We start from the raw sequence: 72,089 nt of genomic DNA on the forward strand, positions 1-72,089 counted from the left end.
TCCCAAGAAAAGGAAGGCCACTGACCTTTTGGAACAAGTCCAGAAGAAGTCACCAAGATTGTCAGAGTGATGGAGCACTGGTCCTACAAAAAAAGGCTGAGTTTGTTCATCCTGGAAAAGGGAAAGCTTCGCAGTGACCTAATTACTGACTTCCAGTTCCTGAAGGGAGCCTACAAAAAAGATGGAGAGGGACTTTTTACAAGACCAGGTAGTAACAGGACAAGGGGGAATGGCTTCAAAATGAAAGAGAGTAGGTTTAGATTAGATGTTAGGAAGAAATTCTTTACTCTGAGGGTGGTGATGCACTGGAACAGGTTACCCAGATAAGCTGTGAACACCCAATCCCTGGAGGTGTTCAAGGCCAGGATGGAACTCTGAGCAACCTGATCTAGTGAAAAGTGTCTCTGGCCAAGGTAAGGGGATCAGAATGAGATGATCTTTATGATGCCTTCCAACCCAGGTCATTCTATGATTCTGCATGATTCTGTGATTCTGTGAAGTTACTTATGTAGACTGTAGTTTAGAATATATAGCACATGTAAGCACAGCTCCAGCCAAAGGGACAGTTTAAAGCACTACTAGCATTTGAAAATTAATCATAGTGCTTTGATGCTTGGCTAGGTTTCTGACTTTCACAGTCAAACAAAATCAGGGTACACTTTTCAGCCTACACTGACATCTTATACACCTGTGATGTAGTTCTTCTTGGTCTTTGTTTGCTTCCAGCAGAAACTATTAACAAGAATTAATTTCGGCTGCTAGTTATCAACAGTTGGCAGTGCTTTAATTGTTTGACATACAGACACGTGGGATAATGGCATTTCTAATTTAATGGCTTTTTGCCTGCTTTCTGAAAGAACTCTCCAAGTCTTACTGAGCACATTTAGTATTAAGAGGCAGCATGTTTGGCATTTATCTTGCTTGATGATAAACAACAGGGAAGAGCACTCTCTGGTTTTTTTTGATAAAATCCTACGAAGTGAAATTTGAAAAGAAAATAATTCAGTTGAAGAGCTTTCAAAGAGAAGTAAACAAAATATGAAGAAAGACTTGGAAACTGCGTTTGGAATTCTTTGAAGAAGAGTATCATTATTGTCTTGAAAAGTCTAAGAAAGAAGACAGAAGGTTTTATAATCTCATTTAATTATAAATTTATCAAGACAGTAATGTAGAGTGGTGCCTTGTAATCTCTTAATTCATTTAACTCAGTCCCACCCACTAAAAACATGTGAAAAAAAATAGATATGTTAACAGTACTGTGACAGCAAATGATAGAAAATATTAATTCTAACAACAAAACAGTAGACACAAGGCTGTTCTTGCATAGCAAAAATGAGTTGTCAGACAGTACACAGAATGTCAGGAACACAAAATAACTCGTGTTGGAAAGGACGTCCAGAGGTCAAGTAGTCCAAGTACTCCCTTGCAAAGTCATAACAAAAATAATCTGATTAAAAGACTCAGAAATAGATCCAGGTGTCTTGAACACCTACAAGGACAGAAACCATATTGTTTCTCTCAGCACCTGTTCCAGTGTTTATCCCCCATCATGGCAGAGTGAAGCAATGCTTCTATCTTATCTGGATTTTCCTTTGTTCACGTTTGTTATACCTGTTGTGCTCTGTCCATTCACTCTGCACTTTCAAACTGACTCCATTCACTGTGCATACTCTGATCAGGTATTTACAGACAACACCAAGATTTCTTGTTCACCTTCTCTTCCTCTGTTGAGCAGAAAATTTGCCTCAGCCATTCCACATCCATTCTGTGCTCAACCCCCCCAGCCATTCCAGTGGGCCTCTGCTGTACTCACTCCAATATATCTACCTTTCTTATTTTTGTACTGGGTCGCCACCACACCCCATATTTTATCTCACAACTGCCAAATAGAGGAGAAGGATAATTTCTCTGGACTTTCTGCACACAAGTCCTTCTTAAAAAGCTCGGGATGTGACTGGCCACCTATTTTGCAAGGGCACAGTTCTGTTGGCAGGTGTTAGAAGAAGAGAAAATCTATTCACAAAATGGAAAATTTAAGGGGCTAATTTTTTATATATGTTGTATAAAAAAAGCTCACTTAAAATTAGCATCCCTTCTCATGAAAACCTGTGTAATGCAACCTTGAGCAAATAACAATTAAACAGCATTATCAAATTCCTAAGAAGGTATCATGGCCATTCTTCCTGTTATTGATGTAAAACGGATCCATTAAATACTAGAAACGTAAAAGAGGTCTAAAAATTCAATAGGGAATCATGACAGAATGATAAGAAAAGTACAGTTAGCCATAAAGGAATAATTTTTACAGTATGTCCACAGTTGGGGAACACAGTTAAGTCAAGAACAGTAACTGTAGCATTAACAAAATAATATTTGTACAAAGAAGAGAAAGAGTGTTCTAAACTTCTTTAAAGATGAGAATCTTCTTGTATATTTCAGTGGGGAGAGTTCTGTTCACACAACTGGAGCTCAGTTCCCCACTGAAGGTGAATCCCATGGACACGGATCAACTACTCATTGTGTAGTTTCCAAACTAACGGATGTGATGCACGAAAATTTCAGAATGTTAATATTTTTATCACTTCATGCACTTTCTTTTACATTAACAAGAAAGACATCAGCATTTCATGAGTTCTTTTCCCAGCTATGGTGATCCTCTTTTGAAAACAAGCAAAGACTTTTCTTAAAATGATACACAGTCAGCACTGTTTGAAGACATTTTGTGTTAAATGAAGAATATCAAAAAAGATTAAGACTGAAGCTTCTCTGAAGCTAAGCTGACGCAGAGAGGCTAGTCTTAATGTAGTAAATAATGATTTTTTTTGCAAAGGTAGCTGGGCTCCACCATGTGAATGTTTTGATCTAGGCTTTCTTAAAAAACCCTGCTGCTCTGTGTATTTCTGGGGAAGGAATAGCCATATGCAGTTAACTTGCTGAATAAATAACTAGTTTGTATGTTCTCTTGGCCAAATGATTGTTTATTCTAAATAAGGGAAAAGAATATGAACAAAACTTTTTCACTGCCAGATGTGTGGATCATCCATATCTTATCAGAGTGGTTTAGTCATGTGTCCCTTCTACCTTAAAATAAAACTGTTTACTACTGTATCATAGACTTTCCACTTAAAAAAAGTAAACAGGAACATATTCCTGTAGTCTTAGGTGTTTCTGTTTGTTTTTTTTCTTTTGTTTTACCTATTTTTTTTTTTATGTCCTAAGTAAAAGTGTAAAGTCTTTACAAGGTTTTGAAAGCACCAGCAGTCCCAGCCCATATATTAAGTCACATCTTGCTATAAGCTTGGTAACAGAACAGAATTCAGGTTTATGATTATATTCAAGGCCTTACAACTTAAATGCAGATAAAGAGTCAAAATGGGCAAAAAATACATTACTTGAAATCAGTAGAAATCAATCTGATAGACTTTAAAAGTAAAGACAGTTTAAGTACAAGGTGAAAGGAATGCCGAGCCATTGCAATAAGTGAACAGAAGTCACTTGATGAAAAAATAAGATTGGAAAATTCTGCTTTGCTGCAGGATACAAGTAGGAAAAACTGCATTTGGCATGGTCAAAGTAAAAGGTGTTAGAATGTGAGAGAACATTTTTGAGAAACGTGAATGGTTAAAGGCTATGCCTTTGTTACCTTATGAAGAAACACCTTTGAGCCTTTGGTCAAAACTGATGTCCCACATGGAGAACAAGATTGGTTTTTCAGGCCTTCTTAACAGACTGTACTGACTTGTTAGAAAAAGTGGTTGGGAAAAAGTAGGTAGCCTGTAAATCTTGGAAAAGTAACAGAATTTAAACAAAACAAAATTTCCTTTATTAATATTGAGTATGATCTCTTGGGTGAATACTCTGGGGATGTAGGAGAACAGGCTGCAGATGTCCTGCAGAGATGACTGGATAGGGACAATGGCATAAACTGGCGAAATAACATATGATCCTTTAGTCCAACTTATATCTTCTATTTCTGTTTACTGATGCTACTCACTTGAACTTGTCACTTGAGACAACATTTTCATGATACAGAAAGTTCTTTTAAGGTCTTAAAAACTCCCTTGTCTCCCATTTCCCTCCTGCAACAAGATGCTAGATATCGAAAACATGATACTACATGTCCTTAACATGAAGTTGAGAGTAATGCTACTGGAAGGTAAATTTCCTACAGTACAGGGTATGATTCCAAGTGTGTGTAACTTTGGTGCTGTGCTTCAAGTTTTTCCCCATCACTAATATAATATTCGTTTAAATCCACAGGTAAAAATGTGTTGTGTTATCCTGAATTTAAGAAAATAGGGTTTAGGTAGGACTGTTTATAGCAGTGTACTAATTTTTTTAGAAGTCATGTATATATGACAATAGGGATAATAACAAAGTCAGTGCTGAAGACTTTTCATAACAACTTCTGGCAGCCATCTCTGTTATCAAAGGTACAAGAATCTCCATCAAGGACTAGTAAGTAATTTATGACTTCAACTCTATTCTAAGAAAAAAGAAAGCCCTTGGCACAAACTTCTCTTTTATATATTACCCAAAAATAGTTTAATATTTCATATAAAATATAAAGTTATGTCAACTCAATAGCAAATCTTTCACAATATTTGCTATATAATTATAACAGTATATAATTGTTTCTATTATTTCATGTCTTTATTTATGCATTTGGAATTTTACAATGAAACACAAAGTCTGCACCTGCATACTACAATGCTTACTCATGTAAGAATGCTACAGGTAACATATTAATAAAAAAGAATATCCTGTCCTTGATAGCAGGCTACAATCTTGTCCAACATTCATTGTTTGTTCAGTTGGAGAATTTTTAAATTATTTTTTAGGAAAAGATATATTGAAAAACACCTGGAAAACAAGAAAGTTTGCACAAGTTTCTCTACAAGAAATCTTAAGGACAACAAGATGACTATGAATAAAGAGGTGAAAGAGTATACATAAATTAATGTTTAAATTTTTTCTTATTAATAAGGAGTGACAGGAGTATATTATGCTACTAGGTGAAGTTTCAGAATTTTATTGTATCATTTGATTTCTTAGAGATCCATATAAGAAAATTAAAATAATAAGTGACAGAATATTTTTTTACTGTTTCCTCTACAGACATAGATCAAAGAAAGCTGGATAGCTATTTGTAGTATTTGGCATCTTAATAAAGGTTCTGAATATTTATATTGTTTAATCACCTCATGAGTCCTACTAGTATTTTATCCACCAAAATTAGCAATTTATATCTCCCAAGTGAATAAAAAGTATAAACAAAAATTAAATGGAAAAATATAGACCTGGCACTAATAAATAAATGGATGAATATATTAATTCTATCTCATTTACACTGCTCCAGTTTAGATTTTGTCAGCATGTTCATTTTCAGGGGCATACAACATAGTAATAAAATTCTGTCAGACAGCTTTCAAACCAGTCAGATAAAGAACACCTGGGTTTTGCTTTTGTGACAATTAAAAGTATTGAACTGTAAAAAGTTTTCATTTATCAAAATAAAGTTATACAAAGAAATATTTCATGTACAACAGTAAAATTCAGGTTGGTTTTTTTTTAAGAAGCCAATTGAAGTCAAACAGGAATACATTTGGAGTTTACTTTCAATGTTTTTGTTACACTAATGTGAAACAATAATAGAATTAAAAAAAAAAATAGCTCAATAAACAAGAATGTAAAAATAACTGTTAGGTTCTTTCTATTTTCCAGAAGCTGTAACTTTTCAAAGTGCTGTACAGACAGACAAAAGTTGAGGTTCCTGGCCTGGAGAATTTTGAATAATTTTTAATCTTTATATAGGAATCATTTATTACAGGAAAGACTGGAAGAAAAAAGCTTTATAAAAGTGAAATGTCGAGTTAGCACAGTGATGGCATGGGCACGTCTATTCATTATTTTGTGTTTGCTTGTTTTTATTAGATCTTGTATTCCAGAGTGAGCTTTAAGGCAATTGTCATTTTTATTAAGAAAACACTCCTGAGGAAGTTTATTTGAAATTGTTCTCATCAAATACTGGCTTATGCTTTGAAGTTTTTACCACAATTTTCAGTCTGGTAAAGATCAGGTCACTAAGGATGTCAGAAAAATTCTTACATGAAGTATAGGCAGGAACTGTATTCTGTAAGTATTTATGCAGTTCTTTGTAGTCCTTCAAGTAGGCAACCAAAGTAATATGCCATTGGATTACTTTGTAAACTTAGTTTTGTGGGATGAAAAGTAACAGAAAGAAAATCTATACTTGAAAATTATTTGGTGCGTTTTTAGGATAGGAGATGATTTTTTTGCCAGTTATAAAATGTATAGATTCAAACTGTAAGCATGAACAGAATCTTTACTCCAATACAATCTTGAAGTATATTTATATATCATTTTCTGCCCAGTTACATTGTTCCTCCATGGGAGGTCAATACAATTTGCAATGATGTCAACAGCAAAACTGCTTCCTGACTTTGAATCTGGAGGGCTGGGATCCCTAACTTTGGCAGGGGACTTAGCCACAACTCCTTCAGTGATGGACACTATTGCCTTCTTTACCCACCCTTTGTTCTGTTAGTGAGGGGCACCATGTGACATACATTCAACTTCTCTTGTAGCATGAAATGTCAAATAAACTACATAACTCAGGTCAGTAGAAGCTGAAATGTTGGTCTTGCTAAGGGTATCACTTTTTCAGTTTAAGTAAGAAGTTACAGAAATTTGACTTCATTTAAATTCAGATTATATGCCATTCCTACTCTTCTAAACAAATGATGTTTTCACCAGCTGGAAAAACAGAACTGAGGGAGTGGGAAAATTTTGAATGGATTGCATCCAATTCTTCTTGAGTGTTTAAACAGTGCATTAAATTATTTGTCATTCTGGAAGTATTAGAGGCATAAATGCCTTAGAACAACAGTTTGTCAAAATGTTCTTAGGATTTCTGACTCTATTGCTCTAATGCAGTTATTGCTAAAATTTCATAATCCTAATGCTGTATTATAACAACTCGCTGTAGCAGGAGGAAAAGACAAGAAATACCAAGGGACAAACTTTGCACAGCGAGAAATTATCCTATGTGGTCAGCACCTTACCTATTTATTTAAACACCAACTCTTATGTTTTTTGAAACAAGAACCATTCATACTGATCTGTGATGACTTCTTTGATTAATTCAGTAAAGAACAACACACTTAAGTAGATGACCATTAGGAAGCAAAACTTAAAAAATGCAGGAAATTATGTTTGCAGTCCTGAAAAGGAATGAAAGGCTTTATTCCAGCAGAAAATACATTAATTAACAAACTAACATAGTAATGATAGAATTAGAAAAATAAAACTGCTGAGGAATAAAAAGTAATTATTCTTTTTTTTTTTCCCTTTTTTCCCCCAGACACAAATGAATTTCTGGCTAGCAAGAAAATATAGTCTCATGTGTGCTTTTAATTTACAGATTATAGAAGAGATTTGGGGTTAAATCTAGTTCTTCATTTTGGTAAAATTCACATTTTCTCTGTGTGCATTTAAGAGTGTGAGGAAGAAAACACCAATAGTTTTTTTTTTCTCCTCTTCTCTAGATCAGTGAAGCTTCTCTTCAAGGTTTCCTTTGAAATGCATTTTTTTGGAATGCATTTGGAATGCTGAAGTACATCACTATTATTCCTAATAATATATTAGAAATACTATACATACTATTTTTTCTAAGAAGCCTGAGTCTCTGACTGAGGTACTAAATGTTTTACCTTGGGAGGAATATAGATTGTCTTGACATTTGACTGTATTATGTTCTTCTACAGATGAATGAACTATTATAACATCTTCCACCGAGTAAATGACAAGTTGACATTTTCTTTTAGATAAGTACAAACACATATTTTCTGACAACTATTTAGGTATAGAACTGTTTGTTTTCAAAATCTTATTGTTTTGTGTAGTTACATCTTAGACATTTCACTTAGAAAAATGTAACTTCTGAGAATTGCTTCCCTTGGAACTAGTAAGAGTAAAACAAAGAAATCCAGTAAAGTTTTTGCTCACTCGAGTCCTGATAAAGGAGTAAGCAGGCAGTAAGTAGAAAGAAATTATTTGTTTACTTAACATATTGAGATATACAGTGAGAAGACATACATTCAGAGGAAGCTTAAACATCTTGCGTGTTTTTTTCTTTCCCTTTTAAAATATTGTTTGCCTTTTTAATTTCCAGCCAAAGGTTTCTGTTAAAGCTCCAGCTACATAAAATCAGCTGTAAGCAAGAACTTGCTTAAATCCTTGATTCTGTCCTTCGATTCCACACATAAGATGTTTCCAAATGTTGCAGTACGGCAGACACATACTATTATCAGTTGTTATTCATAGTTTCTGCAGTATCTGGGCACAGTCAGCTTAAACAAAGATTAAGTTATAACATTAATTTTGACTGGTCTCAGTGTCTAAAGGTCAAACCTTAGGTCTTTTGAAAAGTACTTGTATTTCAACATCTTCTATTACTGTGTTTCTGGAGCAAAACAACAAAAATCAATTACAACCAAAAAGTCACATACATAGCATCATATCTTCTGAACTTCTCTATATTTTTTGACATACCCAGTTACAGGAACAAGACAAATGTAGCCAGGCTGCATCTGGACACTTGAGGGCATCCAAGAATACACTGATATTGATTGCCTATTCTGGTTTTTCCTCCCATGCTCCATGCTTTCTCCATGTTCCTCTCACACATTCTTTCCCTCATCCCTTGCTGTTATCTTTTTTTAGTCATATTCTCATTCATCTCAAGTTCTTTTGAATTCAGCCTCTCCTGCAATTATATTCTTTGTAAGTCCTACCAGCCATTTAGTTCTTCCTCTCTGTCCTGTTTCAGGCCAGTACCGGGTTAATTTTTGCAGTATCGAGGAAGGGGCAAGCCTAGGACACAGAGGTTATTCTGTACCACCTCACATCATTTCCAGGCTGGGGGGAAAGGGACCATCTCCCAGGGAGAAGGGGCTCCTTTGGGTCAAGGAAACATGGTGGAGGGAGCTGTCCAGTGTTGTCTATAGTCGAGAGGTTTCTTGTACCCTCTGTAATTAATATTGTTGCTGTTATTGTTAATTTTCTTATTTCATAGCTGTTTACAATAAATTGTTCTTATTTCACCTTGCGTTTTTTGCCTTTTGTGCCTCAAATTCTCCTCTTTAGTCCATATGGGGGGGGAGAGAGGGGGAAAACAGGAGTGAGAGAGCAACTCATGGTTTGGACAATAAGTGAGGTACTGAATTGAGGAATACCATTTCTAAACCATGACATTAGCCAAATCACAAATAAAACCTTAACACCTTTACAGAAAAAGAGGAAGAGAAGAGCAATGCCTATAAGTTACAATTCTAGGCCTGTCAGACAGGAAATACATCAAAAACAGAGCATTTACAACCAGCATAAGTATAATATGCAGCCACAATCAACACTGGTAAACCTAAAAAGGCTGTATGAATTTACTGTCTTAGCTCTGGGATGTAATCATAATAAATTATGGGCTGTGATCATTAAAATCCAGTTTCATTAAAAAAAAAAAAAAAGTAGATTACCAACCAAGTATGGATTATGGATCCCTAAAACACCCCCTTTAATTTGATTTAGCGTGCTATTGTATGGTCTTTTCTGAAAATCAAATTGTAATTGTGACACTTCAACACTGCAAGTATCATGACATTAAAGCACTCACTTGAAAAGAAGATACTGAATACAAATATCTCTGGCATTACACCATATATATATATATATATATATATATATATATATATATATATATATAAGGTGTCTTTCTTTTGTAAAATTTTAAAAGGAAGTAATTTTTAGATTGGATTGGTGTGTTAATTTATAAGAAGCAAAGTATTAAAATTCCTCTTTATATAAAAATGTTGTAAAAAACACAAAAAAAAAAAAGTATTTGGTTTGATACATTTTGGTACATAGAAATTAACTAAGAACAGAAAAAAATTCAACATATGAAAACCTGAAAGCTGAGGATGGAAATTTGCTTTATCTTTTATCTTTTATGTTTTTTATATTTGACTTATGTTTTATATCTAAATGCTATTTTTATCATTTTTGCTTTCCCTCAAATTTTTGGCCATGGGAATAATACATGAGTATGTTGAAACTGCTTTTTATAACATAAGCAGAACACATGAGGAAAGTTATATGTCTGAAACAACTGGACTCAGGAAGTTTTTTATCTCCTAAGTAAGTTGTTCCTATTTCATAATTCAGGTGGAATTGGTACTAACTTTCCATGAGTTTGGGGGTTTTTTTGATTTGTTTTCTGTGTGTTTTGTCTTCCCCTTTTGGTTTGGGCTGGGAGAGTCAACATTATTTTACCCATACACAGACCCCATCTCTTCAGTGTTCAGCATGAAACCGAAACAAATTAAACCAAAGGCCATATTCCCTTCTTTATGAATATCTTTGACATTCAAACTATTGCAATTAAATGCAAGCTCATGGTATGTAAAAATCAAGCTCTGGATTTTGTATATTAAATCCCTCTGGAGTACAAGACTTTGGGAGAACTGTTTGATTTCTTTCTCTTTTATCTTTGATTGTAGATACAGTAATTCTGGCCATATGAGGTCTGCTTTTATTTGAGGCTTTGTATGAAATTCTGTATCCTTTGATACCAGATTTCAAAGATACAATGTAAGATTTTGAGGTGACCAAAGAGGGTCATAAGAAACCTCTAGAGTAATATCAGTGTCTTGGACAGCAATGTAAGAACATACCTAATTCTTTAGCTGAGAATCTGGCAAAAGAAAGGCACTGAGATTGCAGTAACATAGAACTGTAGCTGTGATTGAAGGTGGTGACAAAATCCCCTTTGCTTATAATGAGAACTGGGATCAAGCCTGTGATAAAGTAGTTTTCTTTCATGTTGTGTTGTAGCCTTTTATTTGGTGATCAAAGTGATTGGTTTCGTCAGGTTTTGTGTTTGGGGTTTATTTTATTTTATTTTGTAATTAATTTCCTCCTTACTTTTGGTACACTTGGCATTCTACTATATTGTAGAATTTATTTCCTGTACTGCTCATGGACCATTTCTTGCTTATAACTCAATCTTATCTTCATATTTCATTCCTACCAATCTCATTTCTGGCTCCTAGGCAGGATACTGCAGATAAGCCAGGCTTTCAAACTTCTTGCCATAAGGGCTAAAATAGAAATAAAAATAATTAATTATTTAAACTGACACAGTGCAAATGTTCTGGTTCGGACAGAGCATAATAAATTAAAGACAAAATGGGACTGAATTCTCATAACCAAATAAAAACTGTGTATGTTACATGGGGGAACTATTTTATTTTTGATACAGAGGCTAGGACAGAGTATGTACTAGTTCTGCTACTTTAGTAGAGCACAGCAGGCATCTGTTTCTCCACACAAGCACACTGCTTGCCAGCTTGTAGCATGGGGAAGGAAATCTCACCCTGCCTGTGTACTGACACTTGTCCAGGACAATATCCAGTCTATTGTGTTTCAAGGTCCTGGATTGCTTAACAGCTTTTCTGTGCTTACAATAAAAAGGTTTCAGTCAGCCTCTTTGAAAGTAAGGTGAGAGAAGCACAATTTTAGATATTCAAGTACTACTTGCCAAAGTGAGTTGCACAGGATCTGTGCAGTTCACGAGAAGTGAGGAACAAATTTTAACCAGGTCTCCAAGTTATGTCTTTCTTCTGGTGTTTACAAGGGGCTTTGAGCTGCAATGGCTGACAATCCAAACTTCAGATAGGTTTGTAAATTCAGAGTTAAACATCCCAGAGTCTGCTGCTTAGGCTAAAACTATAAAATTAACCTTTTTTGCTCCGGGAAAAATCAGATGAATGTAATTAAAGTTCAGTTGGCCTCAGTGGTGGATCACCTTCCCTACACTTAATGAGAGTGGATGTGTAAATGGCAAATTGTGAAAACCAGGCTGTCAAATAAGAATTTGTGGCATCTCTGTGTGTATGCACATACAGAATCATAGTATTGTTTAGGTTGGAAAAGACCTTTAAAATCACTGAGTCCAAATGTTACCCCACTGCTGACAATTCCACCACTAAACCAGGCCCCTATGTGCCATATCTTTACATCTTTCAAGTACCTCAGGGATGGTGACTCCACCACTGCCCTGGACAGACAGTTCCAGTGTTTGCAACACCTTTGGTGAAGAAATTTTTCCTAATATCCAATTTAAACCTCCCCTGGTACACCTTGAGACCATTTACTCTTGTCGGACACTGCAGAGGTGGGATAGTGTTTTTCATCACGCCAATGTCCTTCCTTATGCAACTGACTCAGTGGTAAAACATCCCCCCAGGGGATATATTGGACACTCACATTTGCATGTAGGCCTGAAAGTATTCATCCCTGTTGATGAGGTATAATTGACTCAACTACACTGACATGAGAGACAGCTGTCACATCTTAAAAGGTGTCATAAACCATCAAAGATGCCTGAAGTGCCCCTAGACTCATTTCTGGGGCCTTCCACCAGAGGCCTGTTCATGATCCACAGTGTTACAAAAGACAGTGTAAAGCTCCCTTGCAAGGGGAGGTACCTGTGCATTCCCATAAAAACCTAAAAGTATATTAACCCATTGAACTTTGTGCTTCGTGGGCTGCCCCCACCCACGACAGATCAAGACTGTGACCATCACTTCAACCAATAGACATCTAAATTGCAACAATCAAGTCTTGTCACTGAATCGAGGGTTGGTGATATCTTGAAATCTTTCTACTCTTATCCTTTCTTTCTCTTTCTTTCTTTTCTTTATACAGTTTCTTAAGTGTTATTTTATGCTTTTATATTGTTGCAGTTCTGTAAATAATAACCAAAATGGCTACATACCTCCTTTCTGTTGCAACCAAGTTGTTCTAAATTAAACCCTGTAAATATATATATATATAGTCATTCAGTGTCATTTCACTCTAATCCACCCCAAGGGATCTATTAACAAGAACCTGAGTTACCCTTGTCTTTAGAGACAGGTCATAGCAACCCTCAGCAAGTTTGCATATGACACAAAGCCGAGATGTGCATTTCACACAACAAGACAGGATGCCATTCAGAGGGACCTGGACAAGAGGGACCTGGACAAGAAGTAGGCTCACGAGAACATCATGAAGTGCCACCAGTCCAAATGCAAGGTGCTGTGGAAGGGTAACTCAAGACATGAGTACAGACAGGGAGAACAAGAAGACAAATCCAGGGTAATTACCCTGAGTCAGGGTAATTCAAGACATGAATACAGACTGGGAGAAGAACTCATTGAGAACAGTCCTGTGGAAAAGGGGTTCTCATGGATGAAAAACTGAATGTGATCTGGCAATGTGCACTTGCAGCCCTGAAAGTCAACCATATCCTGGACTGTATCAAAAGAACCATGACCAGCAGGTTGAGGGGCTGATTCTGTCCCTCAGCTCCAGTCTTCTGAGATCCCACTTGGAGTATTGTGTCCACATATGGAATCCTAAATACAGGAAAAACATGGACCTGTTGGAGTGCTGTCAGAGACTGAAGTATTATAGTTTATGACTTAAACATTTTCATTAAGGACTTTTAAAGCTGTATTACAGAAGCTGCAGAGAAGACTACCGCCCCTGATTGGGCCTGACACTGCTCACTGAAGAAGATAAGATAAAGTAACAGCTCAGTGCTGGGGACATTCACTGAGCACAGGCTTAACATCTCCAAGGTGGAGACCACAGCCCCAGGGCTATCAGCTGCCAGGCTACCCAGACCCTTGCACCAAAGGGTGGGGGGAGGAGAGGCTTTGGGTATCTTGGAAAAGCCTCTGGTCAGAGGTGCAGTGACTGCCCATCCTCCACTGTGCAGAGGAGCCCAGCTGAGGGGTCCTCACTGGGAGGGGGAAGCTCATCCACAGCAGAAGGGGTGACATGGCCCATCACAGGGGCCCCCCTCAAAGGGGTCCCAAGACCCTGCACCAGAGCACCAGAGATGATGCAACAGACCCTCAGTGTTGCAAGGGACAGTGTGTCAAGCTGGCCCCTGCAAGGGAGACACGTGGGCGTTCCCACCTGGCCCAAAGTGTATATTAATCCACGGGATTCTGTACTCTTTGGTGTGTGGAGGTGTGGCAGTACATGGCAGCGTGGCCACGGCGGTGACGAGGGGCCCTCACCACCAGCAGACTGGGTGGAGGGGAGCAATGAGACATCGTTGGGACCCTCAGATGGGTGATATGCTTCCATCTAACCCCTGTCACCTCTCCTTGTCCCCCCACCCCCCACACACACTTCTTTTTCCATTTCTTTCTTTCTTTTCTCTTTCCTTCTCTTTGCCTCTTTACTATTAAATAAAATACATCCAATTTTTGGCATCAACATCTAACCTCATTTGGTTTTAATCTCATTTCTGGGAATATTTTGAACCTTCCAAGTTCCTTCTGGTTTATGCACAGAGACTTAGCTTTCTTTGCTTTTCTGAGCTTAAACCGTATCATAACAAGTGGGTACAGAGGAGAGCCACAAAATTGATCAGAGGACTGGAGCACTTCTGCTATGAAATTCATCCTGAAGAGAAGGATCTGGTTGCAGCCTTTCAGTACTTAGATGAGGTTTATAAAAAGAGAGGGAGGATGACTTTTTACACAGGTAGATAGTGATAGGAAAAGAGAAAATAGTTTATAACACAAGGAGGAGGGACTTAGAGGGACTTAGATTAGATTTAAGGAAAAAAACTCATTCCTCAAAGGGTAGTGAGGCACTGGAACAGGGTGTGCAGGGAGGTTGTGGGTGCCCAGTCCCTGGAAGTGTCCAAGATCTGGTTGAATGGGGCTCTGAGCAACCTGGTCTACTGGAAGGTGTCCCTGACCATGGCAGGGGGGTTGGAACCAGATGATCTTTAAGGCTCCTTTCAAACCAAGTCATTCTATGAATGATTCTCTGATGATTGTTGTTTGCATCCTTCACTAGGTCTGTTGCCCTTCTCTGGACACACTCCAGCCACCTCAATGTCTTCTTGCAGTGAGGGGTCAAAAACTGAGCACAGTACTTGAGGTGCAGCTTCACCAGTGCTGAGCACAGGGGAACAATATATACATACAATGATGAAACTCCCTCCTTCTGGCCTCCCAGAAGGATGTATGGAAGGTAAGCATGTCTGTCTTTGGCTATTTTTAAAGTTGTACATAAGATTAACACAGAAATACAAGGAAAAGGGACCAGAAGAAAACTTGAGTAACAATTATTTTGTATTTTTAAAAATATGTTCACCATGAAAGCTCCTGCAGTAGTGATTTAGTATGTCAGTCACTTTAAATAGCAGACAATTGATTACTCAGTTTAATGCAACTGCTCTGTGAGCAGTAAGAAAGTGTTCATTTTGTTGGTTCATCTGTTTCCATCATGAAAAAACACACTCCTTTCTTATCAAAGTCTTTGACATTGCATGATGCCATCCTCAGAGTCATGGCTTTCTAAAATTCTTGGATATAGTTTGACCCATTCATTTTTACCATTTTCTCTGGTAATTGATTTCATATATAACACCAGGATAGATGCAGACCCTTGAAACAAAGTGCAGTGCAAAGATGACAGGATGTAAAAGCCAGAAAAAGACTATCAATATATATAAACCACTGCAGAATAACATATTTCTTCTGCTTTCACATTAATCATGGCAATATATGAGTCAGAGAACTACTTAAAATAACTTTTTTTTAAAAAGAATTTGTGCAGCATATCTATCTACATTATGGAACATTGGTTCTAGTGCTTCACGTGGCCATACTACAAATACAATAATGATGCTTTAAAACAAATAAGTAAACAAATAAATAAATAGATTCATAGGCAATTCAAGCATTCTGAGCATGATAATCCCTAGAGGGGCCCAGTCCCCCTGTGTCCCAGTGAGGGTCAAGGTCAGGACTGGTCCAGCCGAGGGCACGGGTAGGCAATGGCCAGGTGAGGTTGTGGTGACTGGGCGGTTGAGACAGCGGACTGGGGTTCACAAGGCATGTGGCCATTCATGGGCACAGCTGCCACACAACTTAGGCAGATACCAAGGATTAGATCCTCAGATCAAATTTAATCCAAGCATTTCATTTGCATTAAATGATAAAGGAAGACTGTGAGCCTGCAGCTCTACACACTGTATCTTTTATTCTTGTATAAATGAAGGACAGTGCAAAGTCTGCTAAGACAAACTGTTCTCATACTGGCCTACAACATAGACAGAAATATCACCTACCTTGCCCTGAATTTCATGTAGGGATTTGTGTCACTCAGAACATGACAATTCTTTGTAATAATTGTGTAAAGACCTGCTGAAGTGCAGAATTATTGCAAACTTGGCCTTTATCACCAACATATTGCTTATAGGATGCCAACACATTTCATAATTTTTAACACAGAAGGGACTGGAGTTCATTACTTAATTTTCTTTTTTTTTTTTCCTTCCCCCCTCCCCCCCCCCCCCCCTTGATAAATCTATAATAATGTTTTGCCAGTAAGCTGAAAGCACAGCTTTCAATCACTTTTTGTGGCAGAGTGGTCAATGATCCAAAAATAAAAACATAGGCCTATTGCCAGAAAAATGAGTTTATTTCAGCATCCCTCAAAATCCAGTCATGCAGGAACTCAAAGAAAAAATTTAAATTTAGTTCCCAGCTACTGAAAGTGCTCAATCAGAAAAGTTCTGAGGTAAGTCTCAGAACATAAAGATTCAGTTTCCAGATCTGACCAAATCTTCATCATGGCTTTTGTTAAGACATGACAGAGAAGACCTCCATGATCACTGTCTTCCCCTTCTATCAATAGCTTGTCACAGATATAAGGCCATTTTTAGAAGTATTAGACCCCTTTTTAAAATTATTTTGTTTTTTGAGGGAGGACAAGGACTCTCATTCTGAGCTTGTACAAACAATCACTCAGTGGAAAATAAATTTCATTGCATGAATTGCATCAATGTAGATACAAAGTCTCTACTTTACTAACAGAACTATTGTCTTCTTCAGGAAACTGGATTGTTTTCTTCTGAGAAGAAAGCTATTTTTCCAATTCTAAAAAAACCCAAACAAACACAAACAAACACCTCCTAACTGTCTTTGTGGGTTCTCAGTTTACAGGTTAGAACTGCAAGGTTTCATTTCTTTTTTTCCAACAGAAATGTCATGTAAAGTGATGAGCACAGGTACGTTTTATATCTGATGGCCTAAGGTCATGTCAAGTCCCCACTTTATTCTTTTTTGTAAGCATTTCAGAGCTCAGATATGGGTGACATCTCAAATGCCTAGCAAAAGGATTGCTGACAGCGTGCAAGCTGACACTTTCTGCTTGTAATGTACCTATATGATGGTTAATTTTCAAGCAATGTTATGTGATAAATGGTCACACTTTGTACTACCATTTTACTCCTGCTTCCAAAAAATATATCCCCCCAAGGCTTTTTCAATACTTTTGAGTCATAGCAGGAAAGGGCTGAACGAACAAATTTGTCAACATTGATCAAAGCTGACATTCATGTTACCCTTCAGAGGCCTTCTATGTCGGTTTTCTTCGCCCTGCTGTTTTCAAGGCTTCTCGTGTGTTTGCATGATTGGTGATAAGACGTTCTGATGTGCATTTTAGATTCATCTTTTGATTCACTATGTACAGAAATTTCCTCATCTGAACCTTGCCAAATTAATTTTTCAAATTAATTTTCAGCAATAGGCAATTACCTGCTCAAGTGCAATATGGATAACTCTGCCCCTGATTATTTTGACATTGCCTATAACTCCAACTTCAAATTTTTATGCTAATCAATTAATAATCATGAAAATATTTTCCTTTTAGAAAACTTTGAGATAATTTTCAGTTAAATAGAAGGAACACTTTTTGAAGAGCTGCAACTAGACAACAAATCTGTGAATAACATTTGGTAAATTCTTTGGTCTTGACAAATGAGGATCTGTATGTCAAATGGAGGGGCATAGAATTTTTAGTTCTTTCAGTCACATTTTGTACAGTTTTATATGTATTGCATGGAGCAAGCATTTCAAGAAAACACATTAAAAGAGAACCTATAATTAAAAAATGCCTGGCCATAACCTTTATACTCATGTTATTAAATAAGAAAGACATTACCAAATATTTATGCTTTCTGCATGCAGACATTTCAGATCAGTGACTAAAGCCCATTAACCAAGGAAATTATATTGGCAACATGTAGCCTACTACTTCAACTACTATGAATAAGTTACAATTAGTGTTGTATAGGCAGGATTAATTCTTAAATTTTACACAATTAAAATAACCATAATGTATGTTTTCATGGGGAGAAAATTCAAAGCAATCTTTCATACAAAGAAGTGACTCAAAAAGTGTGTAAGTTAAAAGACCTTAAATATTAAAAACAAATTCCTAACCATGAACGCTTACGACTTCCATCAGCTGAATCTGTTAGCATCCACTTACTAGGCTAATTACTACAATAAATAAATTACATTATTGCTAATTATATCTTCCTATTCCTATCCTTCTTATTCTCCTTCACCCAAGATGTGAGGGGATTGTTCTTGCTGGAATAAAATCAGCAAGTGTACACAATAAGCACAGTTCATGGTCAGTTCAAATATTGGAGGATGTTTGTTTGTGGGTTTTTTCTTAAGCAAGAACAATACACATTTAATAATGACAAAGCAATTGACAACTATTTGCATATTTTATGTGATTCATCTTCTGTAAGCAGTCAGCCTGGCAATAAGATGACTTCTCTCCCTTTTTTCCTAAAAGTCTGAACATCCACATCTCCCACTGATTTTGTCTTGAAGCTTTAATTATTCAGAACTCTAAAAAATAAAGCCCAGAGGTCATTTGATAAGACAGCTGGACAGTTGCTCCACAGCAATTAATTTGTTATGAAAAAACAACCAAAGGAATGGTCCCATCAAATGTAAAATATATAGAAAAAAATGTTAAAAGACTCTTAGGCAACTTAGCCCTAAGACTAAATCAAACAAAAACCCCTTCATCTCAGAAATCCTCTTTATCTTTCCATAAAGTTGTGTGAACTGTAGGAACTGCTGGGTTTGTGATACAGAAAAGCTAAAAATCTTCTACACATTCTTTAGGTTAAACATTCATATTGGTACTATCTTTTGTTTCTGAAGACTTTGAAGGTCCTTAGTTCTTTTTTAACACCTACTATGAATTCAACCGTGTTTCGTTTCTGATCTGATCTAAAGATTGCAAGTTCTAGACCCATAGTGCAACCACAGATTAGAGAAAGGGAAAAAATCATTTCTTCCCAGTACTCATGATATTCTGAATTTAAGTGTGTTGCTGAGTTTGAACTTGGCTCAAAGAAGCTTAATTTGCTTAATTTAAGGTTCTGTACATGTAACGTAAAAAAATAGATGGTCTGTGGGACTCAGTGTAGGTATTTAAGGAAATATGCAATGGATTTGCAGGGTAGATGAACACTTCATAGTGAAATGTCAATGAGGTGGAAAATATGGCTTTGGGACATGGTGACATAATTACAATGCTAATCAAGGACAATGCAAGACTCTCCAGTAAAGTTGACAAGCTTGAGAATTAATCCAGGATTAAGCATTTCAAGATTACTGGTGTCCCAGTGAGGAAAAGCCTAAGAATTTAGTAATCTTTATGGCAGCATTTCAGAAAGATGAAGTAAAATATTTATTTTCAGAATGATTTTGGGCTGCTTCACCTTAATATTTTGTATCCATCTTCATAGGTTCTCTCAAAACTGGTCTAATTTTCACAGAACACTTTCTTCAGAAGCACCACAATATGCAAAGGAAAATCCATGTTGTTTATACGCATGCATATACCAGTACATCTATTCTCTCTCCTCTCTTACATGATTGTGAAAAACCTCCTCAATTCAAATATATATAAATATAACTATCCATCCTAGTATGAGTCTGTAGACCAATAGTCAGACCCTGGAAACAGAGCAACTGCAGAGATTAACATTCTGTCCCTTATCAGCTATTTATTGCTGTCCATTAGATAGGTTAGCAGATTGCAAAAACAAAATCACAAGCGATTTATGTGTTATCACTCATGCATAACTACCACAGAAAGGCTAATTACACCTTTTATTCACCATTATCATTCCACTTTTAAAATCCAGCTAAATGATAACAATTATAAATATAAAACATGCTTACAATTCAAATTTTACTCTTCACATAAAAGCCAGCTCAGCATAATTATTTTTCTCCTCACTGAAAAGCATGAATTGATGGCAACATTCCCAGATGAGCATATCTTTTTTATTGACTCAAAGTTTTTCTGTGAAGCATCATTTTATCATTTCATCTTATTGCTTGTTATGTGGAAATTGAGGTTGACAAATGACACAAGTCTCAAAAAATGGAAGGCTGTGTTTTTAACCTTTTCTGTTAGCACCATAATAGGTAGCACCTGTATCATGGGGAGTCTGAAAAGATTTTCTATTCTTTTCAGCTAGGAAGAGCATAGTTAATTTATACTTTAATGACATAGGTTACTGAGAAATTATATGATTGCATGCTACTGGAAAGGGATAAGTTATTGTTTTTTTGATGCTATAAAGGCCTAAATTGGCATGACATTCGAGCTTGATGCAAAGTCTATGTCAGGTCTGACTGATGTATGTTTGTATGTCTTTTGCCTAGTGAAAACACAAACATCAACTACAGCGATTGTTTAGGAGTCATAAAATAGTTTTTATCACAGGAAAAAAAGAGGGAAGATGAACAGTGTGAAGTTTACATTTAATTTCCAAAATGCTGGTATAAGTCAAAGTAGAAGACAGCACCTGTTCACTTAGATTAATTTATTTCTTTTCTGTTCGATTTATTTTTTACTAATGTCATAAAAATGCGTTGAATATTAGGATTTCAGTAAAGATGGGATGTGAGATGAGGCAGTATATATGAAAAGGCCTGTTGATAAATAAGAAGAGAAGTGTGGTAGTTATCACACTTCATAGTCTGTGGTCTGAATAAACCAATGCTCCTAATTTCTTTAGGCTGCCAGCTGCCAACTGAGAGGGTACTTTAGACTTTCAGGAAGAAGATAAATGACTTTAATATGTAACTCATACTCTAAGAAGAAATTTCTCCATGTCAGTAACATATTTTTGTCAGAAAATTCTGTCAGAGTCTCTAGAATGATAAATTATTATTTATGAATCCAGCACCAGAACCCAAGTACTCATTCTGGCATTAGACACTATGATGTATTTCAGGATACCTGAAACTTTCCAAAGCCGGACATATTAGAATCTCAGAAATCTAAAAAGAAGAAAGGGAAAAAATGTGTTTGACTGGTTCTGATGAAAACTATCCCTTCAGCAATCAAGTACAGAGAATGAGCTGTATCATGAAAACCAACACAGCTATGTACTACTATATTAGTAGATGAAGTGGAATTATGGATATCCAGGATGGGGGAAATTATTTAAGGGATACACCCGAGTCACAACACTTCATTTACCTACCCATTATTGGCTGTAAAGCACAGAATAGATTTAAGGGACTTGAAGAAACATAATGTCATCATTTTGAAGATATGAGAGGTCAGAATGAAAAGAATATACTGCCCATTCCCTCAAGATGCTTTGGGAAAAGGAGGGAACTTTTTTGTTGAAAAGCAGCTTAATATCACCAAATACGTGTACAGATACTGCATGCAAAACTGTAGGTGGGGGTCAATGTCTTGCTATCACAGGAGAGATGAAAGGTTGGGCAGAGATAGGTCATAAGGACTTAAAATATGAAAGCAAATCATTTATGCTTGGTGCAGCAGGGAACGGAAAGACGGTGGAGAGAAGTAAAAAGAGGATTAACAAGAGCTAATCCTAGATATGAAGGTTTGTATGGTTTATGTAGATTATCGCCCCTGCAGTGGAAATGGATTTGTGGGAGAGTGGCACCCAAATGTGTGTATTTCCCGCAAATTGTGAATTTAAATCTGTCAAGCTGTTTTTTGAGTTACAGGTCATCAAAAATACTTTGATAAAGAGCAGCTGCACAGTGAAGGTTGCAAGCAGATTTCTGCTATATGCTAAAATGTTTTTTTCTCTCTTTATTTTGCATAGCAAAATATTTTTAAATTGCAATCAAGCAACAATGAAAAATTCGCACATGCTCTAAAGGCCAGTGACCAGGCTGTGAAATACCATATATTTGGAAAGAATCCCTTTTTTAAAATATTCTTTAATTCATCTAGCATCTTTTGGAGTCACTTCATCTTAAAAAAAGATAAATTTTCAAACAAAGAAACCTTGACATAAGATTTATGGTTCACTTACAGTCAAATGAGTAAAAACTAGAAAATGGACAACCTGCATGTACATATATCTATCTATCTTTCTATATAAACACAGTGAATCCTATTTTAAATATTAAAACAGCCAGAAGAAAAAGATGTCTTCAGAGAGAAGCTGGGAGACTGCAGAGATGCTCGTATCTGTAGGGAATAAGTAAAAGTCTGTTTTCTTTTGAGTGAAAGGATTGTACTTGCCAGCTGGGAGAGCAAGGATGGCCAGAGCCCCAATTCCCTTCCTACAGGGAGTAGTTGGTGAGTCTGACACATTGCCATTTAAGCTGTTAAGATCATAAAAATTCAGAAACTTACTTGGAAACTTATGTTGTCCCTAACACAGATGTTTGTAGGGAAGCTTTTGACCCTGGAGAGTATTTAGCAGAATGTGGTGTAGAGTTATTACAGTCTATAAAAATGAACATGTCTCTTGCCTTTAAAGGTCAAGAAAATCAGAACAGTATTATCTCCATGTTCATTCTCTGTGAATACCGTTTCATGCACTCATATCCTTCCTTTTACAAAAGCAGACTAATTTTCTGAGTAGAATGGCAATTTGCTAGGATGTCTGAACCTTCTAATAAACTTCAAAAAATAAAGGACTGTCTGATAAGATTTTCTTTCACTGTGTAACACCATTTTTACTCAGTTTCAAGGGTAACTGTGTGTAATCTAATCCTGCTTTTTAAAAATATCCTCCCTGCAGAGAATATGCCAATTAACTACATAAATACTCTTGAGCTTCAAGAGTGCCTGAACTTATGTGCTCAAGTGAGCTGATCATTTATTGTATGATATGTCTCAAATGTGTGATGTTTCCGGTGGAGTTTAATGTTTACTGAATGCCACAGATTTTTTTGTACTGGGGAACTATTAAGTAAATTATTAATTACATAGCTGGAGCATCCCAATGGTTTTACGAGCTGTTTTCCAAAAAAATATTTATATAATTTTTGTTGGTTTTAGAAGCATTACTATTTTTCTCTCAGTTCTATATTCTGATCCACATCAACATAAAACAATCTAAAATGCCATAGATGGGAATTATGATTTTTTCTTGTTTCCCTCTCTTATTTCACACCTTAAGCTCTCACCCAAGAAAGACTGAATTTATGAAACTTAAATTTGTAGAAGGCACTTGCAGGGTTTATCTGGGCAACTCTTGACTCCTAATAACATAGTGTGACTGTATTTATAACATGGATTCTCAGGGAATGGATGATTTATCTGTACTTAGTGATACTGTAGTCAGCTGCTGTTAATGTTATACAGTATTAAGGATGTGTTATGACAAATCTTGTAGAGTTACTGACTTGTAGAGCTGGAGTTCAGTGATCCTTGTTGGTCCCTTCCAACTCAGGAGATTCTATGATTCTATGATTCTATAATGAACAGGATCTCAAGACTGCAATGAGAAGGTTTGGAGAAATGAAAAATTTAGTGAAAGACCAGGACTTCAGACTGAGGTATCTTTGTCATTGTTCTGAGATTTAACTTTTCTAAGAGAGACGTTTTCTAACAATGCACAAATCAAATAACACTTACTAAAGTAAAAACTGATTAATATTTTTCAGAAGAATCTTGCTTTACTCTTTACCTTTAAGTGGGTATTCTAAAATTACAATAAGACAAAACAGCTTATATTTTACTCATTATGTGTTCATAAGTATATGGAATCATAGAATCAAAGAATATGCTGAGTTGAAAGGGAGCCATCAGTATCATCAAGTCCAACTTCTGGCCCTGCCCAGGGTACCCCAAGAGTCACACCATGTGCCTAAGCGTGTTGTTCAAACACTTCTTGAGCTGTCAGGCTTTTTGCTGTGACCAGTTCCCTGGGGAGCCTGTACCAGTGCCCAGCCACCCTCTGGATGAAATACTGTTTCCTGATATCTAGCCTAAACCTCCCCCGGCCTCAGCTTCACACCATTTCCTCAAGTCCTGTTACTGGTCACGAGAGTGAAGAGATTGGTACCTGCCCCTCCACTTCCCCTTGTGAGGATCCTGAAGTCACAATGAGGCCTGCCCTCAGTCTCCTTCAGTCTGAACAAACCAAGTGTCATCAGCCCCTCCTCATACGGCTTCCCCTCCAGACCCTTCACCATCTTCATTGCCTTCCTTTGGACTCTCTCTAATAGTTTAATGTCTTTCTTATATTGTGGCACCCAAAACTGCCCCCAGCACTCGAGGTGAGGCCGTCCCCAGTGCAGAGCAGAGAGGGACAATCCCCTCCCTTGCCCAGTTGGTGATGCTGTGCCTGATGCACCCAAGGACAAGGCTGGTCCTCCTGGCTGCCAGGGCACTGCTGATGCATATTCAGTGTGCCGTCAACCTGCAGCTAAAGGCAATCCAAAAGTGTTCTTCTTTGCTTGGTCACATTTTTCTTTGTTCTTTTCTGGAGCAATATGTGTATACTCGATGCTATATATACACACACACACACAAACACAGTTTTTATTTAATTTAAGTTTGTTTGCAGTTTCTTGACAACTGCTTATTAATTGAGGCAATATAATTTGCTGTATTCTTTAAAATCAGTTCTTACAGATAATAGTCCAATAGTCTTGGAGTTTGCATTTGAATTTGTATAATTTCAGACACAAAATAGAGCACAATCTGCAAATTGTCCTGATTTATCAAGGTAATACTATTTAAACTACTAACCTGAAGTAGCAAATTAGTGTCCAGTTAGTTTTCCATGAACTTCCTATTTTTCTGTCTACAGAAAAAAAGGCACGTAGTTATCAAGTAGCTGTGTAATCTTGCCCTTTTAGATGATCATCATTTTTTGGCATATTAAAGCTGTACCTGTCACCTGTACCTTGTTTGAGTAAGCCATCTTCTTATTCTTTTGGCTTTTTACCTTGACAATACAAACATTTACAATAGTCTTTAATTATAATATTTTCTAGTAAAATCTTTATTTCTTCAGTGTTTGAACACCTGACCCAGTGTCTGCCTATTTCTTTTTATTCCTCCTATCTGCCCGGCCCACTGCATTAGAAAGGAATTTATGAAAACTGTAATATGAAATTTTCTCATAGAGTAGTAGCATTGTTAAAATCTGAGAAAGTGCAACAACTGTATTTGTGCTGTCAATTCCTTAGTATCACACAATTTTTGTAGTCTAACAAGCTGACCTCTCACTGACATTCAATATACAGAGTTGATAGCATTACAAAAATAATTTCTGTCCCCATAATATTGTACATTAAATGCTTTTACAATAGATTTTCAACATATTTACATAATGATGCCTTCAGATGTAATGTTGGCCATATTAATGTAATGTTTACAATTTGGGGAAGGAAAGAAGATTGGGGTAGACATATACTGATGGTTTTATTTTTCAGTATTGAACATTATGATGATGTTTTCTCAGATAGGTTTTCTTCATCAGATTCATTTGCAAATGAAAAAAAAGTGTGAAAAATATGAAAAATTCAGTGTAAGATGTGTGATTGCACTGAGCACTTCTTTAAGTCATAGCCTTGCACACAATCCAATTGCTTTATCAACTTGCTTTCTATTAAGGATAGTGAAAAATAGGCTATTAAAATATCATCTGAAATAGACAAATAGTGAATCCAGATATACTTATGAATCATTACAGCTTTGTTGTAAGTGGCAATAGAGTTGAAATACTCTAAGAAAAAAAAGTTCTCTGGCATTTCCTAGCGAACTAGATTAACAACAAAATTAGAAATAGCATATACTTCTACTGAGCTTTAGAATCAGCTCCTGACTGGTCATAGATATTGGTCTTCTTTCCTGTTCATTACTTTCAATTTCTTCTATTAAAGTGTAATTCTTGAAATCAGAGGATTCCAGAGGCAAGTATTTAAGGACCCAAGTTCATAGAATTTTTCATTAAAGTCAGTTGGGCTAGGATTCTTGCATATTTTTGGTATTTTCAAAAATGTTCATTTAACTATCCTCTACAGATGGTACTAATAAAGGACAGAAGGAACTATAGGATACACTTTTTGTGCCTTCTTCTCAGGGATATTTGGACTGGCCTTAGTCAGAATGTGATAATGAAATTATTTCACACCTCTTGTCCAATGTAAAACTAACATTGTAAAATGTTCATTTAAAAATTATTTCATACTTCCATCTAGCCTTACAAGTTGGTTTGTGCTGAACACAAGGTTGATAATAGAGATGTTTTTGTTGTTGCTGATCAGGGATCACACAGATTATACTGCCCTGCTGGTGCGGAAACTGGAGGTACATGGGAGGCTGGGAGAAGACACAGCCAGGACAGGTGACCCAAACTGACCAAAGGAATATTCCAGACCGTATGACATCATGCTCTGTAATAAAGTGGAGGGAAGAAGGAGAAAAGGGGAGGACATTTGGAGTGATGGCATCTGTCTTCCAAAGTCACCGTTCCATGTGATGTGGCCCTGCTCTCCTCAGGAGGTCTGAACATCTGCCTGTCCACAGGAAGGAGTGAATTAATTCTTTGTTTTGTTCTACTTGTGTGTGTAACTTTTGCTTTTCCTATTAAATTCTCTTTATCTCAACTCATGAGTTTTCTACCTTTCACCCTTCCAATTCTCTCTTTGATCCCACTAGGGGGAGTGAGCAAGCGGCTACATGGGTCTTGGCTGCTGACGTAAGTGCATTATATTTGTTTTTCAGAATCAAACTGTGTTTTCTTATATTTAGTATATTCCCCTGAAAAATCTTATGTTTGCTCATTATGCTCAGCCTTCTTGAGATGCACTCTTTGCTGTAACTTCAACAATAATCATAAGAAAGTCAAACAGCACCCACTGTAGCCTTGCATGATCCAAAGTCCCACAATACTTTCTTGTCCAGCATGAAGAAATGAATTTAATAGCTTGGATTCTATTATGATTTGATAAATGTGGATTTCAACTCTCCACATTGATATCTATTACTACCATTCCTCTATTCAGAGACAACAAGGTTCAACAGTGTAACTCTTTATTTATTTACTTAGATGGGGTTAATTGCAATTTCAGCTAAATTGTTACTTTCATCTGAATTCAAAATATGGTAAATTAAAAGCTCTATTCTCCAGAGTTTTCACTCAGTAAAACAAGCTACCTCTAATCTGATTCCCATTTTTGGTGCATCAGGGAGAGACTCTACTCACTGGGCAGCAATCCAAGCCAACTTCCACTCCTTTAGCTAGGTGACAAAATGGATCTAGTTCTATCAAGGCACTTAAAGACAAACTGAACTGATATTTTGTGAAATGGTGGAGGAAAAAAAAAAACACCAGCGCATAATGATTGATTTTTGCCTTAGGAGAAACTGAGGGATTGACTACATTACAAAATACTATGAAGCATAAATACAATAATTTTACCTATACTATCAATTAAGGTCCTTGTATTTAAGACTCTCAGCCTGTTTCCTCATCAGTTGCAGGCTTCTTAGAAAAAAGTCAATAAATAAAAGAAGTAATGGGTTGTATGTCATAAAATATGAAAGGGAAGAAATTCTCGTGATGTACACCACCATTACTAAGAGTGTTCAGATTACAGTAAGTATTCATATTACAATAGTTTGTTAGGAATTTTTGAATTCTTCAGAAAATTGTTTTGCCTTCTAAACTATTCTGTATTATTATATTTTCTAGTATTATTACATTTTATAGTATCATTACATAGCTCTCTGGTTTGTTGGGGTTTTTTCATGCTTCTGTAACTAGTTGCTGTTTAGTTGTATCTCTCAGAGAAGTAAATTTAAAGACTCCTGTGTGGTAAATTTAATAGCAGCTGCATCAGATCCTCAGATTCTTCCAGCTAGCAAATTTCTTTGGCATTGGATCCTGCACAAGAATTACTCATTCTACTACTGTAATAGAGAGCATTCATTCCTCTTTAAGTTCCATACATCATTCACTTATATCTCTGCCAGGTTGTCTGAACTTATATTTCACAAACAGGAGAAAAAGAAAGGACTGAAAATTATTCTCTTAACTAGTATGGCAAACACACACAGTAAGTGAATTTTAGTGTAGCGTTGCCTTGTGTTTGATTTTGTACCATCCAAGATTAAGTAACGTATAGCTGAGGTAAAAGGCATCCATTTAAGTGACATGAAGCTACAGAAAATGTTCAAATCTGTAATGATAGAAACGTGAGCTATACAGTTGACCCTTCTTGTCATTGTCTATGTCTTTTAGAAGTAATCCTTCTTCATGAGGAGTGGGAAAGTGCTTGTCTAAAAACAGTATTTTCTCATCATCAATCTTGAAAACAGAGATATTTTCATGTTGTCCCACCAGTGTGTGTACATGTGTATGTATTTATAAAGACACACACATACAGAGATACAAATCTAAGAGATCCTATCAATTTCTTCGGAGGTGATGTGAGTGTTCTAGGGCTGAAAAGAGAAAAGTATCTCATGCTACTACTACAAACACACATGAAATACTATATTATTGGGATGTCTGTGATGTCCGTTTGTCTTTCCAACAGTCTGTTCCTCATAACACTCTAAACTGTTAAGTGTATTGGCCATTTTCACAGGAACTAAAAAAAGGTTTCATACTTCTTGAAAATGAGTCATTAGATGCAAATTGCTGCTGCCAGTGAGAAAACAGCAGAAAAAACTCAGTCAGTCAATACTTTCTTCAGAGGAAACTAGCCTCGGTTTCTTCCCTGCAGTTTTTCATAAGAAGAACCTGCCTATATACTCTTCTACTGGAATACAGTAGGTAAAGCTTCAGGAAAAAGGAATGCATTTGGAAGAAGTCTTCATTAGTTCCTCTGTCACAAACACCTGGTCACATTTGACTTTCCTACTTTGAACAACCTTCTGTAGGTAAACTTCTGTAACCAGTGAAGAATAGACTGTTCTGAAATCATGCTTCACTTTGTTTTAAATTATGGTGCTGTATTCCTCAGATCAAACTCTAAGAACCTTTGTTTTCATTGATCTTGTAGGTCATGGCATAGCACGGCTGCAGTATACATAGGGTCAAGGACAGTATACTGGCCTCACACATAAAAAATATTCCTTTTACCCTTGGATATAAAATGTAAGTTTAATTCAAAGACTACCTCTATGAACAAATAAGCTATTTTGTGACAAAGGACTGCTGTATGAACCAGCTTAGCCCTTGGCAGCTTATAAAGCCCTATGTACCAAAAGTAGTAGCCAGCAGCAACAGAGGCAATAGAAACCCCAAGTTACAGACCCTCCTGCTATGAACTGAAGATAAGAATACCAGCATGACAAAATGTGCTAGACCAGGTACTGACGAAAGTGTCTGAAAACTTTTGAAAAATTTCCACTACTTTTCAGGTCAGTCCTTGGTTTTCTTTCTTTTGTTCTCAGATGGTTATGTATCCATTCTTAACACAGCTAGGCTACCAAAGTAATCAACCATACAGCAAAGAGCCTGTCACTTGTCAGATGTAAAGTCCTAGGAGAATCAAAACCCAGGCTGTAAGTGGCTATAGGCCTTTCTCTTACAATCTTAATTCCAGGCTCCCTTAAGTTCTTTTTCCTATTGTTACCTTCCCTCCTTACTTATCAAATCAATAAACTGGCCTGTACATTTAATAAGTGGTTTAAAGAGTATCTACCTTTTCCTAACCTGAACCTGACTAAATAAGCCATCTAGTCTATAATGGAGAACATTCCTTTTTCCTTTCAAACACTTCTTTCTTTATGCTCAGAATAGATGGTTTTATCTTAAAACAAACAAACTCCCCCAAACAAACCAAAGCCAAGGGCTCTTTTTAGCAGCTTATCTTTCTTTATATCCACTCTTCTCTGATACATATTTTACCATAATCTATTTTTATTTTTTTGTTTTGTTTTGTAGTGAACATGGTTTAGTGCTTTTATTACTTATAAATCAATGCATTTACTAAATCTGCATTAGATGGACCTGAACTGTATTTCTCTTACTGTAGCAAATAATTTTGTGGTATGTGACTGCATCTAATACAGAACTTAAAAACATTTAGAGTTCAGAAGAATTAGCACTGACCTAAGGAGATAAATACCTTTTTAAGTACCATGTGTGCCTCATTATTTTGTTGCATATTGAGCTATTACAGTATGCCATAAGACAATCATTAAGGGAAGAAGGAAAAAATTAAATTTTTCCTATTTATTAAATAAAAATATGAAGGTAAAAATACAAAGGTAAAAATATAAGATTTTCTAAGGAAAAGTGCAATATCGCATTTCTCCATTAATTTTAAAAGACACTTTTATCACTTCAAGACACTTTCATGGATTTCCAGAAGGAGTAACATATTGAGAAAAGTATATTCTACAAGAAATGGCTTTACACACGCCTACTTTTTGGAGTAAAGTAAAACAAACTGTCATTCTTGTGTCCAATTGCTTGTAAAAGGATGAGAGAGGAGACTTTAAGAGACTGGGATTTCTGACCTGGAAATCCTCAACCTTACCAGTATGCTTGGGTTTCTCTACAGGTGAAGAACCAATCATGGAGCTCCCAGGCAAGCAATGCACTTGCTCTACTACTTTGTGCATTTTTATTGTTGAAGAAACACTAGAACTGGATGAAAATCACAAAGCACGATTACCAAAAAATATTTATTCTGAGTATTAAATTACCTGAATTCAGGCATACTTACAAACTGTTCCCATATAAACCTTAATACAATAAAAATATTGTCATTTAAGCATTAATGAAATTGCAGTTAATATTAGGATGCTTATCTGAAATAATTTTCTGAACCTGGCAAAGCAGAAATTGAAACACTGAAAGTACTTAAATTGGAGTTAAATCAAAAATTTTTAGATATTAAGGTAAAAGTCAGTAGAAAAAAACTGGTCCAAATATTTATCACTGCTTGCTGCCTAGGTTCTGGCAGCCTTGGTGAGTGGATATTTCAGACAGAAACTCCTGGATATCTTTAGGTGCACACCTCAAATTCTACATCAGATTTCATTTTTTACCAGTCCAGTCTTACTCAATCACTCCAAAAGTGAACATGTGACAAACATCATCTTGTTATTTGTCTGTCTGTTCTTCATGACACCAACCAATCTGCAGGCTGGGAAAGAAGAAACTATCCCATGGCAGTCCTGTGATATGCATGTTAGGCAGTTCTTTGATTTAAATATAATTCTGAACTGTAGCTGCATGAAAGTAAAGAAGGCTGGAAGATTGCCTAAGTAGTTCAAAATTCATGAGGCAAGGAGTTCAGTTGTTAAATACAATTTTTTGGTTTTAAATCAAACTTGTCAATATTTAGGTGGAAGGGTATGGTTTAGGGCTGCCTACACTTAGGCTTAATTTAATGTTAGCTTACAAATGGTGTTGAACAGCTGCCAATGGATTCTCCCACTAAGAAATGTCACAAAGCAACTGACTATGTTGTTTTGTTTCTAAAAGCTCTTTTATCTTTTCGGTCTTCTAATAAATATATCCAGTTGAACTTTGGCTTGAGAAGGATTTATCACTGCAAAAATAATTTCTCTCTGCAGCCATGAAATTGAAACAATCACACTATTTTTTTTTTTTTTTTTTAATTCAGTACAATTTGAAATACTAATATGATCAAGCTATATTTTATCTGCATCTCCACTATGGTCAAGGTCTAGGTTGTCTGATTTCAGAAAATTATCTAGGGTTTCCAGCTAATTTCCTTTGTTAACAAAACTGAGCTGGGGACTCTTTAAAAATGCATCAGGACTCTCAACAATGTAATTGTTTTTTGCCAGGAAATAGCATATGAGAGAAGATAAGAATTGTCATGCTGGGATGAGACAGTCCACCCATTAAAGCACTAGCCTACAACCAAGAATATCTATTCTCATGTGTTTTACATGAACATGGAAAAACATTATGCTTAAACAAACCTCATGAGGAAGGAAATTCTGAAAGGTAAAGAGACCTAATGGAAACCTTTTGTGATAGTTCCACATATTTGAAAGTTTGGAAGGGAACTGGTATTTCTGAATGTTACAAAGTTGTACTCAAATCAGCAGGAGTCCAGCTGAGGATAAAGCATGTGTTAATGAACTGCATAGGTTTTAAACCAACATATGTTGACTTAGCACCCCATTAACAGAGATATGTCATAATTGCTTTCACTTCAGTCTAGAAGAAATTGGTGAAAAAATGACTTTGTTAGTATATGTCTCAATTACTTTAATGAGTGAAAGGGTCATTAGTTGTTATACACATTTTTAAAGCCTATTAGGTACCTTCCCGTAGTTGTCTAATCCTCTGAAAAATGTAACATTCCTGTATTCCTTATTAGTACACTTTGTGTTGTAGGCAAAAATCTTAATTATTTTAGTCAACTGTTAGGTTAGTGAGAAAAATTGGCTATATTCTTTAGAAAATATGAGTAGCTGCATATCCAAACATATATACATATACATATATATCTCCATATAGATGTACACAGTGAAATTTAATCCTATTTTTGATTCACTTGGGAGTCATAGAAATGCAGAACAGAAAATGATCATGATGTATGTGTGATCCTGGTTTAAACTGAAATAGAGTTAATTTTCTTCTTAGTAGTGAGTACAGTGCTGTGTTTTGGATTTAGTATGAGACTAATGTTGATAACAGTGATGTTTTGGTTGTTGATAAGTACTGCTTACTAGGACTTATAAAAAACTTTTCAGTTTCCCATGTTGTGCCAGTGAATTGTTGCACAAAAACCTGGGAGGAAGCATGGTCAGGTCAGCTGACCTGAACTGGCTAAAGAGATATTCCACACCATAGAATGTCATGCTCAGTTTATAACTTGGGCTTGAATTGACCAGGACCTGCTCAGATAAAGGCTGAACATTGGTCAGTGGGTGGTGACCAATTGTATTGTGCATCACTTCTTTCTCTCAGGTGTTATTCCATAGAATCATAGAATGACTGGGTTTGAAAGTAATCTTAAAGATCATCTAGTTCCAACCCCCCTGCTATGGGCAGGGACAGCTTCCACTGGGACAGGTTGTTCAAAACCCACTCCAGCCTGGCCTTGAACACTTTCAGGGATGGGCCATCCAGAACTTTTCTGGGCAACCTGTTCCAGTGCCTCACCACCCCCACAGTAAAGAATGCCTTCCTAATATCTAGTCTAAACCCACTTTCTTTCAATTTAAAGCCATCACCCCTTGTCCTATCACTACACACCCTTGCAAAAAGTACCTCTCCAGCCTTTTTGCAGAATCCCTCTAGGTACTAGCAGGCTGTTATAAGGTCTCCACAGACTTCTTGTCTCTAGTCTGGTAAACCCCAACTCTCTCAGCCTGTCTTCACAGGAGAAGTGTTTCAGCTCTCTCTCTGATCATCTTCGTGGCCCTCCTCTGGATCCACCTCAGCAGGTCCACATCCTTCCTGTGTTGTGAGCCCCAGAGCTGGATGCAGCACTCTAGGTGGTCTCTCACAAGAGTGGAATATAGGGGGAGAATCACTTCTCTCAATGTGCTGGCCATACTCGTCTTGATGCAGCCCAAGATATGGTTAACTTTCTGGGCTGTGAGTGCACACTGCCAAGACATGATTGGCTTCTTGTCCACCAACACCCCTCAGTCCTTCTCCTCAGGGCTGCTCTCAATCCCTTAATCTCCCAGCTTGTACTTGCCCCAACACAGGCACAGGACCTTGCATTTGCCCCTGTTGAATTGCATGAGGTTCACATAGCCCCACCTCTAAAACCTGGCAAGGTGCCTGTGGATGGCATACTTTCCCTCCAGCATGTTGACTGCAGCACACAGCTCGGTGTTGGCAAACTTGCCTAGGGCGCACTGTCTGTGTCAAAGACATTGTTGGTCCCAAAACTGACGCCTGAAGAACACCACTCATCAGTGGTCTCCACTTGGACATGGAACCATTGACTACCATGTCTCTAGAGTTTAGAGAAAAGGATATCACACGAGACAATATCAAATATTTTGCATGTGTTCTGATAGATGACATCAGTCACTCTTCCCTCATTCATGATTGCTGTTACCTCGTCATAGGTGGACTAGAAATTTGTCAGGCATGATTTGCTCACAGGGAAGCCATGATGGCTGTCACCAATCATCTCCTTATTTTCCATGTGTCCTAGCATAGTTCCAGGAGGATCTGCTCCATGATCTTGTTAAGCACCAAGGCTGACAGGCCTGTAGATCCCTATTTCCCTTTTTAAAAACAGATATATATTTCCCCTTTTCCAGTCACTGGGAACTTCCCCGGACTGCCATGTCTTCTCAAATATGGTGGATAGTGGCTTCGTCATTTCCTCAGCCAACTCCCTGAAGGTCCTTGGATGTATCTCATTATGTTCCATGGACTTGTGTGCCTTCATGTTCCTGAGATAGTTTTGTACCCGATCTCCCACTACAGCAGATGATTCTTCATTTTCTCACTCTCTTTCATTAATTATTATTAAAATTTTCATTAAAATTTTCAGTACTTTTATAAGTTAGTAGTAGTAATAGTAGTAGTAGTAGTATCATATTTATTTTGTTTCAGTTATTAAACTGTTTTCATCTCAACCAATGAAGTTTACTTTTTTTCTTTCTCTAATTCTCCTCCCCACCAGGGGGAAGGTGGGGAGTTGACGTGATATGCATGGGGGAGTGAAAAGAGCGGCACGTCGGCCCCGATCACATCCCAGCAGGTCTGCTCTGGGGGGTGTCACGTTAATGCACTTGGACACACTCTGACATACTCTGACACACTATGACACACTGTAGTAGGTAGATACTCACAGTCACACACACACAGAGAGTCAGATAGCTTCTGCAGTGTGACCAGGGACAAAGAGGCGGGAGGGGTCCTTTGGTTCCGAGGGGTTTATTGGGGTCCCTGTTCAAAGGAACCCAGGAACAAAGAACCCAGAACACTGTGGGGTCCGGGGTTTTATCCAGATCGGCACCGGGGGAGGGCAGACCATTGGAATCTGTCATTTGGGGGCCAGGGGGTGGAGAGGACATGGGGTGACAGGGCAGTGACCAGTGGGGAAAGTGAGGGGTGGAACAAGGGACCCGGGAACTAGTAGGGTGTCAAGGAAAGGAGAACTGTCTAGAACAGGGACTTAAAAAGGGTAAAAGGGGGTGGTCTTAGTCCTCTGAGCCTGCCCACCAGTGGACCTCCACTGTTTTGGGTCTCTGTGGCTCCTTGGTCATCCCTGCAGTGGACTCAACCACTGCAACAGGGAGTGGAGTGAGTGACAGACTGACTGTGTGGTACAGAGTTGCATGTTGGGGTTAAACCATGACAACTAGCAACTTTCATAACGTATTTTTCTTAATTGTTTTAAAATTTCCAGTGATGGAGATATTATAATCTTTCAAAGCGTTTCATTAAAGTGTATTTACCATTAGTCTTTTTTTATTCCTCCTGATTAGGACATTAACCTGCATTATTCCCTTTCAAATCCATTATTCTCATTCTATTGACAGTGCACACGGAGAACAGATTATACCCTTTCACTTTACAGCTGTCTTTTATCTATTTAAACATTTAACATTTCCCTTCCAACTTCTCCTCTAGATAGACTACATCAATTCTCATTCAGAATGTCTGATCAATCCCATTGTTTTTCTTCAAACTTCTTACAATTCATCTGCATACTTCTGGTATTTATGGCCTGACCTTTTAACACACTCACATGAGTAGAAATCCATACAGACATGATTTTCTCTGTGGAAATGTGTTTCTATTGCAAGAAAAAAACATAATTGTAATTTTTCCAGAAGTATGAATTAGGCAGTTTGGTTCATATCTCCTGTCAGAGACAGAAAGGTTATGGTTTATGGCTTAAACATTTTTTATGAAGGACTTCTGCTTATAATGACAAAGTTGTATAATAAAAACTGCATGGAAGACCACTGCACCCTGAATGGGACCCCTGGGCTGAGGCTGTGAGTTAAACCACCTAAGCCTATTTGAGATAAAAAAAAAAAAAAAGTGATACTATTGTTTTAATCATCTCAGGTCTGAGAAGTAATTGATAAGGCTGGGAGGACATTTCCACAGGAGGATGAAGCCCAGCGGCTTTGGGGTGGAAGCCACAGCTCCAGGCTTATCTGCTGCCAGGCTTGCACAGACCCCGCCCCCCCACCAAAGCAGGGAGGAGGAGTGTCTTGGGTGTGTGGTGCACCCTCTGGTCAGAGGCAGTGAACACCCATCCTCCCTTACACAAACTGGCTCAGCTGTGAAATCACCCCTACCACCATGTCCTGTGGATGTGGAAAAGCCACATCCACAGGACATGCCCATGAAAGGACAGCAGAGGAGGTGCCACAATCCATCAAAGGCTCCTGAAGTGCCCCCAGACTCATTCCTGAAGCCTTACATCAGATCACTTCACATGATGCAAAATGATGCAACTGATCCACAGTCTTTCAGGAGACAGTGTCAAACTTTCCTTCCCCAGGTGAGGCATCTGAGCATTTTCACCTGGCCCAAACATATATTAATCCTTTGGATTCTATACTTTTCTATGGGGGACCCTCACCACCAAGATCAAATGGAGGGGACTGACGAGACATTATTGGGACCCATGGAGTAGTGATATGTTTTTTCTTAATATGTCTCTGTCACTCCTCCTGTCTGTCTGCACCACCCCTCCCTCTCCCTCTATTTCTTTTTTTACCTTTTTTACTGTTAAATAAAATATATCAACTTTTTGGTATCAACATTTAACATCGTTTGGTTTTAATCATGTTTTGGGGAATATTTTGAACCTGTGAACAGTCATAATCCACAGAGAGCTCACTTGCTCCTCAGTGATTAGAGCAGATCATAACAGCTCCTTAGTTCTTGATTTCTATTCCCGCCCCCACCCCCCCGCCCCATTTCCTAGCTCTGGAATTTTCCACATTCACAATGAGTTCCTCTTCTTTTCCTTAGAAAAAGACAACATAAAGTGAGTTGAAGCTTCTGGATGAAAGGTGGATTCTTGTAATACATCCCTGAATGAGGAAGTAAAAGCACAACAGTAAGTGGCAGAAGGAAGGATGGGTAGAAAGAATATCAGGGATATGAATTTGTTTTCCTTTGTTGCCAGGATCATGATGGAGCCTGGAGCTGACTTCCTCCCTGTGGAGCACCAATTTCATGTTCTTCCCTTAGTCAGGGATGCCTCACCGTTACTCAAGGCAAAGTAGATTAGATTCTTTACTGGTCTAGTGGAAGTTTCCCTGTCCGTGCCAGAGGGGTTGGAACTAGAGCCCTTCCAGCCTTAACCACTGTATGATTCTTTGATTCTGCTTTGATTTCAGTTGTAAACCTCACTTCTGTTTAACTTACCTATCCATCAGGTTCTCACCTGTATGATTTTTATGAAGCCCTTCATGCCCATCTCAGTTCTTCACCTGTCTGCTTGGCTCTCCTTGGTCATGCCACTGATAACTGCCTAAAATGCTTTGGTGGGGAAATCAATAGTGTAAATCAGCATATCCAACTCTTTCATAAGTGAAAACAGCTGTTCATTCCCTTCTCCCCACTCCTATATCAAGTAGATCCCAAATTAATTTTGCAGTGTTTATTTGTTTAGTTGGGTTTACTCCTGGTGAGTTTACCCCTGGAGACGGTCTAGAGGGTAACCATGGTTTTGCTGTATTAACTGTATTCTGTATGCCAGTTTGTGTAACTTAGCTAAAAAAGCTTAGAAACATGTGAAAGTGCTTCATCTGCTAACTAGACAAACTGAATAGCTGCTGATAAAGCTGTATTGGGTGACTTATTTCATTTTAAAGCAAGCCATCTAACAGGATTTACATATTCCCCTTCTGGTAGCTGAGATAATCTGACTTCTGAGTGAGGGTGAGAAGCTTATGCATATGAATAAGAAACATTTGTTTATTTAAAGAGTGATTGACAGAGGGTCAAAAGATAGATCTGATGTGATTTAGATCATCTGTTGTTTTCCAACATCATCTAAAGAGACCTCTCAGATTGTCCCTAGGTCTGTAATACTAAAGCTGTAAGGACGCCAGATCTAATAACAAAAAGATTGCAACATCACGAAATAGTAACACCTCCTTGCATCTTTAGAAGCACAGAAACACTTAATAATTCTTATGACTACTTTTTAGAGAACTTTTCTGACTAAAGTTAGGAAGGAATGTGCTTGTGTGTGCATGTGTAGACAGCATAGATATACAAACATCCCACATAAAACTTTTAGTTTAATATCATGAGGAGGAAAAGAGAATGGGAGCTTTTACAATGACCAGCAGTTTTGCTGCCTCGATAATTTTTTCTTTCAGGTCACTCAGAAAGATCCCCAGAGCTGGCTCAAGACCTCTTTCAGCAACACACAAAAAATTAAATTTTGCAGGTCTGTGGGTGAGAATCTGAGAATGGCTGGAGCAGGAACATAAAGCCACAGGGAAGCTGTGGTGAGCTCAGCTGCTTGCTTCTACTCCTGCTCCCTGGCAGATGGGAAAATGTGAGGAACAACAGCTCCCACACCAGCAGTTGTCACTGTTGCCTGCCCACTTTCCAGAACTCTGGCATAGATAAATCTTGTACTGGGGTCATGGACATCATTCATATATCCATTTTGCCTGTGCCAATGGCAACTTTTTTCTTATGCATTTGTGCTACATATCTATTTTCTGCACAGAATTCTAACTCTAACTTGTGCATGCTCTTAAAAAGAACCACATATGGATCATACTACCATGAAGTACAGTAACAGTTGTGTTCTTTAAAATTTTTAATACCAGACTTTTAATGCAAATTGTTACTAACCCTAATATATTTCTATTAGTCTTTTCAGTTTGTATCAGCTCTGTATCCTGCTTTTGAAGCCGAATGAAAAAGAAATTAACAAAAGGTTTTAGTTCCATTTGTTCCCTGAAAAAAATCTAGAATGAATAAATGAACACTTTGTCTTTTGTTTCAGCAAGCTGCTAAATTTAAATACCGTCCTTCTCTACCAAGACTTGTTCAAGTTTACAAGCACTGAGGGTATGTTCTTGAGGAAGTTGATTAGAATTTGACTTTCTTCCACAAAATGAAGAATTTCTTATACTTGTATTTTAGATCCTTTTTAGTCATGTTTTTCATTTACCATTTACTCAAATCCCTTATAGCAACTGTCATGTCCATTTCATTCTAGAACACTATAGTCAGTGCATATGGTCCTGCTGATATTAAACAGTCCCAAATATGTAGGTACATTTCCATGATACTTAAGAGTTATTATCTCTTTTAGTACTCTTTGGAATCTTCCCACTGAGTTTGATCTATTACTCATAGCTTTGCTATCTTCTCTGACCATGTTTAGCTGAGCTTGGAACCATATTTGAATATGGGTTTTCTCTAGGAAGAATGTGTTCTTCCTTGAATCTGGTTTTCATTAATAAGGTTTCAAAACTGTCACCAGGAGGTTTGTTTGATCGAAACCCAAGCACTTTCTGCATTCTGGTTCTTAATTGATGTATTGTTAGAAAACTGTTTTATATTAATAGATTGCTACTTGCAGGAAAGAGGAACACCTCTTGTTTTCAAAGACTTTTCAAAAACTCTGGTTAACTGTTTTTTAACCCATCATTTTCAGTTTAACATCCATTTTTCACTGCACAATCACCTCCTTTTTTAAGTAACTGTACATATGTCTACACATATATACATATGTAGATAGATATTACATGTATATATATGATTTACATTGTGGACCTGTTTATTTTCCCCAGAAATTAGACTTGGAATGGAGGATAGAAAAAAAAATATACTCCCCATCGTGCCTATCTAAGACTGATTCACTTTTTCAAGTCTTTAAAGCCAGGCATGACATTCAAAGTATTATTGCATTATTCAAACAAAAACATATTTATCCCACGTTTTAATCAACTACAGCTAGTAATAAAAGAATTTTAAATTTGTATTGATTTTCAAAGTACTACTCAGTAAAAACAACATAGGCAGTCACAATAGAAGGTCAGTAACTTTGAAACTATGCAGTCTCATCCAGCAGTACTGGGTGATCAGTTTATTTCTGAATGTTTATCTTCAAGATAAACTATTTATTTAAGAATGCTGGACAATCAATTAGTGGACATTTGAGTGTACTGGAAAGATGAATGTGAACGAGTTTGAGTTAGGCACCACAGGTAAAAGGAAAGCATTTTTCAAAATATATTTTACATGTATCAGAGAAACCTACTGGAGAATGAAAAAACATTATTTGAGGTTTACATGTCTCTAAATTTTACTGTTTCTTTTCCTCTTTTTGTTTTCCAATAGCTTTTTGCTTCCAACTCTGTACTCTTCTGTTGGGGTTCCTCCCCCCTGGCATGGGGTCCTGGGAGAGGGGCCCTGGGGTAGAGGCACTGGGTTCCCCTCCTCCCTGGTCAACCTTGTTCCCCATTGGTTGTTTGTGTTCCCCTGCCCGACAAGGACCCTCTGGTCCAGTGATTGCTATAGTTCTTAAGCAAGTCACCGGCCACACAGCTGGAAAATAAACATCTCTCTGAAAACATCTATCAAGAATCGGTCCTTATATTTCTTTTCCATGGGCCCTCGCTGTATATACATATTGTAGGAATCCCCACTTCAACAAATGGTGAAGAATGTGAGCAGAACGATTCCCTAAAGACAGCGACTGTGATTTGTGAGTAAACGCTCTGGATTTCTCTTCTTGTTTTTGTTTTGCTGTTCCATCTCTAAACTATGGAGGAACCGTGGAAAAACTCCTGTCTCTCCGAGCTGTAAAAGGACATTTATCTTAAACTTGAAAAGATTCTTGAACAATGATATGTAAATTTTAGCTTAATTCAAGATCAAAAAGAACTAGAACACTTCCTGGCATGGTTATTTAAAAACTTCTTCTACGTTTCTTGGGACTTGATTCTTACCAAAGGCTTTTGGAACACTGTTTGGACACAGTTAATTTCTGAGTCAAAATATATGCCAATGGAAGAACATTTTCATGAATATTATTTAATTACCGAGACTGTTGAACAGTATCAGCCGTGTCCTTGAGAAATGAAACATGCCTCAGAGACCGTGCGGCTTCGACCACGTGCACCGAATGCTCTGCGAGCAGCAGCGAGGCAGTTCCCGCATGCGGGTGGAGTGGCCTGAGCTGTGGTGTTGGCAGCAGAGCGAGGCACAGCGGAAGCGCTCGCGACCCGGTGGTGCCCTCCTGGCCCCGTGCAGTGCGTGGTAGAGCGAACCCTGTGAACACCCAGCTGAGAGGGGAGGCATGCGGGTGGCGGCCAGCGGCGATAGTGGTAGAGCGGAGCCGCGCCCAGCCGAGACACGCGCTGGAACAGGGCGCGGAGGGGCCGTCGCTCGGGGGCTCTGCTGAGACGTGGGCGTGGCCCCAGGCAGCGGTAGCGCAGCTGTGACCAGAGGCGGCAGAGGTGGAGGCACGCAAGGAGCTGAGAGGCATGGCCCTGATGCCATGAAGATTTTTTGCCTTTTCTTTTATACCCCTGTTATACCTTTTTTACAATTTCTGTATTCTTAATGCTTTTTGCCTACATTCTTGGATTTGTTTGTCAAGCTAAGAGACTAAACATTTTAGAAGCTTCATAGCTAGGGATCAGTGTGCCCCAGACCCCAAAGTCCTCTCCAGAACACATTCTGTAAACTAAGATAGAATCATCCAGGGGAAGGCTCCTTGGGGAGGGGGGCTCATTTGAGCCTCTCATTGCGGAATCTTTGATAGATATGTTAATTAGTAAAACCCATAATGTTATACCTGATCTTTTGGGGTGAGCATGTTGCAGGGTGCATTTCGATGCATGTGACCTGGACATGTGTAGCTAAGGATCTTTAAAATAAATACCAATGTAAAATCCCTTTTCCCCTTCTAACCGTGTATGAATCTTGATTTTAAGACCAGGAAAAGGCATCAGCCCAGCCCGGCCTGCGCAGCCCCAAATGTGACCCCGGGAAGTCAAGACCCTGCAGCGAGAGTGCACAGGCACGAGCAGCCCCGATGGCCCGAGCAGCCCCAATGGCCCCAGCAGCCCCGGCAGCACTGGCAGCACCCTCAGTTCCAACTGCGAGTTGAAAACGAAAGTGAAAGCAAAAACATAGCGAGACAGAAAACAGCAGCCACTCGGAAAAAGGAAAAATCATTGTAGCTAAGGTTGTAGGAATAGTAAAATGGTATAATGTTAAACAAAATTATGGTTTTATAATGAGATGTGACATCAAGGAAGACATATTCGTTCATAGAACTGCCATTAAAAAGAATAACCCTGAAAAATACCTCCCAATCTTAGGAGATGGAGAAGTGGTAGAGTTCAGGATTGTCCAAGGAAGGAAAGGTTTGCAAGCAGCAAATGTTACAGGGCCTGATGGTGTTTTTGCGAAAGGCAATAGATATGCTAAAAATCGTAGTCATGTTAGACAATATCCCCATTATAAGCAATTCATACAGCCTCCCTTTCCTAATCCCACTTTTCCCCTTTACCCTATATTCTATTATCCACAGTGTATTCCCAATCCGTTTTTTCACCCATGGTTTCCCTCACAAAACCATACCTTTACCAATTGTTTCCCCAAAAATCCCTTTCAAATGCCAAGTGGGGGATGACAAGGGAGAGAGAAAGAAATTAACTATTTTTTTTTAGAGTTCCAACAGGTACAAATGGAAGAAACTCTCTCCTGCCTCAGTTTCTCCTCAAAGCATGCTCAGAGAGTCCTGTCTCCCTTCTGCCGACTCAGAAGGGTGGCTTACTTTGTTTTGAAACTATTATTGTTATCTCATGTTTATCCAGTTGTTTTCAATGTTAAGTTTTAAATCTCCTTTTGTTAAAAAAAAAAGGGTGAAGTGTTGTGGTCCTGGCATGGGGTCCTGGGAGAGGGGCCACGGGGTGGAGGCACGGGGTTTCCCTACTCCCTGGTCAACCTTGTTCCCCATTGGTTGTTTTGTGTTCCCCTGCCCGACAAGGACCCTTTGGTCCCGTGATTGCTACAGTTCTTAAGCAAGTCACCGGCCACACAGCTGGAAAATAAACATCTCTCTGAAAACATCTACCAAGAATCAGTCCTTATATTTCTTTTCCATGGGCCTTGCTGTATTCTAGGAATCCCCACTACAACACTCTTCCCCCACACAAGCAACTGCAACCTGTATTTGTTTTGCTAGGGATTAATGGTATTAGTATTCTCCGTCTGGCAGAGGTCTTCATTTTCTGTCATTCACTTGAGTCCATCATTTCTTCTGTTTTCTGTGACCTCATTTTAAACCATAACTAACTATGACATCTTTATGCTATGGCTAGAAAAGTAGAACAGGCCCCTCTGAAACTAACATTGATTTTGTTCTTCATTTCCTTTATTCAGTATAGACAACATATCAATGCCATAATCATTATTTGGAGATATATGGTAAAATAAAAGCTAATAAAGATTTTGCCCATAATGTTCTAGGAGGAAAAAGCTTCAATCTTTCTGGCATTTATACATTTGTCTCTCTTGTTGCATGCAGATCAGTTTTTAGATACTTAAGGATTCAGATGTAGAATTCCAACATCAAAGTGCAGTAATGCTTCAAAATTTTTGATGATTCAGAATGATTCAAAATTTTTTTCAGAAATATTAATTTATCAATAAATGCATATAATATTTCCAAGATAAAATCAGGAAAACTAGAGGATGAATCACTAGTTATCCAGAACTTTAAAGTGGAAAAAACTTTGCAATCCAAATGACTACTGTTAAACTGAAAAGAAGTTAGAGTAATTTCATAAGAAAAAAGAGGAAGAATTAACTCCTGAACAGTCTTAAAAGAAATCCCCAAACAACTAAGAATAGATCAAACAAATAAAAAAATACCTCAAAGCTGAATATCTGTGATATGCACTTTCTATATTTTTCCTTTACCTTGTTCTGATGCACAGGCAATTTATTCTTCCTCTCTCAGTATAAATAATCATTTATAATGTATTACTTTCAGCAGAGGACATTTCAGGTGAAAAGCCAGGTCCAAATAAGGAAACAACAGAAACAGAAGACGCAATTTCTTTAATTTCACTTTTTTTTGTGTTCTCCTTGTGCAAAATTATGTTATTTTTCTTAAGGGGAACAAGATTAAACTCCATTGAAAGCAAGAACAGAAATAGTTTGACTGTTCAGAGAAGACACTTAAAATTTCCTTTCTACTGTCTAAGATTAGAAATATGTTTAGTCCTTTAAAAGGGTCTATGGGATAAATGGAAAGATGATGCAAGAAAACTTGCATTGAAAGTCTAAATCATTCAAATTTCAAGTGATATAACAATTTTTTTACCTATCCCTGAAAGCTTCATAAGAGGTTATAGTTGAAGTAAACCACTACTAACCTAAAACAAAACTAAAAAAGACTTACATTTTGCTGTAAGCAACTGTAAATTTATCAACTATTTAAAAATATTGACCAAGAATTTTGCTGTATTTCCTCCTTTACTTTTCTGAATATTAAATATTCACACATAGAAATGTAATTTTAATACTGAGATAATTTATCTAGAGAAGAGATCAACATTTAGAGTATTTTCTTCCAATGAATTCTTCACTGTTTTGAAGCCAATATTTTCCCTCTTCTGAGGGAAAAAACAAAATAGAGAGGATCACCTACGGCAGTTTTTCTAAGCTTCCAAAGGTCCACAGTTCTGAGTGGTCATCAGGCCACTTCACCCTTGTGCCACAGTTGGTCTCTGACTGTGTAAGTCCAGCGTTTGCCAAATATGCAGTGTGTTACTGAGCAGTACTCCCACTGCATTCCAACTGTTATAGTGCTCTTTATCATTAATACATAAAATTATAAAATTTTGTCCAGTTAAGTAAAATTCTTTGTAACCATTATAGTGCTTTAGGGTCAACTCGGTCTGTTCACCAACTGTATGAATAAACAAACATAAACGTTTTGCCAGATTACAGCATGAACAGTGATACAGACTTTCTTTGACAACAAAAGCAATGACAAATTTCCTGGGACCAGCTTGCAACTTCTATGACATGCTAGTGACAAAATACATAAATCACAGGATCTATTTTATGGCAGTGGTGGAAATCATGCAGATGAGAGCTTTTCGTTTAAAAAAGACACCCAGAAAACTATCCAAAAAACCAAAATCTACAGTCCTAGAGATAAGGTGAAGTAAGTCTGACAAATTGCAGAAATGTAAAACACGCTGTAATAGAAACCACCATCAACATGAGTGTTCAAAACACTTTTTGCAAATCCTTTCCCATTTAATTCTCAAAAATAATAAGCACACAAATATCATGAAAATAGAAGCAAGTGTAGTTCACCAAAGAGAATTAATTGCAGATCATCAGAGGAGCAAGATTCTTTTCTGGGGGACCATTTGCTGGGCAGCCATGGGTGCAGCACGTAAGATTCAGGATTTAATTTATTATGTGATTGTAATAACTTTAAACTCTGTTCAGCAATCATAGTCAATATTTTTTTTTATTACACAAATACAACCTTTGACCAGTGTTTTTCTTATCAAGCAATTTGTAGGTATAAAGCTATTAGACAAAGGAGCTACTTCAGTTCTTGTTGTTTATTCAGTTACTTTTATGCTCTTCATTTTGACATCAGTTAGAAGTAGTGAAAGCAGCATGTCACAGTTTAGATGACAGTTAGCAATGGTAAAACAGTTAAGCTGCCTCAAGCTGACTCTTTTGAGATACAGGCTGTCCTTGATGTTCATGTCTAGTGGTTTGCTACCACTGAAAAAGCTGATGGATGATATGTGGTAGCTGGCATTACAACGCACTGAATTATTTTCCCTTGCAGTGGCTGACTCTGAAGAGTTTTATACTCCTGAAGTGCTACATTGCAGTGAAGGGAAACATTATCAATCATTAAAAATGCCTTGCATTTTAAGATACTTACAGAGTGAAAAACACTGGGATTGATCAAATAATTCATAGTCAATCAACCAGTAAAAAAAATCTAGTGTGGGTTTGTTTTTTTTTTCCTTCCCTGTGATGTGTCCATAAAAAGGCTGCAAATTCTTTGAATGTGTATGTGAGTATCATGGATAAATATTTGCTCAAATCTGTCTGGAATATAAGGGACACTATTTTTCAAGTGTTCAGTGTTAAATAAAAATTATGCTAGTATCTCAGTAAATGATCACAAGCCAGGTTCTTTTTCTGCTCTGTAACTGGAGGAATGTGTTGCTTTTAAGGGAATGGGAAACTTGGAGATACTGAGATTTTCAGTCACTACTTCCTAAGTAATTTACTATTTCTTTTGTAATATTTGCTGCTGTGATTGCTATCTCAGAATTTGAGATTAATGTAGGTTTTGTCTGTTTTGGAAAAAAAAAAATGAAACTAGACCAGAAACATGAGAGCAGAGATTTTTGAAGTTTTGAAAGAGGAATTAAAACACTCGTAATAATTACAGTTTAAAGATTAATCTCCTCAATTCTGAAGAACACTTGTATTTGAAAATAGGAGATTGTTCTATCTGAGCAGATGGAGTCAAAGAGTTAAAAAAGTCTGGGACTTTTTCAGAAACACAAGGTCTTTCTTTCATCACTGCACTTGATGTTGTGTGAAACAGCTCTTTGAAACACTTGAACTGTTGAGTGGAAGTTTAAATTTGCCACTTTTTAGTTAGAGAAAATGGGCCACAACTGAAACATATCACCAAATCCAGTTGTGATTCGTCTTTGTTCAAGAGTGGTATTATGTTTCTAATAAGACATTACACTGACTAGCTACATTCATTTGATCTAAGGAAAGAAGATGAGAGAATGACCTAGATCTATGGATTGATACAATGGGCAAAACATTGTTCAATAGCAGTAGGGCCCAATGTACAGAATGAGAAGCTCTAAATTCATTGAACTACAGCATCACGTCTGAAAATGTTCATACGTCTCTTGACTAGTGCCTTGAGAAAAACAAAAATTGGCTTACGTGCGCCAAATTTAAACTAGTAGTAGTTCTATTAATGTTTCAAATAAGGGATCACTAATTAAATCAGGGAGATCCATGTAGTTCCAGTCCCACCTCATAGGTGCTTGGTATGGATGCTGTACTGAAGGCATTCAGTCAAGTTAGTAGTGAGACTTGGCCCAACCACTTAAGTCTGAGCACCAGCTATTACATTTTCTTGATGGTTGAATCAAATCATTATCACCAGATTATTGACCAGACTGAGAAACTGGAAGACTTTAAGCTTTTAACAGCAACAATGTGCAGTCTATGTTATTACGTGTTCTTGGAAGGGTAACAAGGACAACCTAAAATGTGTCAGGGCTGGGTGCAGTTGGTGTGACACCTGAGAAGCCTCAGGCCTGCCACCCATGCAAGTCGATTACCACATACCCATGGCCAGTTTGGTTGCAATTTTATTCTTTCTGTAGTTTGAAGATCACACAAGGCAATACTTTCACGTGGGTATGGACTGAATTTTCAAATGAATTCATTCATCTCCACGTCCTAGTGTGGAGAAAGTTTTCAGTGATCATGGAAAAAGGGTGGTTGGAGCACAGCAATGACAGAAAAGATACAATGGAGTATTACCAGTACCTCTAGTTATTTCAGGAATTCAGTCTTATGAATCAATTGTCACAAGCTGAGAATCCCATAAAATTAATAGTATAAAAATAAAAATAAACACTTCTTTATCCTGTCTTATAGTCTTCAGACATTTCCTTTTTGCCGCTGTTGGAGACAGAGTGCTGGACTAGATAGACATTCAGTGTAACTCCAACTAGATGATCTTGCCTGATGTCAAGAAAGCTCAAATCAACCAAAAACCTGCCCCTCTAGGGTTTCTAGGTTCACAAGTCTATCAGGCCTCTTTGAAACAAAGAGCTTACAGGCTTCCCAAAATCTTGTGGCACAGGAAGAGGCATAAAGAAGAATAAACAAAATATTATGGGATACTTGTCTGCCTCTTTTAGAGTCTGATCTAATTCCAAGAAAAGCCACAAAGGGTCTATTCTTTTCAGTGTATGTTGGTCTTTCCAGTTGAAAGGTAGGCCTAGACAGTGGACAAAAATCTCTGCACAGAACGTAATGCCATGTGTTTACTTGCAGAAGGTGTTAACAGCAACCTGTACTCATAGCACTATGCAGGTAGAACAAATGTGTTAGTGTGTTAATGATTTACACAGAGCACAATAAATGCAGAAGAAGCTGCAAATAAAAACATCCTTTTGTGATCCTGTTCCCTGACAATGTATGGCAGGCATGGTGGGCAAGTCTCTTCATCCTACTTAATGGAGTCATCTTGTACTTGATTTACTGGATTAAGCCATTAGTAGTTCTTGATGCTTAAAATGCAGATGTATCTGTGTGTACATTTGTATTATCAGTTCCAAATCACACTTGTGTTTTTTGTAAGGGCATATGACTGATCTTATCCTACAAATGCACTTAGTATTAGCTGACATAAAAGGACTGAAAATGTTACCAAAGCCAAAGTACATCTTGCACAAATTAAAAACAAAGAACTAAACCACTTATTTCAAATCAGCACTTGAGTACGTATTTCTCCAGTTTTATATAACCATCTAAAAAACATTTTTTGTAGTCTTGGCAAAATAGGATACCAAATGCCAACACAGAATTCAATGATTGGTTTTAAAATATCATTAAAAATCCAATTTTTGAATATCATGTCTACAAAGTGACAGAGAGACAGGTGGAAACTTATGGAAAATGGAAACTTACACCTCAATATACCTTGCCATGTAATTGTAAAGTCACAGGAGAAGAAAGAATATTTTTTAAGCAGTTATACCAGATGTTGTTTCAATGTAGGATTTCTCTGCATACAGAAGTAAAGTATGCTTTGGAATATTTTTTAAGGCCCTTGGTCAATTTTTAAGGCATGGATTTAAGGAATAGTGGTAGGATTAGGAGCACTTTTCCTAAGAAATATAAATTCATTTTTCTAAATCCATTTGTGCTTTTTTCTGCTACAGTCTTAAGCCCTGAATTTGAGCTTCTTAGGATGTTTTTTAGCTTAACACGTACTCTACTCTCTCTTCCTTTATGTCATCCAGTATCAAAACTAATCATAGGGGAAAGGAAACTGCAGAAGGACGAGAGAAGTTGTTATTTATTTGGCAGGCTCATTATGTACGTGAGTATTTTCCACTGAAAGAAGAAAAAAACCAGAGGAGCTGGTGCTTCTGAGAGAAACACCAGATGCCTTCTCAAATTATTTTTTATATTGACTGAGCTGGCAGCACTCAAGGAGTAGTCTACAAACTGGACGTAGATTTCTCACACATGGACTGCCATTTTTTTCCCTATACTTTGAGTAAGTTTCACTAATATACTTAAAATCATCAGCAATATTTACCACTGTCAACAAGGGATGCACCAAAATGCACCAGATTTACCCAAAAAACCAAAATCTCATCTGGATTTTAAATAAATGTTCCAGTTTACATTAAGTTTTCCCAACAGAATAAAATAAACACAAATTAACCAAAACTGAAAAAGTGCTAAACAATAGACATAATACTCTACTGGAACATGTTTCTCTTGTGCCTGTTTTATATATTTTTTTAAAATAATAAGTATATGTTTCTGGGATAAGTGTATATTTTTTGCATAATAAAATAATTTTACATGGCTTGACTATAAAGAAACTTCTAAGAGAACACTGTCTCTTTTAGAAACCACTATTCACCTCAATTTCACAGACATGAATCAACATATCTGGTAGGTATCCTTGTACAAAAATATTCATGCATGGTGATACAAATAACATTAAGATAGTAGATGTTAATAATTTGTAAGTTTTTAGTGATAAAAGTGTATAAGTTAAATTATGTTAGTCGATTAGCAGTGCTTATATTCTCTTCTGTGATGTTACCTAGCTTAATATATAAGGTGATTCAAAACTTTGAAGTGGATATGTAGGGTTTAATTGTACAGGGAAGCTTCTAAATAAAAATGAATTCACTTCCAAAGTATTTAGTTATTACAATCCAATTAATTTTGATAGAAATCAGCTGTGCGAAAGACTTCTGAAAACTGATTTTTTTCCTTTTTATTCAAATATTTAAAAATAAATAAAGATATCATCAATAATCCACAATTTTTTCAGTGTTCTTAAACAAGTCACCTTCTTCTCACCTATTCTTGTCTAGTGATAAGAAAGCTATAGTGTGTGCATCAACACAAGAAAGGAGTAGCAGAGGAAGAAATTGGTCTGTAAATCTCATTAATTCTGTGATTAGCACAAAGAGAAATTATCCACATGCTGAAGCACAACATTATTCTCTTGCAGAAGGACAGGAAGGGTGAGCTGCTGTTTGGTATGCAATATGTTAAATCCATTTCAGTAAACCAAGTGTGTAACATTACTCATAATTTCTTTTGTGGAAAAGATCGACAGTATGCTGACATTACTCAGCTTTTATCTTGTTCTGCTCACAGACACTGACACACCAAAAATCCCATCTTCCATCTCTTTGTTATATTAAAAATAATAATAAAAAAGTTATTATTCAGCAGTAAGCTCAAGTTCTTTCTTGCAAAATATAATTTTAAATGGGCAAATATTTATTGTGTCAGATAAATGTCAGTAAATCCAGTAGTCACAACCTCCTTTGTATTGTTTCTAGAGCAGTTATTAGAAAAGAGTAAGAATGTTAGAGGCATGAATCCTTGAAAATACAGCTTAAATCAAAATGGAGGTATGCAGTCTTAATTGCCAATATTTTGATAGAGGTTTTTGTCTTACATTTTGTTTATTCAAACTTCTGCAATTTCTAAGAACCTTGAGCCAATGTTTCAAGGAATATATTAACCTCAGCAACATGTTTCCTGCAGTGTTTTGTCATCTGGTGGTCTAGGAAGAGTATTTGGTTGGTCTATGCACAATATGTTGACAGAGCTGCTCTCAAGACTATTATTTTTGTAGCTGAGAAAGACGGTGAGAATGTATTAAGAAAATAGGAAGGCTTATGGGCAAAAGCCATCAATAGCGATTGCCAATTTTTTTCCTAGTTGCTATACCAGCAGGAGTGGGCTAAATCTTCAGCCCAAGTACTGGACAGAACCTGGTGCAGATTTCTCCTCAGGGACAGTGAGGCAGAGCAGCTTGGCATCTGTATCTTCAGATAGCAACACATCAGGCATTCTAAGAGAAGGCAACTTTGGTGGGAATGACTGCCGCAATTGAAAAAGCCGTTACTCTCGTAAGATGGTCGTATGAAGACCAGGAAAATCATGGAGTTGGTATTTTAATCGGTGATGGCAATATCCTTCTCCAAGTCACAGAGGCTGCAGACCATGGAATTATGTGCATGAGCCAAGGTAACAGCTGCACTAACATGGGAGCAGGACCCAAGGCAGAGCTCTGACAGCCACCAAGGTTTTGACATATATCAGGTTTGAGGAATGGAGTACTGAGTAAGAGGAAAATTCAGTAATGCTTCACTTCTTAGCACCCACTTCAGTGGCAATGGCAACAGCTTGACTGTGGCTCTGACACAATTACAAAACTTGCTCACTGTTGCATGGTTATTAAAAGAGAACTGTCCACTTACTAATGATTAAGGGTGTTTGAGTGTTGGAGTTAATATGTAGCAAATCCAACGTGAATGAGCTGTGGCCACCACCAAACCTTATCCCACTGAGGAAAAAAGTATATCTGATGAAGAATTTCTAGATATTTCAGATTGTATGACGAAGAGTACTTATAAAGAAACCTGAATTCAGCAGGAGGGTGGAAGTGCTTGAGACTGCAGAGACAAAGTAATTACAGCAATAAACAAATAGGAAGCTGAGAATCTTCCCTCTGACACTGATACCTAAAGAATGAATACCTAATGAGAAATTCTTACATGAAAGCTTTTTGTCTTACCTTTCTTTCCACTCACCTTCTTCACACTAAACATCTCTGTGATTTTGCTTGCAAACTACAGCAGTAAATCTCCATTCATATGTTCCTAGGGAAATGCTTTTATTTTAGTATAGAAGACTTTAATTCCCACAGAGAGTAATACTTTAAAAAGAATTAGGTAATGGACTATGTCAGAATAGGCCATGACATAGATAGCAAAATTGTCCTGATGGAATTACTATTGCTCTGAATTCTTGCTTGCTTCAGAATAGAGGACTGACAAAGTTAAATAATCTTTTACTCCCATAACAGAAGTAACAGGTGGGAAAGTGACATAAAATCCTTTCAAGAGAGGTGGAAGTTGAGTTTTTACAGAGAAATATACAAATATTGAAGTCAAGCTTCCCAAGAAACTATATGAGACTTTGATCTTAGAAACTGAATTGGAAGGATAGCAGATTTCAGTGAGGAGCAGGGCACCAAGGGCAATCAGACACATGTGCAAGAAGTTTAGGAGATGTGGAATAAATTTCAAAACAAATATTCAGAATTTTTACAAAGAATAAGGAGTTACAAGTTACAGGAACTATCCATAGGTAGTTATGAAACCAAACTTTATGAAGGATACAAATTCTTTGGGAAAAATAGGTGTTTGGATTAGTTCACTAGCTATTGGTATTATATATAATACATTGGCAACAGGCAGGAAATTAACAGAATCTCACCAAACTGTAAGGTAGCACAGATATTCAAGTCTCACCCTTTGTGCTGTAGTGTTGTGTATGTACAAGGCTAGACTGGCAGAGCAGACAATGAATCTGAATTTTAGGAACAGTCCTTCAAGAAACTTGATTTCCTGTGGAACACAGGTTTTTTAACTACAAAAGTGGAATACTTTTTATATCTAGGACCAAGGATTTGTTCTTATTCCTATTCAGGTTTTGTCCGTCTAAGATCTTAAGCTGTCTACTACAGAACAAGATTAATTAACAGTACAACTAACTTTGGTTGGTTGGTTGCTTGGCTTTGGTTTTGGTTTTTCCAGACTACACACCCCATCATCAATGATTTCAAGGCAATGCTCATATGGGTATGTAACTTTAAATGACATAAATATTAATTAGGATGCAGGTATGGTTTGCATGGAAGATCTTTCTCAAAGGAGTACCTGAAATCTTGAGAACAGTCAGGGCTGTGATCCAGGTGAAACCCTTTTCTAACAGCAGCTCAAGTAAGAATGAATCAAGAACAGTAATAGTAGCTCTACTCTTTCTCATTCATAGTAGTCAACGTAGAGTGTATCCATGTTTAAGAGAGAATGTTAAATAATGCCAGTGCCTGTCTTGACACTACTGCCCTTTGAGCTCAGCATAGGAGAACAGAACTTTTACTTATACTAATTTTAGGTGTAAAGTTAAGTGGGAAACTGTTTTCTACTTAAGACGAATGTTGGAAGATTGTTAATTGATTCGACCAGAAACAGGAATTCAGGCATCTCTTTAGCTACAGGTGAAACAAATAAATTAAATAATCAAGAAAAGTGCTTCATAAGATAGATAAACCACAACCAGTTTAACAACTGTTAGGTGGATAAAATAAATTGTGTTTCCTTTTAATAATATTCAAGAGATCTTACAACTTGGTGCTTCCACCCACATATTTCTTCCTAGAGATTTATGCCTCCTCTGAAATCTGCCAAGATTTCAGTTGGCATTTGGTATACATGAGAGGTAAGAGGTTCAGATAGCAAATTACAAGTATAACAGAAATTAACTACTCAGGTCAATCATATGCAGCAAACTTCCAAACATGGTGGAATAAAAAAAATTTAGATACTATTTTAGCAGTTCTATTGTGTCTGAACAGTTGAATAGAAAACCAGCATCAATCTCCAGTGCAGGAATATGGACCCTCTTTGAAAAAAAAGACGTCTGATAGATTCTACATGTCCATCAACTGCTCGGTTGAATGTCAACAAAAATCTCCAGTAAGATCTTATCTCTCTTGTACTGGGGAGCCTAGACCCAATATTCCAGATGTGTGTCACCAGGGCTGAGCAGAAGGGAAAGGAACACCTTCCTTGGCCTGCTGACAACACTCCTTCCTGTGCAGACCAGGATGTGGTTGGTTTTCTTTGCTACAAGCATGCATTGCTTGCTAATGCTAGTTTGGTGTCTAATAGGACCCCCAGGCCTCTCTCTGCCCAGGTGATTTCCAGCTAGTTGCTCCCCAGTGCTTACTGGTGCCTAGGTTATTCCTCCCCAGATGAGGAGGATATTGAAATGGATATACCCATGAATGTACTCATGGAAAAACTAACTGCATTAATTAAATTCTTGCACGCTACCTGACACAAATTCTGTATACAGTAAAATATGATTGGTTATACATTAAAAAATCTATTTTATCCTGTAAAGATGCATATATTTAATGTATAACCCACAGTTGTGATTAAAAAAATAAATAAATAAAACAAAACCCCTGGAAGTTTATTTGTGAAACTTGTTTATTTTGTAGCCAAACCCAGTAATTCCTGGAATGATTATAAGCTCACTAAATACCCTGCCATTAATGGGTTGACTTCAATAAATAAGTTAGGATGGCAGTATTAAATCCTTTGGGGAACTCAGCAATTAAGCCAGTATATGCAATTTACTAGACCAAAGTACTTCATCCAAATCCTATTGGTAAAAAACATTTCCTCTTTTTTCACTTAAGACTTCTAGAAGATCCTCTTGAATTCTAAGAGGGTCCCAACATCTCATTTTTCCCTGCAAATCTGGGTCATCTAACCCACAATACTTTATTGTAGATGTAGAGGGCTTTCTAGACTTCAGTAAGTAACTTTCCCAGCAGTAAGTTTTAATATATCCCTTAGAGCATTAGCTTAAAAAAAATGGCAACAATTTAGCTTAATAATTTTTTTCTCCATGTGTAGGTTTTAGACTAAAAGCCATATAACTAGATAGTTCCACTGCCATAGTTGCTACATTTACCTTTATCAATCTAATAGGACTATTTTTTTTCACCCCAAATTACATGCGGACATACAGAAGTCTTGAACTGGTAGGAGATAGAAGTCTTTGAATATTATATAAGTTTTATTAATTAAATAACATAATAATCAGCATTAATTTTATGTTTGGTTTTCTTTTTTTTAATCATTATTAACTGGTTTGGCCCATATTCTTCATCTAGAATTTGGTAATAAAAAAGCATGGCACAGAGAACAGTAAGAACAGAGATTCTCCAAAGTGTATCAGTTTGTGATTGGAGTGCCTCTGTCAAATCTGTCAAAGACTCTGGAATTCTAATTCTGTTAAAATATCAGCAAGTTTTAAAATACTGTTAATACATGTGCTTCACCTCATATAGTATTGGAATGAATTTCCTCTTATTTTTCTGTTATGCTGTAAAAAATAATGATATTTAGGATGTCACACAATGTGCTAATGTTGGGAATCCAGATTGTATTTTTTAATTATTTAAAAAGCAGCAATGGATTTAGGCCAGGAATCTGCATCTCTTGGACTTTATCAAAACCTGGAATAAGCCAAATCAAGTGGACATAACTAACGTTTAAAAGTGGTGACAATTCACACCACATTTAACTTATTTTTCCTAGTTATTTTAATGTGAGAGATAGCAGAGGCTTAACTATGGCTTTTATAACAGCTTTCCTATTATTCAGGCTCCCTGGGCTTGGATAACAGTTTATTCCAGACCAGTCCAGCTTCCTTTGCATGATCATGCAGCAAAGTCATAATAATCCTATTGGTAACATTACAGGCTGTTGCTATGGAAATTAATGAATTATCTCAGAAAAATGACAGATGGGTTGAAGAGGGAACAAGCCCATACTTAAACACTGATCCTTACATGACTAACTAATCCCTAAACGGATGTCACTTAGAGAACAGCTAATTTCAAAGACTTTACTGAAACCATGTGACTAAGAGGAACAGCAGAGGACAGAGAGGCTACGCTAAGTATTTTGCTTCAAAATAGTTACATTATCTCTCTTTAAAAATAGTTGCATTATCTCTCTTTCATTTCCATTTGTGGCCATATTGTTTTTCTCTCAACATGTCCCAGACAACCTGTAGTAAATCAGGAACCATCAGGAGATAGCAGGAAATAGCAGCATTTTGTGTGCAGCTTGATAATATCTTCTCATCTCCCCCTCTGTGTGTGAATTATGTCCTTAAAAAAAGAAGTGGACAAGGCAGCATCAATGAAGCAGTTATCATTTACTGATACTATTCAGATTAAAAAAAAAACAGAAATTAAACAAAGGCGATGTGCCATTATTCTGCCATCACACAAAGGGATACTGTGCATATTTTAAGTCTTTAATCATTGAAGCTTATTCTTCCCATTAAATTTAAACAGAAACATTTGGGCTTTTTGCCCATAGCAGTGTAAATCAGGCTAAATTATGGAGAGTGCAGCATATAGCAAGTGGAATTTGCACAAGAAGGCCAAAGTAAGAGTGTAGGTTACAAACTCCTCTGGGATACACAAGCTAACAGTAAACTGGATCAGGATAGTAGAATGAAAAATACATGGACTTTTAAAGGGGAAAAGGATGACTATGGTATGAAAATTTTGTTTAAGACTGACAAGTGATTGCTGCTTTTTATTCAATATAGGAAATATTTTTTTTAATGAGAAAACAGAAGGAAAAAATACAACACTAGGAGTTTTTTCCTATTAAGCAATACTAAATGTCACCATTTTGATAATGTTTTCTTCAGAATAATTTCACTGCTGCTTATAAATGACATAACAACACATTCTTCTTCGGTGGTGTTTTTTTTTATGTTTCTAGTTATGAATAATGATGTTGCAACAACTGTCAAAAATATACTATTGTTAAATACTTAGAAAGCAGAAAGACCTGGCTGTGCTGCTGGCAAAATACTGAGTATTATCTTCTCATAATGCTCTGAGCAGCAGCAAGAATAACTAGATATGGAAATGTATAAATCTGAGTCATATCAGGAGATAACACATCATTTCAGAATTATAAAAAGTATGTATCAAAACAGGGATTTAATTTAAAATCTCCAGAACTCAAAGCCAAGACCTCAAATATGTCATAGTTTTGTTCACAAAAGGATAGTAATTCCCTAAGGAAAAGTTATTATTTTAATTACTCAGAGAAAAAAATTACTATAGCTATGAAAGTCAGATGTCTATTTTGCAGATTATATTCTTTTGTATGATAACACCTGCAGTGACCCACTCTTTGACTTAAAATTTAGTGAAAGAAGGCAAGCAAAAACCCCCACAACCCACGCTCCAGGGAAAAGCTGAGTATTAACAACAAGCAGGATTAGAAATTGCAGGATTGGGTTGATGGGCTGTGCCAGAAATTTGTTATGCAACCACACATATCATGCTCTTTGGTACCTTTGGAGGTTTACTTTGTTTGTTTGTTTGTGGGGCTTGTTGGTTTTGGTTTTTTGGAGGTTTTTTGTTTGTTTTTGTTTTTGTTTTTGTTTTTGTTTTCATGTGAAGTTAATCAGGTAAATATAGGAGACATTAAATTCTGCAGTTTTATTTAAACACCTACTAGGGCCACAAGTGAATATAAGAGAATGAGTCCCAATGGACTAGTGTTGTTTCTGCTAGGTGAAAGTCACTGACACTTCAGAGACATTAGAAACACAAAATAATGTTGCAATTGAGTAAAAAGCAAAACTGAAATCCAAAGAAGAATGTAATGGAAAAGGCAGCATAAAGTAGATCTGGACTGTCTTTGTTGCTCCCTCTAAGAAGAAAGAATTTCTCTATTTTTTTCTTGTATAAATGTTGAAGGGTTGTTATGTGGGTCAAGAATAGTATTAGTAACAATACTTTGATCAGATTTGTAATTCTTATTTCAAAAGGAATGGTAATACTTGGTCCTGTCAAAATGGTCCTGTCAAGGCAGTTATAGCAATCAAATATTTGTGACATCATTAGTTTTTGATAATATACTTTTCTTCCAGAGAGCTAGTATGCAGGTCATTTAAATGTGAATTAACATTTTTGATAAATCAACTTCTAAGGAGCAGAACATCAACAGATGTGTTGACAGAAGGAAACAAAGAGAGGCAGAAAGAATGAATTTAGTGTCACAAGTATTTATTATGCAAGAGGTAGAGTGGAGTCTTCAACAAATCATACGCTAAAGCTGCCCTGTACTTCTGAACAGCATTACCTGGATATCTTTCAAACTGTGATAGGAATGCAAAAGAGATCTCATGCCTCAGCCATACTTCCAGGATACCAAAGGAGCCCTGGTAATTTTCTAACCTGAAATTACATCTTACAAGCAAATAGCAAACAGAAGGTACAAATGTATTTAATTCAACCCTTTTTTGTTGATTCTAAATGCATTTTCAATGTATTTGTACTTAAAAAGTTTAACTTTAAATCCAAATACTCTATAATTACGTCTGCAGTGTGATATTCTGAAACTGTGGGATGATTCATATCAATTCATAGAGGTTTAGGTCAGAAAAGCTACATGATTTTTCATACTAGGATTCACTGTAGAAGAGCTTAAGATCTTCATTATGTATCCTAATTTACAAGGCAGAACTCTGATAAAATATCCTACACAGAAGTGTCAGTAGAATAATTTCAGAACAAAACACTGAAATGAACAGAAATATAACAGAAAAAAACCCAAAACACAAACCAATAACCAAACAAAAAAACATCCCAAAACAACCAGAAATAAAATGTTACTAATCCCTAAACTCTAAAAGAGTTCAAATAAAGAACTATCAGATTACACTTTTCCATGAATTAATCATTATTTGAACTGGACTAGATTGCATATGATAATAAAAAAAGGTCTATAGACCAAAAGCATTGATTTCTGTACTGAACAAGCTGGTAGAAACCATGCAGGAATAGACCAATGTGCATTGATATGGGACATTCTGAGGAAGATTCAACACCGATTTCACTGCAGAAAGTCTTGAAGCACAATCTGTTGAAGTTTTATGACATCTTTTGGATAAGATTTATTAAGATGATGCTTAGGTTTCCAATAAACTTATAAGTTATCTTAAAAGAAGTTCTTAAAGAGATTAAATCATCATTGAGGATGGTAGCTGTCTCAGATTTGTAACACAAGGTTTTCAGGGAGAAATAGAGAGAAATAGGAACTCAGAGATACAAAAAAAATAAGTATTTCACAATGGAGATTTCCCACAGTGCTCTTCAGGTATCTGTGCTGTGCACAATACTATTCAAACTACTAATAAACAATGTGGAAAAGGGGAAATAAGGAGGTAAGAACAGCATATGTAGAGTATACAACTAGAACTGACTATAAAGACACTCAGAGGAATCAGTTTTGAATGACTGGGTGATAAAAATGGCAGACAAGACCAAGCACTGATAAATGCAAAGTAATGCTCATGAAGGGAAAACCAGTCACAATTACACATACACAGTGATAAACTTGAAAGAACTATTAACATATCATTCATTCAGGAAAGACGTCTAAGTGTCATTATGAATGGCTCTATGAAAATATCAGCTTGTTATGCAGAAGTAGCCAAAACTCAAGTAAGATGTTTTGGATTAGTCAGAAACAAAAAAAAGCAAAGAAATTATTTTGTTAGGTTGTAATTTCAATCTTGCTGGGTCTGAATCTTGGATATTGGCTACAGCTTTAGCCATCTCCCTCTCAAAATCACATAGAAGATCCAGAAGTCATGCAAACTAACAGAACAGACCAGATATATGGGGAGTAGAAGTAGGTATATGGGGAGTCAAGTAGAAGACAAAAATTACGCATTCCCTGGTCTTTAGTTTAGAGAAACTGTGAAGAATGTAAAATATACACAAGCATATAGGAAGTTGGATGTCTTGCAAAAAAATGAATAAACAACATTTATTCTCCATTTTCTCATCAGAATTCATTGTATAGCTGCTGTATAAACAGCAACTCTCTTATGTGGAACTGTTTTCCACATATGTATAATTGGTCTTTGGAAATCATTGTTACAGGAAATAAATATGAAGAGTTCAAAAATTATTAAGCAAATTCATTGAAGAAATGCCCATATATTAAACATGAGGCTGTGGCTGTAGCCTCAGGAGTGGGAAGTGTAAGGACCACCATCAACCAGATACTTGAGCTGGCAAAGAAGTATTCACTGCTTCCCATACTCCTAATAATTTCTCACTAGCTGCAGAAAGAAGCAGAAGTCCTTTACCCTGGCCCAGTATGGTGGTTTCTACATGAGGGGCAAGCTGTGGGAAAGTTTTGCTGATGTCAAATACACAGCAGCGAACAGCAAGAATCCCATCTGTGCCAGTAGCTTTGACCCAGATCTACACCTTCCTCTCCACCCCTGAACTATCATCACCTCTCTGGAGGCATAGGAGGAGCAGCAGTCCTGCACATCATTAAGTTTCCTTGAAGAGTTTGGGAAAGGCTTCCACAGGTTATTCTTGCTGGCTCAATTCCACCCAATAGGATATCCAAGTGTCCTTTCCAGCAGTGCTCAGCACACATAGGATGGAACATCGAAGGGAGCGACCTTCGGAAGACATCTCTCCTCTGTGCGCTCAGTAAGCACTATGTATTTTCAGCACTTGTAAAGAGAGGATAAGTTAAGCCAGGCTTCAGCATTTAAAGTTTAACAGCATGGAGCAGATTATTTTTGCTGTCTGATCATTTTCCAGCTGGCTTTATGACATTCCTCAGTTTTGTTCTTTGTGCCTGCTTCATTTAAGGTGTTTACTTTACAGTAGTATCACACAGACATTACGTGTATTTGGTTCAAACAAGGCTGAGGGACACAGATTTGTAAGCCTTTACTCCAGTACGTACTCATAAGAATAACAGACATCATAGGGAAAAAGGGAAACTGTTGGTTTAATTTCACCTCCATCTGCTTTAAGTATCTCTAATAAACATCTTACCATAATATCTGAGTGCTAATAAGTACAAATTAAGTTTCACTTAGAATGATGAACTGTTTCACAACAAACACCAGAGTAAAGAGCTCCCCTGCTTATAAACATTTTGTGTCAAAGATTTTTTTTTAATCTTACTCATTGATCACAACCTTAAACTTTCATCAAAAAACTTAAAGCTGGAAGGTTTTTTCTATTGAGAAGCCTAAGATCTCTGGAATTTGCTAAAAATAGAGGTGCTATAGCTTCAAGATAAACATTAATTGTTTTATAATTCAGAAACAAAAATCAAAGCTTTCCCCCTACACACTCTGTAAGCAGCTCTCATCTTCTAAACCCATCAGAACATCAATCCTCTTTTATGGGGCAGAGCATTGCTGAGCACTGTGTAGCTATGCCTTGAAGCAGAGGCAGTGTCCTACATTGTTAGCTGTGCCACCAAACCAATCTCTTCTCTAAAAATGAGCAGGCAATGACTGACAGCTACTTTTGAAAATAGTTGAAGATTTCACAAGGGATTTTTGCAAAATACCCATAGATATCAAATTATTTTTCTTCTTGGAGGGTCAAAACCTGGATTATACCAGACCTGGAATTTAGGCTTCCATATACTGAGGCTTTTTAAATTGACATTTACTTGGGGAATGCTTTCTGAGGCTTGAATTCTTCCCCCAGACTTTCGGGATTTTTACTCAAACCTGTTCAACCTGCATGCTTTGAGCATTACATCTCCTCCAGCCATACAGAGAGAACAGAAATATCAGGATTTACAGTCAGCAGATGCAGAGCTGAGCCCGGATGTCACAGCTCCAGCAGCTCATTCTCCTCTCTCACTCATAGCCATCCCTGTGTCTGCTCATGCATGGCCAAGGCATGGTCCCTGGCCACAGATGTCTTGAGCTTTCCGCTGCTCACTCACAGCAGCCACACTGCTCTGCATCCCCTTTTTCTCCTTCGCTCACACTCTCTCTATGTTGTGACATCCTCTTTCTTTTTGATCATCAGGAATATGGTAACCTTGGCAGAAATCACTTTAATCATAATTTTCCTTAAAAAAAAAATGCTTCACTGAAACTTCAAACAAATGTTTTATGAGACATTTCTGACAAAGTCAATACAGACATCTTTTCAAAATTTCTTTTCTTTGAAAAAAAAAATTAAAAGCATCAAAATAAAATGTATAAAAACATTCATGTTTATCTGGGTGGTTTGCATAATCAAGCTCACTTCAGAAAAAATGCTATCATCCTTTAATTTCCTTTGAATCTGGAAAGATTTGAGTTCAAATTCTTTTCAAACAGGAGGATGAGTATAAAATATAAGAAGTGTAATCTTATTTAATGAACAATTTAACAATCATAACCACTAATAAATACTAAGTGCTTTTGTTTTGTTTTGTGGAATTTGTGGTTGTTTTTTTTTTATTTTTCAGATATATCTTTGCAATCTGTGAAAAGGAAAAACATTTTTGGTTTTAAATCAGTTTTCTGAAAATAGGAGAGAAGTTTCATTTTTCTTCTGCTTATTTTCATCAGAATAATTGGATCAATGCCCATCCCCCTGAGTTAAAATATCCCAAAGATGTTCAGTTTCATTTCTTTGGCATGCAGGGTCAGTTCCCAAAGGTGGGTTTTTTGCTCTTCCCATATTTTTCTTTCCCCTTGATTTTCATTGTTACTCATCTGCAAAAGTAGCATTGGTGGTTTGGGGTTTTTTTTGAGGTTAGAGCTGTTTCCATGTTGCTAAGCAAGTTCAGGAATATTTAAAAGTATCACCAGTTTCTTCAGAACAGTCACAAAAAAGTAATTCTTCTTGTTGCCACATTTTCAATCTGCAGTTTCATAGATTTAAATGCAATTGAGTATTCCTCATTCTACCTTTGTGCCAGTCAGATAAAATGAAATACTTTCATTTACTTCTAAAATGATTTTGTACCAAAAAGTAAAGTAATTCAGAGACAATAAAATACGGACCAGTAATTTTCTATTTTCCATCTGAACAGGCCATAATCACAGGAAAACTCCTTATTTCCTAATAATAAAATTATCTCCTAAGACATCAGTTTATAGAAGTCCTATGAATCATAAACTGTGAGGACTCTCTCCTTAAAATTTCCCATTTACATACATGTACAATCATAGCATTAAAAACATAAGGGGGAAAAGGAAACAGCAAGTATTTTCAGACAAAGTTTCAGAACTGAAATTGCCAAATTCTGGATGCAGCAGATAATTTTTAAACCTAGAGTCAGTTGCCTCCACCTGTGGATTCAAACAGCCTATACCTGCATTATGTGAAAAAGGCAGTCTGAAATCCTTCCTACTTTGGAAAATGTGTATCTTCAGGCACTATGGTCACAGTTCATTTAATTTTTGTTCAGGTGTAATAACTACAAAAGAGTGCTCCTCTTGGAACACAGTATTTGCATTTATTAAGTAATAGGGATGCTTATAACAGAGTAATTGGTTCCTTTTTCCAATAGAACATACATTATATCTTCACTCAGAAATTCAGTTTAATTAATTGAGAGTTATATTTTTTGTGGCCTTCCAATATTTTTTTTAATGTTTTTGCATCTTTTTCTCAAGGCAAGAAATCTAGTTATGAGCTGCAAATTAATATTATACATTTGGCCTTACACATTTCTTCAAAAGCTAATTCCCCACTTGTCTTGGTGAAATTGTTATGCAATTAAACAATGAAAACTGAAGTTTTTTGGCCTACATGAAAAGAAAAGGGTGGGTAGGGAAAACACATGTGAAGAATTGGTCAGATGTGTATTAATGAGCATACATTTCCTTTTTCCATCCTGGTAATAGCAGACTAATAAAAATTATACACTATTTTTTATTCAAATGATGTCACAATAATACTACTATTCCTGATCTGGTAAGGCTGGGTATGATGACTGTACCAACTGGTTTAGTCAGAAACTATTTCGAAAACCTGAAGCTATACCATTAAAAGAGTTATTTATACAGAAAGGGAAAATGATGATTTCAGTCAAGTCAGACTTGATCGTAGCACTAACTCCTGGACTTTTGTTGTTAGGATGGTGCATTTCATCTCTGACATACATACCAATTCTGGTTTTCTTCTAACATATTTTGTCATTCATGCATTTAAAATACCATCCACCATACAATCTTTCTTTCATTTTTCACTTGAGGTTTCATTCTTGCCATTGTCTCTGAAATCTATATTAGACTTTTTTGGTAAAGTTTCATTTTATATGAAAGCCTTATGAAAAAAAGCATAAAATTCCTGGAAGTTTATGCTTTTGGATTTTTTTGGAATAAAGGTAATTCCATCTTTGCTGTAGAGATACGTCATTCCAGTTTTATTTAAGACACTTCAGAACACAAAAATGTGAGAGAACAATTTATGAACTGTCATTTTCTCTCAAGTTCTTGAAGCATATGAAATGCTTGACTTGACAACAACAATTTTCCTCATGAAGTTAAAAGGAATAAGTTTCATTGACCATTGCTGAGAGCCACTCAGGCATTTTCAGCTTCAATGTCCATTTTCCTTAGATTCAGACTGTGGGTATTTAGTGCTATCAGTCACCAAACAAAGGTCAGACATACTTGCTGTCCCATTATAATACACTTAATGTAATACATCTAAGAGCAAAACTAAAATCCACTGATTTCTATGCTATTATATACCTTGTCTCTAAATAAATACAGTAGACAAATTTATGAAAACAAGTATTTCTCCATTTTCTACTCATCATTTACACTCCAAACAAAAAAACAGAAAGAAATCCCAATTAGCTTTTTAATAGACAGAATATATAGAAAATATTTAAAAGAAGACAGTTAATCATTGCTTGATTTAAGCTACTCCCCTACTACCCTGAGGAATATGACATTTTATGGTAACTGACACAAACAACAGTTATATTTGTTCTTATGAAGCTACTGTAGTAAAAAACTGAGCACTAAAGAAGAAAGGAGAACTTCATTAACAAGTATGAGGGTCCTACACAACCTGTAAAAATTATTATTTCTACTTCCCATGAGGACTGAATTTCAGTGTATTTGAAATCCCAATCTAAGAACATAACAAGACTGACTGTTATTACTGAAACCAACAGGCCTTATTCTTGAGTTCTTGTAATTCCCTTCAGTGCTACTGCAGTGGGAAAAAGATTTTATCTTGCCTTAAGGCAATAGCTGTCATAAAGGAATCCTCAGAGGAGGTATGGCTGCCTTACCCAGTAGCACAAAGGACAGACAGGTCAATAGGATTTACCTGTAAGCACCTGACAGAATCCTCTTTTTCCTATTACTAATACCACCTTATCCTTCTGCCTCTGCCGCTTTGAGATTGCTGGATGGGAAAGGAGAAAGTAAAGAGTTTTGCTTCTAGTGACTTAGATGTTAGGTCTTCCTGAATTATTATTGCTGGTCAAGATGCTAATTCACATGTTAGATCAAATTTGCACTGGTATGTGGCACTTTCCAGAACAGGGTTAGTGCTTTAAGATTTCCTGTCTAAATCTTGATACTGTTCAGGACCTCTTTTCTTCCTTGTCACTTCTCAGTTAAAATAGCATTGTTTCCTCCACCTAAAAGGAAATTTATTTTCACCTCCTTTCAGCCATTTGTCTGTAACTGTTATCAAATCTTACTTCTCACTTACTTCAGGCACGGACAGGAATAACTTTCTTTATAATTTGCTTACTTCCAAAAGGTGAAAAATGTAGCATTATTTAAGTAAAGCTATAGGAATTTTGTTAGATTATAGCTTCAATGAAATATAGCATAAAAATGTTATTGAAAGCCTATTTTGATACTGTTTTGAACACTTCATAGAAACAATTCACCAAGAACTTAACACTAGAAATGAGTGAAATTATTCACATATAGAAAGAAAATCCTAGTCACCTGAGGAAACTTTTCAGTAAACAAGAAGCCAATAAAATTTGTGATAGCAGTCAATTTTCATAAAGATTTCTCTTGGCAAATGGGAACGTGAAACAATAAAGAAAGCTACTGAGTAAAAGCAAGAAGACTATTTGTACACAAACACAGAAGTAGAAGTGGTAAGCCAAGATAAAATTAGGTGAGTCTGGTGTTACTTTTCCAAACTAATCATGGAGATTAAAGTAGTAACTGGCAAAATTTCCTCATGTAATAGAAGAGGAGCTTTGTTTTTGAAAGGAGTGGACCTATTTTGTGCCTCCACAGAAGACTTAAACAATTTCTTATGTCAGAAAGGGTGTCTGCCAAGAGCATACAGGCCAGGATGCTCAATATTTCTGTATTAAGTCCATGACTTCATTTAGGAAGAGTTACTGACTGCCCCAGTTACTCTACTGAGTATCAATTTCTAGTGATATAAAGGTTTGGGAGTAATAGTAGTAACAAGTTTAGAAGTAATCTTAAAAAAAGGAAAATATTCATACATGCTTACATGCTTATATAAATCCAAATATAGATATTTATGGATGATCTTGGATATAGGTATTTTCAGATGCTTGAGTTATCATAAGATTTTTTGGAAGTATGTTTACAAAACAACAGGTGCATTTGCACAATAAAAGGAAACATAACTTTCTAAAAGGTGTACACATCAGTTTTTTCAGATGCTAGAAAAGGACTAGAATTTACAGTGATAAATCTGCCAATAATACTGGCGATGGATAGTGCTGCATCCTGGCAATCCAGAACAGAAGTCCACACACGAGATAGTGTGGAGTCCTCTTGACATCTGTCAGCCCTGGCTTCTCTAGAAAATTATTACAAAAATGGCTGAAATTAAAAAAACCTATTCCTCTTAACAGTCACTATTTTCAGTGACTTAATTCTGTCCCATGTCTGTTATATTTCTACGGCACAACTTCACAGCTTCACAAGAGGTGCTTATTTTAAGATCACCCACTGTGACTGCTGTGATTATGACAAACATCATTCTCAGATCAATTCAGGACTATCACTTCAGTAATACCGGTATGATACTTGAAGATACTAATATGACTGGAAACATGATACGCAGAAAAGGGTCTTCTAAATGGAAGAATGTATCTACAATCTATTGCCTAAAAACGGGAAAATAATCTATTGCCTAAAATAGGAAAACAAAAGCATTGACATCAACTGTCTCTATGTCTCTGTCTAAACACTTCATAGGAAGACCATTGTTACAGATAAAAGAAATGCTCATTTTTCTTAGTATTAGTGTCTTTAAAATGTCTTTCAAGCACTGTACAGGTTAATTGTTAATTGATACAAATAAACTGATATTTTATATCAGCTGAGGACCATGATTGTCATTGTAAATCCTCTTATGTTAGCTCCAAAGACCAAAGTACGTTTCTTATCTTGTCCCCTTATGACCATCATGTATCTTGTATTGTATGCGTATGTCCTTTGAATGAGAAACCTTCATGCAGTGACTTTGCTGCCAGGATTTTGACAGAATTTTGTTATTTCAATCCTTCCAGCCATCCTCATAGTACATAATGAGAACACTTCTAAAATAAAGTGCCATCAGAAAGATAGGTCAAATGTGAAGTATATGTTTGCGTAGGTTCATGTACTTTATGGTGATTATACTGATAAATGGAAAGAAAGAAGCCCTATTAATACCATTTCTGAACAAACATTATCTTAAACACATTGGTCCTAGCAGAAAAAATGTCACTTAGGCATTTCTCAACAAGTAAAAAAAAAAAGAGGAAAAAAACTCCACAAATAAGAAAAATGTGCATTAGTCAAGCAACAAAAATGCAAGGAAAGGTGATCCACTGAACAGAATTTCAGCAGTTGACAGAAATCCAATTGTTGTAGTTTATAACATTGATATGAAAGGAACAGTGTGTATGCAGGCAGATCAATGACCGTTAATCAAAAAATGGAAGAATTTAAAGATGAAATAGCCCTGTAAGATCAGTCAGCCTGTCCTCTGCCCACACAGACTCTCTGAAAAATATACTCTAATTCACTTCATAGCATATAGAATATAGCTCTACCACCATGAACTCCACTGCTTCAGCTTTTACAATACAAAATGGAATTATTTCTATTGTTGGAAGTTTAGCTTTCTGTAAAATCTGTCCTTATCTAGTTTTTGTCTGTATCTTTTGTAACCTTTTCTTAAACCACTATCTCCCCATAAGACAGTGGCAACAGCTGTGTTAGCCATTTTTTTAAACTGTTTTCGAATTTATTAGCTTTCAGTTATACAATAAGTGAGAAAAAAATAACATCCCAGTCTTTCACTAATTGTTTATTTTGGCAGTACTCTTTCAGAAATTATGGCGTTTTTTTTCTTTCAATTACACCTATTTCTACTTTAATTTCTGCCTAATATTTTTACTTTTCAATATAAAGTGAAAAAAAAAAGACATATAACCACAGAATCATAGAATGGTTAAGGTTAGAAAAGAACTCTGGACAGCATCTAGTTTGAGCATCTAGTGCCAAGGCAGGGTCACCTGGTGCAGGAGTGTGGGGTTTGAATCTCTCCAGAGAGGGACACTCCGTGACCTCCCGGAGGAGCCTGTTCCAGTGCTCTGCCACCCACAATGAAAAGAAGTTCTTCCTGATGCTGAGGTGAATCTTCTTGTATTTTAGTTTATGGCCATTTCTCCTTGTCCTGTCTCTGGGCACTACTGAAAAGAGTCTGGAATTTTCCTCTTGCAGATGTCTTTGAGATATTTATATGTATTGATGAGAAGCCCTCTCAGTCTCCTCTTCTCTAGATTAAATATACCCAGATCCCTCAGCCTCTCCTCATAAGAGAAGTGCTCCAGACCCCTAATTATCTCCATTCTACAGTAGCTCCTTCTCTTCTTTGAACTGTGGGGCCCGGCACTGAACACAATACTCCAGATGTTTTGTCCCTACGGCCGAGTAGATGGGCAGGATAACCTCCCTCTATCTGCTGGCCATACTCTTTCCAATGCACCCCAGGATACCATTGGCTCTCCCGATCACAAGGGCACACTGCTGGTCAACTTGCCACCCACCAAGTGGGAGTCCACGTCCTTCTTTGCATAAAATGTGTATTGAGTGTAAGTAATTGTGTGAGGAGGCAATCTCCTTTTAACAGACTGGTCTAATTTGCTAAGTTTCTAATTCACTGCTACATTGATTCATAAATTCACTATCTCATGAATTCACTAACTCTTGCATTTATGAGCAAGATAGTTGCCTACCATGGGTGACAATGGCATAGGCACAACTGAGTCAATTGTGGATCATAAAGTGTATATCTAGATGGTATTTTTCTGGAATATGTAAGGTCCATTTGAACACATTTTGAGACTTTGCTACTGAAAGACTGGGTACAGAATTTCACTGCATCACTGCATTACCATGGAAGCATAGCTTTTGGTCACTTCAGAGTCTTGTAAATTCACATACTTCTGCTCACAAAAGTTATGCAGAGACATGCACATAAAGCATAATACATTTCCTACAGTTTCTGGATATTTTGAAGTTAGTATTTAAAACTATTTTTTTTATAAGAACATATAAAACCATAGCTTTGTTTAGCTAGAAAAGAATATGAAGTCTTGTCACACATCTGACTTATTTACATCTAAAAACAGGAAAAAATGTTCCCCATGGTTAATGAAGGAATGAAAACCCCACAAAAAAATCCTTAAGAACTGTGAGGAATGAGACAACTCTTTGTAGAAATTAAAACAATTTATTAAAACAGAAAAATTGAAAAATTGCAAAAATTAACAAAATATAAAAATTTGGGATCCTAGTGGCTCAGGAGGTATGCCCCAGGAGCGCAGGGATTCAGGAACTTCAGGCTTAGGCAGCTCTGAACCTCAGGTAGAAAAATGTTGGGGTCCCTCACCCTGCCATGGGGCCCTGGGGGAGGGGCCCTGGGGGGGAGAGACACGGGGTTTCCCTGCCCCTGTCAGCCTCGTTCCCCATTGGTTGGTTTGTGTTCCCCGGGATGAGCAAAAGGTCCCGGGGTCCCGTGACTGGGGCGTTCCTGAGCTGAGCCCCGGCCATGCGGCTGGAGAAATAAACATCTCTGAAACATCTATCAAGAATCTGTCCATAGATATTTCTTTTTCCACGGGACTCCTGGTTTGATATATGCGTGTTACAGTAATCCCCGCTGTAACAACTGGTGGAAGAATGCGGGCAAGACACCGATCCCTGAGGAAATTCGTGAGTAAAAAACAACTCTAGGCCTCTCTCTTCTCATCTTGGTTTAGATATTCTCTCTGGACTATGGAAGAATCGTGGGAAATGGGGCTCTCTGAGCCACAGAAAAAAATGTATCTAGAAGTAAAAAGAATCCTTGAACAACAAAACAAAAAAGTAATGCAACCGGGAGATGTAGAACACTTCTTTATGTGGCTTTTCAAAAGGTTCCCCTATATTTCCCGAGACTTACTTTTTGATATCGAACCTCCTGAATCTTGTGAGGGGTGTTTCTGGAACGAGATCTGGGATAAGGTATGGGATCAAAGCGAAGCTTTCCGTGCATATCTTATAATCAGGGACGCTCTTGAAGAGCATTTGTATGGTTCCATTACCCCTAAAGCAGATCATACTTCTCCCGTGGCCGAGACCGCGCGGCCGCCATCCCGGGAGCGCATGACTGCAGCCGTGCCAGCGGAAGTGCCTGCGCTGGATGCGCCTGGCCCCCTCGGGAGCGCGCGCCTTATCGCGGACCCCATCCCTGTCTCGGAGTCCCCGGCCACCCGGCCGCGAGTGAGGGAGCGACGCCGCAGGCGCCGCGGGTGCCGTGGGCCACGAGCAGCCAGGAACCGGGCCTCGGCGTGGCAGGCCGCTCTGAGCGACTGGCTCGGAGAGCCCTGTGGAGGGAGAAGCGGCGGTTTCCACAGCGACACGAGAAGCCGCGCAGCACAGCGCGGAGCCGGAACGGGGCCGCTCTCAAAGCAGCGTGGAGTCTGCGGAGCAGAACCACTCACAGGCCACGGAGCCAGCGGCGATGGCAGCGCGGGGCCGCGCAGAGCCCAGACACGCACCGGAGCGGGGCCGTGCAGAGAGCGCAGAGCAGCCGCAACGCGGGGGCCCGGCCGAGACGTCGGAGTCAGCGAGGCCGCAGCCACGCGAGACCGGCACCCACGACGAACACGCAAGCAAGTGATAGGAGACGTTGTAGCCACGAAAATCACAGGAACTGTGAAATGGTACAATGTAAAAAACAACTATGGATTTATAACACGAGATGATACAGGGGAAGACTTATTCATCCATAGAACTGCCATTAAAAGGAATAACCCTAAAAATTACCTGCAAAGTGTAGGAGATGGAGAAGCTGTACAATTTGATATAGTGCAAGGAAAGAAGGGTTTACAAGCAGCGAATGTTACTGGGCCTGGGGGTATTCCCGTCAAAGGCAGCCGTTATGCACAAAATTATAAACAATATCCATCCCAGCAATTTCCCTACCCGCAGCCTAATTTCCCCTTTTACCCTATACCCAATATAAACCCTTTCCTAAGTCTACCCTATCCCCAGTTTATTCCTAATCCGTTTTTCACCCCATGGCTTCCTTATACAGTTCCATTTCCTTACAATTCCTCTTCAATGCCGATGGGGGGATGAAAAGGGGGAGGGAAGAAATCAAGCCCTATCCTGCCTCAGTTTCCCCACAAAGCATGTTCAGAAAGTTCTGTCTCCCTTCTGTCAGCCGTAAGATGTTCCAGAGAATCTGTTTAGACATTTAAAGACTCAAGAGAGTGGCTTGTTTTGTTTTGAAACTGTTCTTGTTATGTTTATCCAGTTGTTTTCATTCTCATTTTATTAAAATAAAACGGGGGAGATGTTGGGGTCCCTCACCCTGCCATGGGGCCCTGGGGGAGGGGCCCTGGGGGGGAGAGACACGGGGTTTCCCTGCCCCTGTCAGCCTCGTTCCCCATTGGTTGGTTTGTGTTCCCCGGGATGAGCAAAAGGTCCCGGGGTCCCGTGACTGGGGCGTTCCTGAGCTGAGCCCCGGCCATGCGGCTGGAGAAATAAACATCTCTGAAACATCTATCAAGAATCTGTCCATAGATATTTCTTTTTCCACGGGACTCCTGGTTTGATATATGCGTGTTACAGTAATCCCCGCTGTAACAGAAAAAAAACTTGCAGTGCTAGGCTGGTCAAAAAGAAATATATATATTTCTAAAGGCCCCTGAAAAGGAGTAGGTTTCTCCAGCAT

The sequence above is a fragment of the Aphelocoma coerulescens genome, chromosome 2, assembly GCF_041296385.1.
Source record: "Aphelocoma coerulescens isolate FSJ_1873_10779 chromosome 2, UR_Acoe_1.0, whole genome shotgun sequence".
NCBI classification, from domain to species: Eukaryota; Metazoa; Chordata; class Aves; order Passeriformes; family Corvidae; genus Aphelocoma; species Aphelocoma coerulescens.